We start from the raw sequence: 72,089 nt of genomic DNA, 5'->3' as shown, positions 1-72,089 counted from the left end.
AATTAGCTAACAGAAGTCTGGGACTAGAGCTGTGGCTGAAGTGGTAGAGCACTGTCCATAAAGCAAAGAGATAAGGGTCAGCACCGAAGCCCTTTGTTCAATCCCCCAATGCTAGCAACAAAAACAAAGAGAAAGGCAAAGCAAGGAAAATGATATTTTTTTTCTAGGAAGTCAAATGCAAGAGGATTCCTTTGAGTAATTAGACCTCCAATTATCTTTCTTTTTATTAGCAAATATTAATTATATAAATTATAAAAATATTAATTATTATATATCCACACATGGATACAATGTATCATAGTCATATCCTCCTCCATCACCTACCCAGTCTTATTTCCAGTTAACCACTAAACAGCTAGAAACAAGAGAGGTAGCACAAGTGGAAGAGTCCTAGCCCTGAGCAATAAACATAAGGGACATTACCAGGTCCTGAGTTGAAACCCTAGTACAAGGACCCCCCACAACAAAAATAAAACAAGCTATAGCATATAATTGTCTACAGGAAATAGTAATGTCTGTCATTAAGCTCCCACACATTATAAATAACATGAGGAAACAAATTTTCAAAGCTTTTTGAATAGCATTTTATTCTCTGAGAATAACAGAGTAACAAGACATTGCTCTTGTCTGTTCTGTCGCATGATATTGGATACAAGTACAGGATATTCTCCAGAAAGAGTCTCTGCACAACTTCTAAGGAAACAGAGGCTGCCTTCTTTTTTAAGGGTGAAGGAAATACTTTGTATCTGGTTTTTGATGCCTGTGAATCTATGGGAATTCATCAACATATTAAAATTACATATAATTTATAGCATTATATCATATAATAATAAAGGTCAATTAAGGTACTTTAAAACTAAGCAAAGAATAAGTTTAATTTCTAACAAATCAATAACAAACAAGGAAAAAGGAAAAGAAGATGAAACATATCTTAAGCAGCAGGCTGGTGGCTGGAACCTAAAACCCCTGTTTTTAAGGTGAGAACAGAAGGACATTGCTTACAAGGCAGCAGGAGCAGCCAAGTTTTGGGGAAATAATATGAAGATCACCAACATAAATTTTAGTAGAATTCAAATGCTGCTGGCTCATCGCTATAATTCAAGCAAGTCTGTAGGGTGAGATCTGAGGACCACCTTTTGAGGTCAGTCCTGGCAGGAAAGTGCATGAGGTTCTAAGACTACAATAAAGCCACAAATGCAAAAAGTAAAGATGTGGGCAAAAGAGACCATGGACAGAACTCTAGTCTGGACTTTAAGCTTTCAGAATAGACAAAAACAAAAACGAACGAAGAAAAAAACAACAGAAAAATGGGTGGGAATAGAACTGATGAGGTCCTGGGTTACTAAATCCAGTAATGTAAAAATGTAGCCTAATCCAAACAAAAAAGAATAAATTTATTACACACTGGTATATAGAAATTTATTTAGTGAGAATACAGAAGGAATGTCAAATGTAAAAAATGCCATAAAGGTATCTTTCTTTCTCTTTCTTCTTGTTAGACGGGGACTCGAACTCAGGACCTGACACTTTGGTTCATTGGCTATCTGTCTCCCAACAGGACCACACCTCCATCACCACATTCTAATGGTATCAGACTCTCATGCTTCTCTCTAGCAGCACTTGGATCCTTTCGTGTGCCTATTGGTTTTGCATGTGACTTTCCAAGGACTGCTCCAGCTATAGCCTCTTGAAGAGGGAGAGGTAAATAAGGGCCCACTGCAAAATCTCGTCTAAACTGAGTGGGGTTCTTCTTACCTGTGATCTTGCTTTAGAGGAAGTGAGGTGTGTGGGTGATGGTAGGAAGGCAGCTCCGATGGGGAAAAGAATCAACTGGGCTCTGCACTTACCACCCTCAGCCCTCAGTTTGCAGGGCCACAGCTGTCTGGAGGTTGGCCTCAGGAGGCCCCACTTTTCCCTGCTCTGTGCATTCTCATGGAGCTCCCCATGAGAGCATGAGTTCCAAAGATTGCAGTGACCATGCTACAGCCCCACGGATTTCATTCTGCAACTGTAGCCACTACTGAAGCTTCCCCTGCATCTACTGCTGCCTCCTTTTTGGCCACTTGCCCTCATTCCTCGCCTGTCAGTGCCAATAAGGGCCTCCATGATCACCCCTCCACCCATGCACCAAATGTCCTCTGGACTTCCAGTGACTCCTGGTAGTCAGTAGGACCACATGTCCATTAGAATGACATAAAGATAAATGTTACACAGAAACATGAAGAACTACTATGATGGATTGACCTTCATGGCCTCTGATAATGAAAGCTTTATCCCCATAAGTTTTGCATCACTATGAATTTTTTATTTTCCCACAGAACCCAATATATTTTCCTTCTGCTTCCTTTATTGGGTTTTGTCTTACTATTTCCAAAGAATTATGCTATCACAAACTGGTGCCATGTCTCTGGTGAGAAGAACCAAGAGGTAAAGGATATGGGACCTAGAAAATCCCTCCTTTCCAGAAGAGTCCACCGCAGGTCAGAAATGCAAATCTTAGGAGAGTGGGCACAGCGGCTGCCTCCCTCTCTAAAGTATGGCTCACATCTGGAGAGGATTTCAGAACACCTCTAAAACCTTGCCATTAGTTGCCTAAAGGCAGCTATTACCGAACAGTATATTGAATTAGCTCCACCACCAAAGAAACAACCACATCTAGTACATTGAGCTCACAAGGATAGCATGGAGTTCCAGTGAAAATGATCTCTAAAATGAAGAAATGACACTGTCTAAAATACCAAGAAAGAATGGGAATGACACTGGAATAGGCAGAAATACTTTGTGTGCAAAAGAGGGGGACAAAAGAGATGAATAACAGTTGATTGGGAAATGGGCAGTGACAGAGAAGAAGCTAGTAAAGACAATGAATGTGAAGATGGAGAGTGTGTCATGGAAATCACAGATGGTGCTTCTTGTGCAAGTAGTTAGTCTTTGGCAAGTGATGATAGGAAACCTCAGCTTCCTAAGGCAAGACCTGGCTTTATTGCCTATCTGCACTGAAAGGGAAGAATCTCCTGCCTCAGTTTCCTAAGTTGTGGTATCACTGTCATGCACTACCACATTCCTCTTTGAAACATTATCTTTCATGATAATTATTGATTTTCCACCTTTGACTTTGATAGTCTTGCATCTACATTTCTTTTTTTTATGGAGGGGAGGGGGTTCTGGTCATGGGGTCTGAACTCTGGGCCTGAGCGTTGTCCCTCAGTTTTCAGCTCAAGGCTAGCACTCTACCACTTGAGCCACAGCACCACTTCCGGCTTCTTTTCTGCTTATGTGGTGCTGAGGAATCGAACCCAGGGCCTCATGAATGAGAGGCAAGCACTCTACCACTGAGGCTACTTCCTAGCCTCCATCTATGTTTCTTGACCTTGGAATAAACATGTCTCTCTTTGGATATAAGGAAAGGAACATAATTCCAACAACTTCCCATACTGAAACACCTACCTTGGGTACTGTTAACTCACTGTGCTCATCTGGCTTCTGTGGAGACTGTCAATTTGCTCTGCTCCTTAAGAGGCCTGCCAGATTCTCAGCTGTGTACTAGAGGAACACGGAGGTGGAGGGTTTAAGATGGAAATGTGAATGAAGAAATTTACTTCACTGAAACTTCTGTTATTTGCCATATTTTTGCTTGTCATGTTTACCTTGCTCAGAGTTTACATTATTTTAATAGTATGATGAAGTAATAACATTTATTTTCCTCAGCATTTAAGTTTAGTTCTTCGTTTTCTTTGAGACAAAGTTCTAAGAAAAAAACAACTAACCTCATGTGCATTTCCACAAATGGATGTTTTCCTTTTCATATTCCCTTGTAAGACAATAATTCTTGGTTTTTGGAAAGTTAGGAAATAGAAATAGACTAAAACTTTAAACAAAATTCATTTATTTGTGATGTCAGTAGGCTTTGGATTTTTAGTCACTAAAATGTGTGTGATTGTGTTCAGTCTGGTCCACTCCAGTGAGAGCATCCTTCTTTACTAAGTTATTAACAAGTGAATGGATTGCCTGACAAAATTTGGAGTTTTTGTTTTTGTTCTCTTGGCAGACCATTAAAACTTTCTTTAGAGAAAATAAAAATCACACTATCTTATCTTCATAGAGTCCACTATGCTTCAGGTAATTCATCTGTAACCTTTAGCACACAATCCAGTATATTTGCTTCTGGATTTATTGGAGCATTCTAGCTGCCACAAACAAGGGAAAATATGCAGCCAGTGTTCTCTGGGTCTGGATTACTTCCCTTAATGTAATGTTTTCCCAGTCTTTCCATGTTGTTACAAACTGTAGTCTGTCGTGCTCTGTGATGGATGAGTGGGATATCTGTGTTTGTGTGTGCATGTGTGTGCAGATGTAAACTTATACATATATACTACATTTGAGTGTTATCTGGGTATTGGAAAGTGAGAGACATGAGCCTTATCAACAGTCTTGAGTCTTGTTACCCTTGTGCATGGCCTGAGGTGACAACAGCTGATAGGCTATGAGCCATAGAAAGAGGATGTTTCTCTCACCATCAGCTTTAAGGTAGATATTGAGCTCAGCTTTCTCTAACCACGGGTCTTCTATTGTAGTAATCCAGCTAAAGATTCAAAGAAACTATTTTATTTTATTTTATTTTTATAGTCCTGCGTCTCTAATTCTCACCAGGGCACTGTCCCTGACCTACATTTTGCTTAAGGCTAGCACTCTACCACTTGAGCCAAAGTGCCACTGCTGGCTTTTTCTGGGATTAACTAGACATAAGAATCTGCCTGTGTTGGCCTTGAACTGCAATCCATAGATTTCAACTCCTGAGTACCTAGGTTCACAGGCATGAGACACCAGTGCACAGCTAGAAACTAAATAATGGGAGTATCCATTATATACCTCCACCTATCTTTGGAAAGATTTTCTAGCATGTTCTGACCAGACCAATGTTAACTACTAATCACTAAGAAAATAATTCTTGACACACTCATTACTACAAAAGAAATCATTGAGCTAATCTCCATAATATGACGCAACATTGTATAACTCTTACATATAATACTCCCAATTTATCTCATTCTTGGATCTTCAAACCAACTTCTAATAAATATAAACATTTGTATGTGTAAAAGCGAGTGCATGATTTTGACCTGTGACTTAAGAAAATAGAACCTTGGGTTGGGAATGTGGCTTAGTGATAGAGTGCTTGCTTAGTATGCATGAAGCCTTGAATTTGATTCCTCAGTACCACAAAAAAGCCAGAAATGGTGCTGTGCCTCAAGTGGTAGAGCACTAGCCTTGAGCAAAAGAAGCTCAGGAGCAGTGCCCATGATCTAAGGTCAAGCCCTTGGACTGGCAAAAACAAACAGGACTAGAATAAAATGGGAACTCTTAATCTTGTATGCACTTCTGAACTTTATAACTTGTAAAATATAATTTTAGCAAATTAGATTTGTTTAAAAATTGAAAACCTATATTACATGCTATTTAATATATGTGTTTTAAAATATAATTGATACCAATGAACCCATATTCTTTGAATAACATACTAATCAAACTTATATGCACCTTTGAAGAAGCAAATTTAAAACTTGGAAATTATTTGAAGAACTGAGACTTGGAGGATTTTCTACATTCTCAATATACCTTATTATGAACAGGAACACTTAATGTAGAAAGCAAAAAAATAGTGGTTCTCTGAAAGGAAGATTAGTAATATTTACCATTGAAAAAATAATTCAGGTAAACACAAATAGCACCCCAATTGAGTGCTCTTAGGGGCTAAAAAAGGTACCTCATTCCCTGGATTGTGAACAAGCATTCTGAAATGTATAGCGACAGATAAATACTATTATTAATGATTACCAGTTGGTTTATTCATCTACAGGAAATCTCATTCCGTCTAGTTCTTTATATTGAACAAACATTCAAATTACTAAACTATACACAATGTTTCAAAGTTTACATTTTATGAAAATGAAGTGAAACAATATTGGTGCCCAATGAATGTGAGATGATGAGTTTTAAAGGGTTTCATATATCTTAAGACATTTGACTTACATGAATGGTCTGGGAGTATTTAAGATAAATGGATAAGTAGATTACATACATACACACACATACATACATACACACATATGCATGTATATTTCAACAAGTACAATAAAAATCTTTAAAAACAAATCACGCCACTGGTAGCTGCAGATCAAACAATTACACATAAAGAATTCTTTTTTAAAAGACTGAAAATGGCTCATCAGAATACTTGATGAAATTCATATTAGAGGCCCATTTCTTCCAATTCTATTACTGATGTGTCACTTCAATATGTGAATCCATTTATTGAAAGCATTTGTCCCTTCTTTTTCAATTTAATTCTAGGAGTCTCTACGTTCCTTGTTCTTGGTGAATAGCATCTTTTTTTATGTTAAAGGTCAGGACAATGGTTGGGGGGTCTTTGTAGTTATCTGATATGGTAAATATAGAGCCATCAACTACATCATCTCAAAACTGTTGAAAGTCATAGTGGCTGTGATCCTGGGAAGCACAGGTCTATCTAAGTTTACAGGAAAGCCTGGAGAAATCTTCATTTGAACACATTCTCTAAGCTCAATAAAGGGCTTGAAGGGAGCTATCACTTCTGTAACATTCAATAATTCACTACCTAAGGGAAATTCGTGACTGATGGCAATTGTGACTTCAAATATCTTCTTATTTTCTTTGAATACCAGTTCTCTTCCTGGATGAAGAGCTTGTCCACTTCCAGCAGATCTATGCTCCTACTGTGTAATAGTGCTCTGAGGGACTGTTTTGGAATGGGGTCAAAATTCTGTTCCATTGAGCACTGTCTCAGCCCCATAGGCTGAGGAGAGTGGGAGGAGGTGGGGATGGCAGGGAGATGACTCCTTCTTCTAATACAGGCAAGGCTGCTCTGAAAAGAAGTCAGAGGATCCCTCTACAGATTAAATGTCCACAATTAGCCAAGCAGGAAGTACCTCAGCAGGGCTGAGTGAAGGAGTGATTCTAGCGGGAGCCATGACCCTGGGTCTTGGTCTGGCTCAGCCTTCAGCTCTGTCTTCTGCAGCTACTCCAGCTATTTCTCATGAAGCTCCAGTGTAGCCCAGCAGCTGCATGTCTGCTTCCAGCACTGCCCCAGCTCCCCAGTCCTTCTTTGCTAAGGCACCAGAGTAGACCATGCACCGCTACAAATACAACATGCAGGAGATCATACCCTTGAAGCCCAGTATTCCCCAGACAAAGCCCCTATTCCCTGGGCTACAGCCCCAGCTTCAGCTCCAACTCCACCGGATAAGAAGGGACCTGATGCTCCCCCTATAACTCAGGTCAGATTTGTCACTTCACTAGCCCAGGAGGGGCTGTAAGAAAAGATCCCATATTGGGGAAGGCAGCAGATGAGACAGTTCATCTGCAGCCCAGTTCTGGCTCCCAAATTTTTGTGGATTTGGGGGTCTGTTGAAAAAGGTGGCCTGTAATTTTCTGGCTAGAAAGTTCATTCCTTCTCCATTCATAAAGTGTTTGGTGATTCCCAACTTGCCACTGATTACTGGATATAGACTGGCAATCTATGGATGCCCTTGCTGGTGGTTCAAGGCAGAGGCTTTCAGGGAAAAAGGACAAAGCTGCTCTTCCTGTTATGCCTGGCCCTTGTCCCTGCTTGACCCCCTTCTACCCTGAGAGATTCCCACACCGTGTTTGTTGCTATGAATGGGTCTGTTAACCAGGTCCTTTACCTTGTGTTTACTCTGAAATTGGAGAGAAGTTGAGCCAAAGCTGCCCCTATCAAAGCTTGCCCCCACCCCATTTTACCTGCCATTCATGGTATTGCAGGTTTGCCTTGGCAATATGTATATTGCCCTCTCTCTCTCTCTCTCTCTCTCTCTCTCTCTCTTGCTCGCTCACTCTGCATCTCTCCATTTCTCTTTTGCCTTTATTTTATTTACACAACTATGTATATACTATATCTGTATAGTATAGATATAGTATATACTTGTATATAGTATATATAGTATATGCTATATATATATATACTATATATATGCTATATATATACTATATACATAGCAGTGTACATATACTATTATAAATTTTGTGTTTTGTAACTTTGTAGCATTTTAAGTAAGGTTGTGTTTATGCTTTGCTGGGTACAATAAAGATATTCTATTGAATAAACCTAGCATTAGAATGCAAAGAATACATGTCTTCTGTTACATTTTTCCTTTATTCATGCTTTCCCTGATTTTTTGAAAAATATCCTCCTCACTGAAATATTCTTTTGTTCCTTGATTATAAAATGAGTCCATTCTCCAGATAGAAGTCTACCAATAATTTTCCTATTCTTTCTGTTTTTATCTTCTTGAAAAATCCCTCCAATTTGGGCACATGTGAAAGAAATGAAGTTGATTGATAAAGTTGCAGAATATCACTGTTCATTAAAATGTTAACCTCTTATAAATACGTTAGAAACAATAACAAGAAAGTAAAAAAAAATACTTGTGTCCCTATCTTGGGGTTTATTTTGCTTAACATCATCTTATCTGGTTGTATGTACATAGCTTTTGACCTTTTTTGCTTGTCCCAGATATATACTAGTCATTGCAAATAAGGGAAACAGTGGACCCTATGTTTCTTTAAGGCTGGTTTACTTCCCTTAGTATAAATTTTTCCAAGCCTTTCTGTACCATGTGATTTTTTTCTTTGTCTGTTCGTCCTCCATGGTATAACGCATGTATTCACTGGTTTTCTTGTCGATACTCTGCATCTTGTATATATAGTTCTATAATTTGGGAAGGGAAAATGCTTAAATAGGCATATAGGTTGATCCATTGTAACAATGAGATGTACAAGACACTATGTTGAAAACTGAACTTTACCATTTATGGGGGGTGTGGGGAATTGTAGTTGTGGAGGTGGGAGGGGAGGGATGGTAGGGGAAAAACAAAGGAGGAGGCAACAATGCTTGATAGGAAATATACTCATTACCTTGCTCATCTAACTGTAACCCCTCTGTACAGAATTTTTACAATAAAAAGCATATTTTAAGAAGTCAACCTTTTCTGTTTCAATTGTCTATCAATAAAAATGATTCAGAGGCTGCTGCTTCCCCATTGAAGATGAAGCTCAAATGCTTTCATTGGCACTTCATGTTAGTCAAGTATGTGAGAGTTATTTCAAACCTGACATTGAAATCTTGTGTATTTTACATTCATCAGAATGCAGAATTAGGAAAAAGAAGCATTCAACTTTGAAAATAACAGAGAAATTCTAGATAAAAGTCACTGAGAAATTGCAAGATTTTCAATAACAGAGGTAGTACCACATCTGGTTTTTACTAGGGATAAGTGTCATGGATTCTTTTGCCCTGGCTGGGTGAAAAAATTAATCCTCACGGGGCTGGGATGTAGCTCAGTGGCAAAGCGCTAGCCTAGCAAGTGCAACTTCCTGAGTTTGATCCCCAGAACCAAAAAAGAAAAGACAAAAAAATACAGTTAAAAAAAACCCAAACAAAAAATTAATCCTCACATCTCATCTTCCTAAGTAATCTTTACCACTCAGAGTGAGAATCGAGTTTAGAGTTTGTTTTCAAGACTAGTGCTCTACCGGTTGAGCCACAGTTCCATTTCTGGCTTTTTATTAGAGATGTGTCATGGATTTTTCGCACAGGATGGCTGCAAACCTTAATCCTCAAATCTTAGCCTCCTATGTAGTCCTTACTACTCAGGGTCAGATAGAGTTTGTGTCTGACCATTTGGTTCAAGACTAGTGCTCTACCACTTGAGCCACACTTCCACTCCTGGCTTTTTTCCCTGGTTAATTAGCGAGAAAAATCCCATGAAATTTAATACCTGGGTGGTATTTTACCTCGATTCTAAAATCTTAGCCTCCTGAGTAGCTAGTGTGAGTCAACACTGCCTGGTTCTACACTTGGTCCCTAGCTTCAGGCCCCTGCTCTTCACTCCCTTGATATTATTGGTGGTGTCCTCGTTTCAGATTTCAATTGAGCTTAGTGTTCTGCGTCATTCAGTCTCTGGTTCCAGGAATCTATAGCAAGGCTGTTATGACATCTAGACTAACCATAAGGCAATAAGCCTGGGATAAACAGCGTGGTGTCCAAGCCTGCGGCTTCTTACATCTGTCACTGGGCGAATGATCCCAGGACTCATTTAATGCCACTGCCTTCTTGGAGGCCTCCTAGCTTCCTTACGATCTGACTGCAGGCATGTCATGACCTGGGGTGCAGGGCACTAAGGTTTCTCCTTCATTCCACTGCCATAAATGGGACTTTCAGAAGTCACTTCTCCCTTTTGAATCTTCATTTCACAGAAATTGTGCTTAAAACCCTGCATTCTGATCCTTCCTTCTTCTGGATCTTTGCCTATCTAGCAAGTTTGAGCTTTCTTCTGGTCTCAGAAAAGCCAGATGTTCATGCCAACAATTGTACTGATTCAACACCCAGTGACATGGGGGCCCTCTCTACTCCTCCACTTATGCCAGGCTCAAAGGTCTTTCGTACCTAGCATGCATCTTGATTCCTAGGAACCCAGGGCTATGATTTCTCTGAAGAGCCATGGGCTTAAAAACTTTGATGGAGTTAGGCACCAGTAGATCACATGTATAATCTTAGCTACTAAGGAGGCTTTGTTGTAAGAATCAAGGTTCAATTCAGGTTGAACAAGAGTCAATAACACTCCTCTTACAATACCACTGCATTCCAAGACGTGACCCCCCCAAAGATTCAAACCAACTAGAGATGTTCTCATTGTGTGTGGGGACTAGCCTTTCTATGAGCGTATTCCTGAGGGCTCCTCTTGATCCAGGAGCCTTGGAAGGGGCAAAAGCTTCCTCCAGCAGCAGGCTTATTTCCTGTCTATGACCAGCATAGGCCACATCCTCTAGCAAGAAGAACCTCCTTGTCCACGTTGGGAGAGCTGCTGTCCCCAAGATATCTGCTGGGGAGATGCTAGGCAGCTTCATGTGCCTGTGGGTGAGTGGAACCATGGAATCTGCTAGTCCATCCAGCAAGGCTTCATCCAGAAGTCTATCTAGTGCCCAGCCAGCACAGCCTGGTATCTCCTTGGGTTCCAGCATCCCTACTCTGCAATGTTAGGGAACCCACAGAGCCCACTGTGATGTCTTCGCACTCCAGTTTCAACATTCCATTGCCAGCCACCAGCCTGTCCTTTAACTGTGGGCCTTGGCAGTTTTACCCTCAACAGCATGGGACATTTCCAGATAGCAAGCAAGTCTAGATCTTCATTTGGAACCCTGAAGACTACTAATATAGGCTCATCGCCTGCCCCCTGACAACCTGGACAGCCTGGCCCTCCCAGCTCCATTTTCCAGCATGTGCTTAGGGGCCTTCGGAGCTCGGCTTCTGCTCCCTACAACTACACATGTCTCCTGGAAAGAGCCCTTGAACCTGTTGCGCCCCAGAGGTCAGGCCACAGTGAGGTCTCTCTGCCCCCAGCCTGGCTCCTAGCAAAACCACAATCAGGGCAGCACTCCCGGGCTCCACTGCAGACCTCTGACTTGGGTCAAAAAAGTTCCTGTGCTTGTGCAGTCCACAGTCAGCAATCGGTAGTCCTGGAACAGGGGCATCTACTAAGGCCACTCCAGAAGAACTTTTGCACCAAGCAGGTTGATTTTGGAGCAGCTCCTCTTCCAATTGCAGGCCTGGTGTCCATTGAAGCAGAACATGACACTGCAAAAGATCACAGTGCACAATAGAAGAACCTGACAAGCAATGGTCCTGTGCTCAGAAACCTGACAGAGACAGTAAATCAGAGAGAGAGTAAGGCTAGATTGTACCTGCTTCAATATCCTTGCCAAGAAATGTTTATTTTCACCAAGATATAAAGAGGAAACTTCTAACTCTATCTCTGACAAAGTAACTTGTACGAATCTAGACTTCCGTAAACAATCACAAAAGTAGAAGCTATGTGAAAAATAAATATATGTATGTAAATATATATATAATACAAATATGTAGGAATATATATTTATATTAGCGTATTCACATATACAATGTGAATATGTATATAATGTATGTATGTATAATGTATAATGTATATTTATGTGTATATATCTATATATATAATGTACAGGAGAGAAAAACTGCATAGTATTTGGAGGAATAATTATCAAAATCTTCCCAATTTTCATTAAAAGCATGAACCCTTATATGCAGGAATCTAGCAGCTCAACAAAAGTCAATTAGCATAATCCCATAGATCCACACTAAAACACATTCTAATTAAATACTCAAAGACAGCAATCCTCCCAAAGCACAGAGACACAACTCCTCACACACAAGTGATCTTCAATGATATTATGACCAATTTTTCATTAGAAAAAAGAGTATTAGGCAGCAAGGGCAACAAATTCAAAGTGCTAAAAGAAAAGGACATATCTAACACCAACCTTTCTTTTATAACATTCCCCCCACCCCAGAGATAGGGGCCGAACTCAGGGCCTTGTACTCACCAGGCAGGCACTCTTCCATTGAGCAAAATCCCCAACCTTACAACTACCCTTTCTAAAACAAAACAAAACAAAAAATATATTTCTTCTAAAAGTGAAAGATGCTAAATACTGAAGGCTCAGGCCTATAATCCTAACTACTCTGGAAGCTGAATTGTGAGGATTGTGGCTCAGAACCAGCCTGGACCTTGTCCCTTCAGGAGTAAATTGTGGGAGACAGGTGTCCTTAAGAAGGATGGAGGACTTTGTGCTGTGTCATTCCTGGAACAAGTCATAGGATAAGGTGACCATCAAGAATGGAGGCTATTGGCTAGTGTCTCCACAGAAGCAATTTGTAAAATGCAGGAGTGCTCTCATAGGTCAGAGGACATTGACCACTGTCTTAGTGGTTTCAAAAATTCCACGAAAATAACCATAGCAACCTCAAGTCCTCCTGGAATCTCTAGCAACAGTCTTGGAGGCCTAAGAGCTACAGTGTCAATGGTGGCAGGCTGTAATTGGTCCACTTTTTCTCTGACCTCACTTGGTCTGAATCTGATTTGTCCATTTCCCCCATGATGTCACTATGCACAGTTGTGATTGCTCCATTGTGATAGGTCATGTAGGGTATATAGGAAGCCACTGTGCCCCAACATTTGTCAGTTAACAGTGCTGGGAGCTCTCGCTTGGTAAGCTGCTGGATTAACTCAAAGCTAGATTGATGATCTGTTTGGTTGCAGGTTTTGTTGGTTGGATTTTGGTATTTCTTTTTTACTTTTTGCCAGGTTTCCCATTATTTTATTGAGTTAATTTTTCAGAGACTTGCTACCTGCCTTCATAGCAGGAGGATCGCAGAATACAAAGAATCATCCCCGAGCTGCTTGAAGGAGGAGATCATCAAACAATACCAGACAAAAGAACTCCTTGACCAAGTTACCTGAGTGAAACTGTCCCATCACCACTTCACAGACACCGAGATGGCAGTTTAAAATACGTCATATGGGAGTGTCCTCCAGGCATTGAATAGAGAATAAGATGGACATTTTTAAGGCTGGATGGCCCAGACACATCATCAAGTTGTACCTGGTGATGGAGAAAAAAGAGTATGTATATCTCATCATGGAATTGGCCACTAGGGGCTACCTTCTGAAGTCTATCTGAAAATCCCACCACTTATATAAAGTTGAAACCAGGAGATTCTTCAAACAAATTGTACTAATTACAGCAGAACACAATCGCACATTGAGACCTTAAGCCCAACAATATCCTTTTGGACAGCAAAGGCAATATCAAGGTTAGTTATTTTGGTCTAATCATCTGGTTCTACCCGGGGCAGCTGCTGACAAATTTATGTGGTGTTGTGCTATTCCATACCCCTGAAATGTTCTTGCAAGAAAGAAATGATGGCTGGAACTGGCTTCACACCTGTAATCCTACCTACTCAGGAGGCTGAGATCTGAGGATCATGGTTCATTGCCAGCTCGGTCAGAAAAGTCTGTGATATTCATCTCCAATTATCCACTAGAAAACTGGGAATGGCACAGTGGCTCAATTGGTAGAGTTCTAGCCTTGAGTTGAATTGCTCAAGGACACTGTTCAAGCCCCACAATTGGAAAAAGAAAATATGCCTACAAGGTGGAAATCTGGAGCTTAGGTGTCTTTTTATATTTTGTTATAACAGGAAGATTTCCCTTTGAGGGGAGGATGTTATCCAGGTAGAGTCACTAGTTCTGAGGGCCAAATATGTTGGTCCATATAAACTGTCTGTTTGAGGACAAAATGTAATCTGCCAACTGGTAATTGAGGACCTGAGGGAGAGACAAATATTGAACAAATAATGGAGCACCCATAGCTTAAACAAGTTGCACAATATTCCCTGTGTTCTGATGAGCCAAGACTCAACAAGCTGGAACCCATCATTCTTAAAGTAATGTGTGACATGAGGTACTACCTATATGAGATCCAGGGATCTATACAGGACAGATCATTCAATTATGCCATGGGCATGTACCTTTTAATTAAAGAAAACTTAGGCTGTCCAAGTAAAAAGAGTACCTTCAACAGGGCCACCGTGCCCAACTCTTGCAGATCTTTCCAACTTACCTCTCCCTATAGAAGGAGAGCCAGTTTACTTACCTGGCTTAACCATTACATCTTGTCATCTGAGTTTTAATTGCTTTATAATGTCAAGCAGTCACCTCTGAAGAGAGGCTTAGGTACCACTCTGCCTGCCATTCCTTTCTGTTTCTTGCAGAAGAACCCCAGTCCTAGCACAGTTCCAGGCCAGGATTCTGTGTTGTTTCCCTTGCCTGGTCTTTCTTTTTAAGCAGCAGTGAAAGATTCCTCTCTGGGGAGCCACAATTTGAGATCATAAACTGTCTACTAAGAAGCAGGGCTGGAGGAGGGCGGTTAGCAGAATATTCCCTTCCTTCTGGGTAGCCTCATAATTAGACCAAAGTATAATTTAAGGCGGAGATTGGGCAGGGTGGGTGTGGCTAGCGAATAGCTACCACTCTTCTCAGAATATGCTACAGTATTCAGGCCCAGGAGCAGAGCAATTCTCGAGAAAGGGGTGGAGAGTATTATAAGACATCAAAGATAATAGCAGTTGAGAGCACAGGGACCTGTGATTGGGATGTGAAAGATTGCAAGAAGTATACTCAAAAACGAATTACAGGAGGGATAATCCCTATACAGCCAAGGCTGCATAGAGAGATCATGTCTCAATCCAAAGGCTGGCTACTGAAGCCAGAGGAACTAATGTTTGCAAGCAATTACAAGTAGGAGATAGTGTTCTACCACTTGAACAACAATGCCACTTCCAGTTTTCTGGTGGTTAAATGGGGATGAGTTTCAGGGACTTTTCTATCTGGACTGGCTTTGACCTACGGTCTTCAGATCTCAGCCTCCCAAGAAGCTAACATTAACAACCTAGGATTACACTCAGGAACAATGCCCAGACCCTGATTTCAAGGCCAAAGACCATACAACAAATAATAAAAAAAGGAAAGTAAAAGGGGACAGTGGGTGGAGAGATTCACCATTCATCAGATGCATGTCAGGTGTGAATGATCCAAAATGTAGGCTAGGAGCAGACAGGGAACCTACCCAAGACACAACTGATCATTTATTTGTGGAAGCCAAGTGAAAAGTCAATAAACCAATATATGAAACAACTATAGAAAGATAAATAGTGCAGGTGAGAGTGCCAGAAAGAGTCCTTGTGAGTCAAGTGCTGGTGGCTAACACCTGTAATCTTAACTACTCAGGAAGCTAAGATCTGACGATCATGTTTCAAAGTCAGTCTCAACAAAAAATGTCTCTGAAATTCTTATCTCCCATGAACTAGCAATAAAGCATAATTGGGATCTGTGGCTCAAATGGTAGAATACTATATTTAAGATTTTAAAAAGATAAGCAACAGTGACCAGGTCCTGATTTCAAACCCGTTCAAACCCCAGAATCCACATACATAGAGATAAGGTTTCTGTGAAGAGGTAGCACTGAAGCCAAGACCTGTAGATTGAGAGGCAGCTAGCTTTGGGGGCATGTGACAGAGGCAATAGCTAGGGTGAAAGTCTCAGGGCTGGAATAAACCCCATATCAGGAGGAAGTGGTGTGTGGCTGGTTCTGAGTGAGAAAGAGAATGAGGTGAGGTACATCTGAAAAATGGGGGCCAGGTGGGCACTGGTGGTTCACACCTGTAATCTAAGCTACTCAGGAGGCTGAGGATTGAGGATTGTGGTTCAAAGGTAGCCTGACCAGGAAAGTCCATGAGAATCTTATCTCAATAACCAACTCTGAAAGAGCTGGAAGTGGTACTGTGGTTCAAGTGGTAGAGCACTAGCCTTGGGCTCAGGCTCTGAGTTCAAGCCCCAGTCCTCATACTTCAGCTTTCTGAATAGCTAGGATTACATGTGTGAGCCACCACAGACAGGCAACCCTTTATTATATATTATCTAACTTAATGGTTGTGACTTTCCCATTAGGAGGACTCACTCTGAGCTCATCCTATTCTGGTTCACTTTCAGTCGATGGCCAGGTCAGTTTCCCCTCTGGAACTAACTTGTCTGTGGGAGGAGGATAAAGCCCCTGAAGCCCCTTCCCTTGTTTGGTGCATCCTATATTGTGAGAGTGATGAATGAGGTCCAAGATTAAAGCTGGGCTTCTAAGGTGGAGTTCCTATTGTGGGCAACCTGGGCTGGTGTGCAGCTTTGAACAAGTGACTCTGGAAAGATATGAAAAATAACCACACTTAAATCCAATTTTTTTCAAAATCCTCTTGAGAGCTAGAAGAGGAGAGGGGAAGGGAAGATATATTCTGAATAGTTTCATTCCTGTTGTGACATTGATTGATACATTTTGCTCAAGCAGGAATTACTTCTTATCCTGGGAAGGTCCTCAGTTTACCTTCCCGTGGTTGAGAGTTGTATGAGCTAAAATCCTCAGCTGTCAGCTCTATTTGGGCTACTTGACCCAGAGAAGAGGGCGACCCTTTTTGCAAACTGCTCTCCTCAGAAGGAGGTCCAATTTTCTGATTTTCAATAATGGGGACTAGGTGCTGCTAGAGAAAAGGATGCTATAAAATAGAGTGAGTTTGAAGCTCACACCCTTCAGAGGGAGGCCCAAACTGAGACCTGCTCTGAGGAAAAATCAAGGAACTGAGAGGAAGTTAATATTTTAGGTCATATGGCCAGGGAAGGCCTTTCTGTGGCAGAACTTCTGATCTAGCTGCTGAAAAGATGAACGAATTAAACAAAGTTTATTTTCCTATTGTGTGTGTGTACAAGTACTGGAGCTTGAACTCAGGGTCCCATACACTTGCTTAGCTTTTTCCTGCAAGGCAGATGCTCTACCACTTTAGCTAAACTTCTACTTTGAAGTTTTTTGCTAGTGTATTGGAGATAGGAGTCTGTCAGAATTGGCTTTCCAGACTGGGTTTGAACATGGATCCTTAGATCTCAGCCTCCTGATAAGCTAGGATCAAAGACAGGAACTATTAAGCATTCAGGTCCACACAAAGGTGTAGAAGAAGTTTCCAGAGAAGAGAAGAACAAATTTGCAAAGGCCCTGCCTGATTTGTCAACTTGTTGGATATTGTTTATTGATTTATTTTTGAACATGGGTCTTGAACACTGGGCCGGAGCACTTTCTTTCAGCTCTTCAGCTCAAGTCTAGCACTCTACCACTAGAGCCACAGAACCACTTTGGATTTTCTGGTGGATAATTTGAGATAAGAGTTTCACAGTCTTTCCTGCCCAACCTGGCAATCCTCAGATCTCAGCCTCCTGAGTAGCTAGGATTACAGGCATGAGCCACCAGTACCTGGCTGGATATTTATTTATATAGGAATACAGCAATATCCTTGTAAATAGGATGAAAAATATTTAAGTTGGTCACTCCATATGAGCCTCACTGGCTTTAAGTTTTCTCTTTGATAGTTAATATGAAGGAAAGCCACAGGGGGATTCACCTCAGTTTATTATAAAAGGATGTCTCTGGCGTGTTTTTACAACAGTGTGCACAATGTAAAAGATAATAATGTTATTCATGACATTATTCACAGTAGTAGAAAGGTAGAAAACCAAATGTCTCTTGATGGGTAAACAAAATGTGGTATAACCAGCCAAGGGAATATTATTCAATCTTAAAAAGGAATGACATTCTGACCATGCTACAACAAGAATTAATCTTTAAAATACTGTGAAATAAACCATATTAAAAATAAAAACTATATTTATGATTCTACATATATAAGGTACCAAAACATAGTCAAATTTGCTGGCTACCAGTGGCCCACACTTATAAAACTAGCTACTTATAGGGCTGAGAACTGAGGATGGAGGCTTGAAGCCAGACTAGAAAGAAATGTTGCTGAAACTCTTATCTCCAAAAAGTGAGATACAGTAGAGGTGAGACTCAACAATAGAACTGTGGAGCACATGGGCAGCAAAGATGGCGTTGGGAGGGGGTTGAGTGGGCAGAACCCAATTTACTATAGAGCACATGGGCAGCCAAGATGGCGCTGGGAGAGTAGAGTGGGCAGAGCCCAATTGATCTTCCGATCAGTGCCTAACCAGCCCATGAAGGCTCAGGTGCATGATAGGGTGTGACCTTGACAGTGATTGGTTCCTCTTCCTCCCTTGCCATGCCACCCGCCCTTTTTGTATTTAATAAGGGCTGCTCTCTGTTAATAAATGAGTTTTCTACCTGCTGGATTTGGCTCCCTGCTGCGTCTGATTGTCTCCTGGGCTGGGGAACGGGCAAGCGCCACACTTACTTTCCTCAGACCCCATCCATATTTCGTGGGACGGATGAAGACCCAACATAGAACATCAGCCTTGAACAAATAAGTTTAACATAGAGGGGCTGGGAAAGTGGCTCAGTGGTAGAGAGCTTGCCTTGCATGCCTGAGGCCCTGGGTTCGATTGCTCAGCACCACATAAGCAAAAAGAAAAAAGCCGTTGAAGGGTAAACAAAGGAGGAGGCTGCAATGCTTGGTAAGAAATGTATGCATTATCCTGCCCATGTAATTGTAACCCCTCTGTAAGTATGTTCTCAAATAAAATAAAATATTAAAAAAAAAAAAAGAAAAGAAAAAAGCCGGAAGTGGCGCTATGGCTCAAGTGGCAGAGTGCTAGCCTTGAACTGAAGAGCTGAGGGACAGCTCCCAGGCCCAGAGTTCAGGCCCCACGACCGGACCTCACCCCCCCAAAAAAGTTTAACATCGAATGGAGAATAGAGAATGAATGATGTGGCCAGTGCAGGTAAGAAAGAGCAGGCTTTCTGTGTGCAAAGGACTTCTTGGTCAACAGCACTGTGACAGAACACATAAAGACAGTACTAGGCTGAGAAGTAAGGACAAGGAAGACAGGAGAGTTGATTATCCGTTTTTTGTTGTTGTTGTTGTATTTGTTTTTCCCAGTACTGGCACCTGGACTCAGGGCCTGGGTGCTGTTCCTGAGCCTCTATATGCTTTGGGCTAGTGCTCTATCACTTGAGTCACAGAACTTCTTGTTTTTCTGAGTAGTTTATTGGAGATAAAAGTGTCATGTCATGGGCCTTCTTGTAAGGCTGGCTTCAAATGGAGATTAGTCTTCAGATTTTAGCCACTTGTGTTGTATTCCAATTTAAATTGTAGTATTCCAATTTCCCAGGAAGATATGACAGCACTCAGGCAATTTGGCTGGAAGTTCTTTATTTAGCCATATTCCATCTGTCCTCAGCTCACAGAGCTAGAGAACAGCCCTGTTTGTTGTTCAGGGGGGATTTTTATAGGAAGTGCTTTCACATAGGTGATGTTTACCAAAGCAAGCAAGCAAGGTTACAGAAGCAAATCATAGCCTTGAGTCAAACATGCCTTGGGACATTGGACCTTTGCCCTGATGTTGAAGAAGGGGAATCCTTTTCCCAGAGAGAATGCATGTCAGCATGCACCCTCACACCACACAGAAGCTCAGATGGGGACACACTAGTCAATGCCTCTGACAGTGCGCTGAAATTTTCTGAACAGGAATGATGTTTATTACAACTCCCTGAGTAATAAAGAACTCAATACAGCTGGTGATAAGCATCATAATTGTTAGTGGCATTCAGCAAAATTTGTGATAAACTGCAAAGCTGCCAGTCTAGGAAGCTTGAGGGAGAGAGAGAAGTTTACTTTTAGCAAAGATGTTTCTGAATTTACATTTTTGTTCCCATGGATATCCTTCTTTACCAAGGGAAAGGGGCTCAGGAGAGAAAATTAGCTACCGCAGGAACGATTGAGGCTAGAATAAACTTTCTTCCAGTGAATAGCAAATCAGATATCACACTGAGTAGCTAGGATTACAAGTTTGAGCCAAAACTGCCTATTTTGATTAATTCTTGTGTGTCATCCCCAGGAATGTGAATTCAAGCCAAGGTGACCCAAGCCTTCAAAGTTTTGTTACAGATATTGACTCAAGCTATGATGTCAGAAATACTGACCTTACTGTTCAGCCTGGAACCAAAAGAAACGGGAGGTCAGAGTTATCTATGTTTGTGGCTTGTAAATCACCAGGATTAGTGGCAGGCTGGAAAGAAGAGAATCAAGAGGGCACGTGTGGAACATGACAGACAGGAAGGCATCAGGGAAGAAGTAGTGTCGGGATGAGCAGTGGATCAGGAGGACCAGATTCTCTGTGGTGCAGAAAGTCTTTCTTCAGAGCCCTCACCACATTAGCCTGTCTTGGGTAACTCCATGTTTGTTTAGTGTTTCAGCCCTCAGTCATTTGAACTCTTAGGGCTTGGGGCTTCCTGCACATCCTCCTGGAGCCTGGCACAGGGTCTAGCCCACATTGGTGCTGGCTGATGGTTGCCTAATGGGGCTGGATGGAGACAAACACTAAACTGGAGGTGTCTGGAAGGGATCGTCGTGCACTTAGTGTCCAGAGGACATGCATGGGACTCTACCTTCATGAGGAAGAGGCCAGAGGACAGTCTCATGTTGCCTCCCTAACACTTTGGTAGAAATGGCAGACAGATGTCACAGGCAGCAGGCAATGCTCTCTGGTTTATATATGTGCATGCACACCCAACATCTGTGGCCCATTAGTGGAACAGTACACACTGATCACAGCATGGACCCCATTTCATGGCTGCAGACACTGAAATCCTGGGGTCTTGGTGTCCTCAGGCCTTGGCCAACAGCAGTGGGGAGTCTGAGACCTTGGAGGCAGGGCAATGGCAGGGCTCCAGCAGTATCTGCAAAGCCTGAGAAGCTCGACTCCTCAAGGATAGCTCACAGACGCAGAGGAGGCTGTGAAGAGGGATAGATCCCTGGGGTACACTTGAACCACCAAAACGCACCCTGCTCACTAGCACCAAGCACGTACGGCTTATAGCCCAACAATCCAATTCTGGCTCTTTCTCACCTCACTTGGCAAGGGGGGAGCCATGGAGGAGCAAGATGCACCATTTCAGTTGAGGAGGGATATATCTGATATCAGACCCACACATCACACCTAGATAGACTGGAACTCTCCAGAAGGCCAAGGTAACAGATATATTCGTTGTCTAACAAGTGTGGAAGTGGGAATCTTGACTGTGAGGACTCCATAGTCCCCAACATGTGGGTTGGTGGCTGCGACTCCCCCCTGAGGTGGTGACTAAGTGGTAGCATCTGGGTTGCTAGCCTGTAAACAGAAGAAGTGAAGGTGGGCTGTGGAGTGGCCTGGTGCCTGGGCCACACTCTTTTGCTGAGTTGTTACTGTTGCCACCATGTGGACGTGCCTAGGCTTGGAGCAAGGTTACAGGGCCGGTGGGGCTGACTGGCTGTGCAGAAGCAGAAGGAGGTGTCACTTCTGCAGGCAGTGACTCTATTACTGGCAGCCCTATGCTTCCTGCTCAACGTGGGGCTGGGGCTCTGCACCATAATCGGCAGCCTGATGGCACCCCGAGGGGTTAGGAGGCAGATAACTGAGTGCCTCAGTATGGTGCTGAGAGAATGCTGCTCCCCAGTCTCCCACCCCTGTCTGGGTTTACTTCAAACCTGCAGCTTCTCCTTTCTCCTCCTCTGGTAGGTGACCTCAGTGGCAGCACCAGAACAGTCTGTGCTTCTTCCTACTTTTCTCCCAGGTGGGGTAAATTGAGGCTGCGAGGATAGGGACTTGTCCACTCAGTAGAGTCAGAAATAGAACCCAGGGCCCTTGGTGCCCCAGTATGGAAGTCTTATTTCTACTTACCATACTTTACAATCAGTTCTTTCTATTGCCCTCTCCTGTCCCCTGACCTCCTCCAGCATTCTCTTTCTGGAGTGTACCCTGTCTGCACATGTCTGTATCCTGTAGGACTGATGCCCTCATCATCTTTGCTCCCCTCCCTAACTTCCACCTGCATATCCTGTGTCTCTACTCAGGTCAGTCCTTTTCCCATTTAACCACTTGCAGAGGGACGCTAGGCCTCCCCACTAATTCTCCCTATTCACTCTTCCCCATCCTATCTGTATTTTAGGTATTGTTGATTGGGGAGTGAGTGCAAAGACCCTCTTGGAGCTGTAGGCCCCTTGGAGGGAGTGAAATGTGAATTTCTGGTTCTTGAGGAATTTGCCACCTTTGACTCTCCAGTAGTCCAGACGTGTTCCTGTGGAGGGATTTCCCAGAATGTCCCCAAGAGCAGTTCCCTGAGGGTGGAATGCCACATGCCTTCCTTCTCTGCCAGGAACTGATGGGACATGGTATTTTTTGGTATTCCAAACTGTGATCATATTTGATTCTGCCTCTTTGAAACTTATGTACCTGCACATCTGTACATGCATTTGGACTAAAATAGCAATTTTTCTTCCTGTGTGTGTGTATGTGTGTGTGTGTGTGTGTGTGTGTGTGTGTGTGTGTGTGTGTGTGTGTGTGTTTTCAGATCTTCAGTCTTAAACTCAGGGCCTGGGTTCTGTCTCTTAGTTTTTATCACTCATGACCAGTGCTCTACCACCTGATCCACATCTCTACTTCTGGCATTTTGGTGATTCATTGGAGATAAGAGTCTTACAGACTTTCCTACAAGGGATCCTTTATTTGTTTGTTTGTTTTTGGTCGGTCATGGGACTTGAACTATGAGCTTGGGCGCTGTCCCTGAGGTCTTCAGTTCAAAGACAGCACTTTACTGCTTGAGCCACAATGCCATTTCTGGTTTTCTAGTGATTTATTGGAGATAAGAGTCTCATGGAGGGCTTGGAAAGTGGCTCAGTGGTAGAGGGCTTGCCTTGCATGCAAGAGGCCCTGGATTCTATTCCTCAGTACCACATAAGCAAAAAGAAAAAAGCCAGAAGTGGCAATGTGGCTCAAGTGGTAGAGAGATAGCCTTGAGCTGAAGAGGTAAGGAACAGTGCTCAGACCCAGAGTTCAGGCCCCAGGACCAGACCCAACAACAACAATAACAAAAGAGTCTCATGGACTTTCTTGCCTGGTCTGGCTTTGAACTGTGGTCCTTAGATCTCCCACTTGAGTAGTTAGGATTACAGGCGTGAGCCACTGGTAATTTGGCTCCTTCCATTTTTTGTTTTTCAAGTTTTTCATTGTTAATTAATCGTAAGAGACTCAGATTTGCCTGCCCAGGCTGGCTTTTAAACGCAATCCTCTCATTGCAAACCTCATGATTGGATTATAACTGTGAGCCACCAGTACCACTCTGGGATTTGTCATTTTTGACAAATGCCAAATGTGTCTATTGAGATGGTCTGAGCATTGAACATTGCACTGCACCCAAGGCAAATTTCAGGAGAATGACAAAGATGTAGAGACCGTTTGGTGCCTCACACACACCATTACATAATGTAAGTTAATGACTTTCTTCCCAGAAATACATACCTCTTATCTTTATACAATGTAAGGTGCTTAAGTGCTTCTTCATATTTATCTAAAATAGTATATACATTGAAAGGAACTCCACCATATGTAAACAAAATATTTTTTGTTAGTGATGGGGATTGAACTCTGGCACTGTCCTTCAGCTCTTTAAGCTCAAGGCGAATGCTCCACCACTTGTGCCACAGCACCATTTCTATCTTTGTCTGTTCATGTGGTGTTGAGGAATCAAACCCAGGGCTTCATGCATGAGAAGCAAATACTCTATCACTGAGCCATCTTCCTAGGTCACTAAACAAAAGACATTTATGTGTCAGCTGGGCACTGTTGGCTGACACTTGTAATACTAGCTACTCAGGAGGCTAAGAGGTGGGGATTGCGGTTCAAAGCCAGCCTGAGCAGGTAAATGGAGCTGTGGCTCAAGTGGTAAAGCACTAGCCTTGAGTAAAAATAGCAAAGGGACAGGGCCCAGCCCCTGAATTCAAGTCCTACTCTGCACTACCAGTTTAAAACTTTTTTAATGATAATGCAAGTCATCATCCATGGGTCTAAAACACTTGTGAGCAGTTGCTGACATACATGTCTGCCAACCTACAACATCGGCACATGCAACATGATAGACTTATACATTTCTGTTCATTTCAAGGCTAGGTACAATCACATGATTACAATATATGTAGAAGCTGCAATCAGTTTGAAGTCTACGTTCATTTTCTTTGTCAGTGCTCTTGTAAGTGTGTCTGAGCAGTGTCCCTCACAGGAAGAAAAGAAGCTCCTAATGACTCACCTTAATCTCATGTTGTGAGTAGAAATAAGACCGGGCTGTATGTCAATGCAACATTGCTTGGCTGTTTTTGACTCATCCTGGTTCCTTGAAGGCAGAGCCCCATCTTTTGATTCCATGTTAGGGATCTCAGGGGAGGTCACCATCAAATAGGAACTGAAGAATATCACCAGCTCCCCTTCATTAAAACCTCATTATAGTTGAAGCCAGTGGTTCACATGTGTAATCCTAACTACTCAGGAGGCTAGCAATATATGGTTGTGGTTCAATGCCAGCACTGGGTAGAAAAGTCCATGACACTTTTATCTCCAATTAAACATCAAAAAAACTTGAAGTGGACCAGTGTCCCAAGTAGTAGAGTACTAGCCTTGAGCAAAAAAGCTCAGGGACAGCCCTAGGAATGGCAGGCACACACACACACACACACACACACACACACACACACACACACACACACACACACACACACACACACACACACACACACAAACAAATACACACACATACACACACACTCAAACACACATACGCCCCTTTTTGTTAGCTCATCTAATGCTCCCAACAACCATATAAGTCAGGTATGCTTATTTCCATATTATAGAGGAGGAAAATTCCTGGTGTGTCAGTGGACTCAGACCTCAAATCCATGCCCCTGTCCCAGTACTTTTTTGGGAATAAACCTGTGGACCAAGAGACAAACAGGTTACAGGCATTCTGTGGCGTGTGTGTGTGTGTGTGTGTGTGTGTGTGTGTGTGTGTGTGTGTGCACCAATCTTAGGTTTTGAACTTCGAGTCTGGGTTCTGTCCCTTAGCTTTTATTCTCAAGTTTGGCACACTGTACCACTTGAGCCAAAGCTCCACTTCTTGGTCTTTAGTTCTTCATTGGAGATGACTCTCACAGACTTTTCTGCCCAGGCTGACTTTGAATCATGCATGGTTCTCAGATCTCAGCCTCCTCAGTAACTAGGAGTCTAGATGTAACTATTGGCATCAGGCATAGATTCTTCACCCTTCTGGGTAAATCTGTCTTACCTGGTTTCCTCAGTGTGAATTGGTTTTAATAATGTTTGACCCTAGGCCAGTTGAGACTTGTATGTCCTTATTACAGAGTCTGGCTGGTGCTTCATTACAGCACTAACTACTCTGCCTGTGATGAAAGTTTTTGAAAAGAAAAAGTAAGCCAGGTGATGGTGACTCACACCTTTAATTCTAGCTGGTGAAGAGGCTGAGATCTGAGGATTGCTATTCAAAGCCAGCCTGGGCAGGAAAGACTGTAAGAATCTGGAAGTGGGGCTGTGGCCCAAGTGGTAGAATTTTAGTGTTGAATGAAGAGCTCAGAAACAGTGCCCAAGCCCTCTTTTCAGACCATAGGACAAACACAAAATGAAAGAAAGAGAAAGAAAGAAAGGGAGTAGGGGCAGGAGGAAAAGGAAAGAGGGAGAGAAGAATTATGGCATTAGTGGCTCAGATATGTAAAAGCAAACCAGTAGTGGAACTGTGTCGCAAAGTGGTAGAGAGTTAGCTTTGAGCGAAAAAGCTCAGACACAGGCCCTGTGATCAAGTCCAAAGAAGACAAAAAAGAGAGGGAGGGGATAGAAGGAGAAAGGGAAGGAAGGAATGATCTAGTTCAAGAGTTGAGTGAAATAGAAACTTCTGGGTATCCGGGAACCTACAGACAACCAGGAGGCATAGTTTTTTTAACCACACATCCTTGGCTGGTGCTGACAGTCAGATTCCCCCTACAGAGTCCATGCTGTGCTTGAGTTCAGGCCTATTGAATCCTCCCTGGGCCTTGGGACTGAAGATCTAGCCTTTGCTTCATTTGTAAAGACTAGGAACCCGAGGACATCAAGGACCTCTCATGGCAAGAAGAGTAAGACATGGGTATCCATTCCTTGAAATCAGATCCTTTCAGTGACATGCCTACTCTGATCCTTCTATCCTATCATCTAAAAAATACCTACATCACCAGCACTCCAGGAAAAGAAAGGGAGCCCCCTCAATGGCTATAGGGTGGGTCTCTCTATCCCATTTGACAGTCCTGGTCCAGCACAGATTCTGCCAGCCCTCTCTTTCTCTCTCCCTCCCTCCCTCTATTGTTTTGGGGAGTCTTCAATGACCAGAGTATAGAATGGACTGCTATCTCCCCATTGGCACCAACAGTATTTAGCCATTTTCCTCAAAATCACAGCCAGAGCACGAGTGATTAAAGTCAAATTTAAATCTGTCAGCAAGTCATAACATATAGGGCTAGGACATTTATCAAGGCTGGGGGCCTCTAGTGACCTCAAAGAAAGCCAGTGAGATGGGGCAGGGAAGAGCCTGCAGTGGGACTTCTCTTCTCTGCCCTGCACCTTATAAGGCTTCTCAAATCAAGTTCAGGCCAAATAATAATGACAAATAATAAATATTGATTAAAAACAACTCCTGTATTGAGACATGAAGGTTTCATTTATTTTATTTTTACCCCATCAAATGTCCATACCCACCCCATGGAGTATTTATTATTATTGATGTTCTTTCTTAAACTTCATTCACATATCAGAAAATGGTATTCAGAGAGATTAAGCCACTGACTAGAGCCACACAGCTCAAAATGCAAATAGTAAACATAAGAATACTGTCTGAGGCAGGTGCTGGTATCTCATGCTTGTAATCTTAGTTACTCAGGAGGCTGAGGTCTGAGGATCATGGTTTACAGCCATGATCTCCGATTAACCACTAAAATGCCTGCAATGGAGCTGTAGCCCAAGTTATAGAGTGTTAGTTTTGAGTGAAATATCTAAGGGACAGTGCTCAGATCTTGAGTTCAAGCTCTGGTACTGGCACCAAAAAATAAAAACAAAAAAAAAGGCTCATAACCTTCACCCAAGACTATCTCCCACACACCAACAAAAACCTGGACCTGAAGGTGTGTGTGGCTCAAGAGGTAAGTACTAGTCTCAAGCAGAATAAGCTAAGGGAAAGTGTCTAAACCCTGAGTTCAAGCCTCCCCACTATAAACTTGTGTGTATATGTATATGTGTGTATATCTATATACACATATATAAAATGTGTCCACACATATGTACACATACATGTATGTATACACATATGTGTATGTGTTGATTGGGGGATATCAGGCCTGATATCTCAAGCAAGAGAAAATTTTTGCATCATTCAGCCTGTAGATGGAGACTCAGAATTTCTATACTGCAGTTAAGTGAGGATACTCAAATTTTGAAATTCATCAAATCATTGGACAAAGCCCATTCTATTTAGGAAGGTTAATCATCTTTTTTTGCTTTGTTTTGTTATGTTTTTGTTTTTTGCCAGTTCTGGGGCTTGACCTCAGGTCCTGCGCACTGTCAGTGAGCTGCTTTTGCTCAAGGACAGTGCTCTACCACTTGAGCCACAGAGTAACTTCTAGGTTTTGTTCATGTGGTATTGAGGAATCAAACCCAGAGATTCATGCATGCTAGGCTAGCACTCTAACACTAAGCCACATTCCCAGGCCATAATAAATCTTCTTTACTCCAAGTTTAAAATTATTTAAATTTATCTATTGAAATTTACCCATGTGATTAAAATGGTAATCACATCCAAAAATTTTTTTAATTTCTTTCCTTTTTTATTGCGAAAATACTGTACAGAGGGGTTACAATTACTTGGGCTAGGTAATGAATACATTTCTTATCAAACATTGTTGCCTCTTCCTTTGTTTCCCCTTACCATCCCTTCCCATCTCCCACCCACCCACCCTTAATCCCCCCTCCCTCCAAAGATGTAAAGTTTGTTTTTCTCCATAACGACTTTTATATCTCATTGTTGCAATGGGTCCACCTGTATCCCTATTTAAACAATTTATTTTTTATTTGTTAGGAAATGGAAAGACTTGGGAAAAATTATATTAAGTGAAGTAAGCCAGACCCAAAGAAACATAGGTCCCAAGGGTTCCCTTATATGCAACAAATAGTATATGTCTGACATAAGTAGAAACGGTCAGATAAATTGATGTTAGGCGAAATGAACCCCAAGATAAAGATTCAAATGTTTTTTCTTCCTTGCGATTATTTCTAACAGCTTTATAAAATGATTACTTTGTTGCTTTGTATGTCCCTTCCCCACAGTATAACCCCTGCTTCCAAAAGTCTTTTCACAGCAACATTTACATTGATGTTTGACTAAAACTTGAGGCACTACATGCTTGCAGAATTAATGTGTTAAAATTCACCATCTCTAGCCGTGAGTTGTTCGCTCATGGCTGTAATTCTAGCTATTCAGGAAGCTTAGAGCTGAGGACTGAAGCTTTATGAGACTCATCTCCAATTAACTATCTCAAAAAACTGATGTGGAATTATGGTACCAGTGGCAGAGTGCTAGCCTTAAGCAAAAAAAACCCACGGATGGTGCCCAGGACCTAGTACAAGCAATAAAACTGTGTGTGCATGAGCATGAACACACAAACACACACACACATGCACACATATAAGCACATGCACATATACACCATTACTACCACTATCACTAGAATATCATGACTCTAGTCACAGGAGATCTGCCACCGTCAAATTGTGAGACAGGAAGTAGAATGGTGGGTTTCCTGAGACTGTGGAAAGGGATGGATGGAAGGTGCTGTTTAATAAGTTGGTATCAGAGAGGGTGCATGAAAATTTGAATGTACTTAAAGCCACTGAAGTGTACAATTGTAACTGGTTGAGATGACACATTTTATGTTATGGTTATTTTCCCAGGATGAGAGAATAGATAACAATACAGCCAGGGAGGGCCTGGACAAGAAAAGATAGCAGGAGGCGAGGGCCCTTATAGTGTTCACTCCTTCAGTTTCCCACCAACAAATATCTGCTGTTGAGCCACTTGTGCTGGGCTTATGACAGGTTGGAGCAAAGGCAGTGGGTGGCTACCTGTAATTGGCCCTCTATCATTTGAGCCACATCTGTACTTCTGGCTCTTTTTAAGTTAATTGGAGATAAAACTCTCAGATTTAGCTGCCTGGGCTGGATTTGAACTTCAATCATCAGATTTAAAGCTTATTATACTATCTTAAAGAAATGATTGGAACTTGCTCTTTTGTTGTTGTTGGTTTTGGTTGTCAGGCTTGCACTTGGGTCCCAGGCTCTGTACCTGAGTTCTTCTATTTAAGGCTAGCATTCTACCAGTTTTCATTACTACACTACTTTTGGTTTTCTGGTGATTAATTGGAAATAAAATATCATAGACTTTACTGCTCAGACTGGCCATGAACCTTGATCCTCTGATCTCAATCTCTTTAGTAGTTAGGATTTCAGGTGTGAGCCAATTACACCTTGCTGGGAACCTGCTCCTTTATGAAGGAAGGCATTCTGATTATCTCCATTTTCCAGATATAGAAACAGAGGCAAACAAATTAAAATGACTTGTCTATGATGTCACACGTTAGTAAATGCTGGAGCTGGGTCTTTTATCCTGGTCTTTCCAATAGTAAATCTCACCCTCAAATAATACTCCATTAGTGTGTTGCCTTTGTTATCCCCTACCCTCACATTCCTGTAGCAAGGAATCAAAAACACCCACAGGTGTGATTAAGTACAGGCTCTGTCTAATGAAGAGAGTGTCTGGGTTTGAGTCTCATCTTCACTACTGAAGTTGGATTGAGAGGTTTGTTGGGCCGGGATTAAAGGTTTGTGTTTTTGGCCCTGGCAAATCATTGGTTTTGTTCCAGTAGCCTGGTCTGTAAGACTAAGATAATGATTACCTATCTCATAGGTTTATTACCAAGTTCACAAAGAAAAAGGTGGGTTGGTGCCTAGCATATACTCAGCAACCCATTGATGTCAGCTGTTTATTTCATTGAGTAAAGATGGCAGCCTATGGCTGGGTGTCCAGCTCAATAGTAAAGCCTATACTTATTTACCATGGTGTGGAGGAGGAAGTTTGGGAGGGGACAGGAGGAAGAATCAAGAAGAAGGAAAAAGAAATGGTAGAATGTGGCCAGGCACCAGCAGCTCAAGCCTGTAATCCTAGCTACTTAGAAGGCTAAGATCTGTGGATGGTGGTTCAACCCAGCCTGGGCAGAGAAGTCTCTGAGACTCTCAAGTCTAATAAAGTACTCAAAAAAAGCTGGAAATGGTATTGTTGCTCAAGGGGTAGAACACTACCCTTGATTGAGCACAATTTGGCTCAGGGACAGTGCTCAACCAATGAGTTCCAGTTCCAGGTATGGCTAAATCAATCAGTCAATCAATAAAACAAGGAGTACAAGTGGAAGATTCGGTTGTGTGTTAGCCATGTATTTTTTCTTGCTATGACAAAATATTTGACAGAAATATCCTAGGAAGTTATTTTGCTCAGTGTCATAGATTTCAGGCATTAATGGCAGAGAAGAACATGGAGGACATGGAGCATGGGGAGGGGTAAGAGAGGGAAAGGGAGTGCTTCGATGGGAAGATTCTCTTTTCTCCTCATTAACTCCGTATGGAAAGCCAGCATACCGGATGGTGCCACCCATGTGCAGGAGGGATATCTGCTTCGGTTAATCTGTTATGGAAACCCACCAAACACACCCAGAGTTATGCTTTAATTATTAGCTGGGCGCATCTAAACCAAATCTAATCAATCCCATTGAAGCTCATCCTCAAGATTAACCATCACAGATATCAATTTCACTTGCCTCCAAATTTACATTCCTTGTTATCGCTCAACTCACCAATCATTTATCATTCTTGTTTTTTTTCACATTTAAGCTTGTGTGTGTGTGTGTGTGTGTGTGTGTGTGTGTGTGTGTGTGTGTGTGTGTGTGTCCTACTTAATGGTGAAACCACATATACTTTTCTCCTAAAATCAGCAACAAGGGTACCATATCTACTGTCACCACTTGTAAGTTGCAGGAACTAGATTTGCAAGGAAAATCAATTTGACAATAGAAATATCAATATCTGTGTTGATAGGAAGGAGTGTAATTATCTTTTTTGCAGATAATATTATCTTTTTTTGTTCCATCCTGAGCCTAGAACTCAGCGATTGTGTTTTGTCCTTGAGCTTTTTACTCAAAGCTAGAGTTCTACCCCTTGAACTGCAACTCCACCTCTGGTTTTTTAATGGTTAATTGGAAATAAGAATCTCAAGAGTCTCACATACTTCTTTGTCCAGTCTAGCTTCCAACTGCAATCCTCAGAAATCAGCCTCCTGAGTAGCGCGGATTAGAGGCAGCAGCCACTGGCTTCCAAATCCCATATTATTTTTTATTTAGAAAATTACAAGACCCAGCAATCCCACTTTTGGGCATTTACCCAAATGTTTACAAACAAGACCACACTAAAGCTACCAGCACAACTATGTTTATTGCAGCATTATTTACCATAGCTAAGATCTGGAACCAACCCAGATGCCCCTCAGTAGATGAATGGATCAAGAAAATGTGGTATATATACACAATGGAATTCTATGCCTCCATCAGAAAGAATGACATTGCCCCATTTGTTAGGAAATGGAAAAACTTGGAAAAAATTACATTAAGTGAAGTAAGCCAGGCACAAAGAAACACAGGTCCCATGGTTTCCCTTATTTGCAATATCTAGTATATGTATGAGTCAAGCGGAAAAAGTCAGATAATGTGATGTTAGGAAAATGAATCCTTAGGTATTTTAATGTATTTTTTTCTTTCATGCATGTGTTTCTAACGCATTTATAAGTTTATTTCTTTGTTGCTTTGTATGTCCCTCCACCAAAGTATAACCCCTGCTTTCAATATATTTGATGTCAGTATAACTTATGGAGGAGATGGGGAAAAACAGTCATTTAAGGATTCAGGTGGACCTGTTGCAACAATGAGAAGTACAAATTGTCATGTCAAAAAGGAGCTTTACAATGACGGTGGGGGGGAGCAGGGGGGAGGGAAGGATAGGAGGGAGGGATGAGGCTGGGAAGGGAGGTGAAGGGTAAACAAAGGAGGAGGCTGCAATGCTTGGTAAGAAATGTATGCATTATCTTGGCCATGTAATTATAACCCCTCTGTACAGTATATTCACAAATAAGATAAAATTAAAGAAAGAAAGAAATGAACCTACAGACCTATAACCAAGTAGTCTTCGATAAGGGAGCTAAAATAATAGAATGGAAAAAAGACAGCCTGTTCAGTAAATGGTGTTGGCAAAATTGGTAAACTACTTGTAGAAAACTAAAGCTAGATCCTTATATATCACCCTGTACTAGAATCAACTCCAAATGGATCAAAGACCTCGGAGTCAAAGCAGACACTCTGAAAACATTACAGGATGGAAAAGGAGAAACCATAGGTCTCCTAGGCTCAGGCCGAAATTTTCTTTTTTTTTTTTTAATTTTATTTTATTTTATTTGTGAACATACTGTACAGAGGGGTTACAATTACATGGGCAGGATAATGCATACATTTCTTACCAAGCATTGCAGCCTCCTCCTTTGTTTACCTTTCACCTCCCTTCCCAGCCTCCCCCCTCCCCCCCACCCAATCATACCCCCCTTCCCCCCCCACACATCGACATTGTAAACCTGGTTTTGACATGACATTTTGTACTTCTCATTGTTGCAACAGGTCCACCTGAATCCTTACACGACTTGTTTGTCCCCATCTCCTCCACATGTTATACTGACATCAAATATAGTGAAAGCAGGGGTTACACTGTGGGGGAGGGACATACAAAGCAACAAAGAAATAATCTTATAAATGCGTTAGAAACACATGCATGAAAGAAACGAAAACATTAAAATACGTATTTAAGGGTTCATTTTCCTAACATCACATTATCTGACCTTTTCCGCTTGACTCATACCTATACTAGATATTGCAAATAAGGGAAACCATGGGACCTATGTTTCTTTGTGCCTGGCTTACTTCACTTAATATAATTTTTTCCAAAGCTTTCCATTTCCTAACAAATGGGGAAATGTCATTCTTTCTGATGGAGGCATAGAATTCCCTTGTGTATATATACCACATTTTCTTGATCCATTCATCTACTGAGGGGCATCTGGGTTGGTTCCATATCTTAGCTATGGTAAATAATGCTGCAATAAACATAGGTGTGCTGGTAGCTTTAGTGTGGTCTTGTTTGTAAACATTTGGGTAAATGCCCAAAAGGGGGATTGCTGGATCATAGGGGATATCTATGTGAAGTCTTTTGAGGAACCTCCATACTGCGTTCCAACGTGGTTGAACAAGTTTATATTCCCACCAACAATGAAGTAAGGTTCCTTTCTGTCCCCATCCCCTCCAGCATCTGTTGTTGTTAGAGTTCTTGATTTTTGCTGTTCTAACTGGAGTGAGGTGATATCTCAATGTTGTTTTGATTTGCATTTCTTTTATGGCTAGGGATGTTGAACTTTTCTTCATGTGTCTATTGGCCATCCTTCTTTCTTCTTCAGAGAAGCTTCTCTTTAAGTCTTTCGCCCACTTATTTATTGGGCAGTTGTTTCTTTGAGGATTTGTTGTTGGGGCGTTTAATTTTTTGAGTTCCAAGTATATTTTAGATATGAGACCCTTGTCCGTTGTACGGCTAGTAAAGATCTTCTCCCAATCGTTGGGCTTTCTATTGATCTTGCTAGCTATGTCATTTGCCCTGCAGAAGCTCTGCAACCTTATGCAATCCCATTTGTCCAACCTTTCTTTGATTTGTTGTGCTTCCGGGTCTCTATTCAGAAAATTTTGGCTTGAGCCAAGGAGACCTAGGGTTTCTCCTATTCCATCCTGTAATGTTTTCAGAGTGTCTGCTTTGAGTTCAAGGTCTTTGATCCATTTGGAGTTGATTCTAGTGCAGGGTGATATATAAGGATCTAGCTTTAGTTTTCTACATGTAGTTAACCAATTTTGCCAGCACCATTTACTGAAGAGGCTGTCTTTCTTCCATTCTATTGTTTTAGCTTCCTTATCGAAGATTAGATGGCTATAGGTCTGTAGGTTCATTTCTGGGTTTTCAATTCTATTCCATTGGTCCTGAGCTCTGTTCTTCTGCCAATACCAAGCTGTTTTGATTACTATGGCTTTATAATAGAGTTTGAAATTTGGTATTGATATTCCTCCAGCAGTGTTCTTTCGGGTGAGGAGCGTTTTTGCTATTAGGGGTCTTTTATTGTTCCATATGAATTTTTGGATTGCCTCTTCTATTTCCTTGAAGAATGAGGGTGGAATTTTGATAGGTATCGCGTTGAATTTGTAGATAGCCTTGGGAAGTATAGCCATTTTCACGATGTTAATCTTGCCAATCCAGGAGCATGGGAGGTTTTGCCATTTTTTAAGTTCTGTGTTGATTTCCTTTTTCAAGATTTTAAAGTTTTCATCGTAGAGGTCCTTCACTTCTGTAGTTAAGTTAATTCCAAGGTATTTTATTTTTTGTGGGGCTATTACAAATGCAGTTGCTTTCCTAATTTCAGCCACACTTTTCTCATTGTTGGCATACAGAAAAGCCATTGATTTTTGGGGGTTAATTTTATAACCTGCTACTTTGCCAAAGTTTTGAATCAGCTTGAGTAATTTGGGAGTGGAGTCTATGGGATTCTTTAAATACAAGATCATGTCATCTGCAAAGAGGGAGAGTTTTATTTCTTCTTTCCCTATTTGGATCCCCTTTATGTCTGCATCTTGCCTTATTGCTGTAGCTAGGCATTCTAATACTAGATTGAAGAGAAGTGGAGAGAGTGGGCATCCTTGTCTTGTTCCTGAGTTAAGAGGAAATGGCTTTAGTTTTTCACCATTGAGTATAATGCTGGCTCTAGGTTTGTCATATACAGCCTTTATTGTATTGAGGAATGTTCCATGGATTCCTAATTTTTCCAAAACCTTCATCATGAAGGGGTGTTGGATTTTGTCGAATGCTTTTTCTGCATCTATTGAGATAACCATGTGGTTCTTATCCTTGCTCCTGTTGATGTGATGAATAATATTAATTGATTTGCGTATATTGAACCAGCTTTGCATCCCTGAAATGAATCCCGTTTGATCATGGTGTATGATATTTTGGATGAATTGTTGAAGTCGATTGGCCAAAATTTTGTTGAGAAGTTTTGCATCAATGTTCATCAAAGAAATGGGTCTATAGTTCTCTTTCTTTGGTGAGTCCCTGCCTGGTTTTGGGATGAGGGTTATGATGGCTTCATAGAATGTGTTCGGTAGTGAGCTTTCTCTTTCAATTTCATTGAAGAGTTGGAGGAGTATTGGTGTGAGCTCTGCTTTGAAGGCCTTGTAAAATTCCGCTGTAAAACCATGTGGTCCTGGACTTTTCTTAGCTGGGAGGTCTCTTATTACTGTTTCTATTTCAATGCTTGATATGGGCCTGTTAAGCTGGTTTAACTCATCTTGGTTTAGTTTTGGCATGTCAATATTTGCTAGGAAAAGGTCCATTTCTGTCAAGTTGTCGAACTTATTAGCATAAAGTTTTGAGAAGTATTCCCTTATAATGTTCTGAATCTTGGTTGTTTCCGTGGTGATGTTTCCGTTCTCATCTCTGAGTTTATTAATTTGGGTGTCTTCTCTCCTTTTTCTGATAAGGTTTGCTAAGGTCTGTCAATTTTGTTAAGTTTTTCAAAGAACCAACTCTTTGTTTTGTTGATTCTTCCTATAGTTTTTGTGGATTCTAATTCATTTAATTCTGATTTAATTTTGATTATTTCTTTCCGTCTACTGGATTGGGGTTTATCTTGCTGCTCTTTTTCAAGGAGGTTTAGATGTGTCATTAAATTGTTAGTTTCCGATCTCTCCAATTTGTGGATGTAGGAGCTCAGAGCTATAAACTTGCCTCTGAGTACTGCCTTTGCTGTGTCCCAGAGGAGCTGGTAATTTGTGTGTTCATTTTTGTTGAATAGCATGAACATTTGAATTTCCTTTCTAATCTCTTCCATGACCCACACATGATTCAGCAGTGTGTTGTTCAGCCTCCATGTGATACCGGACTTTCTTGGTGGCTTTTGGTGTTGAGTTCTAATTTTATTCCCTTGTGGTCAGAGAGAATGCAATGTATAACTTCAATGTTTCTGAATTTAGACAAGTTTGCTTTGTGGCCTAGAATGTGGTCTATTTTAGAAAACGTTCCATGTGCTGCTGAGAAGAACGTGTATTCTGAGGCTGCTGGGTGAAATGTTCGGTAAATGTCTGTTAAGTCTAGTTGATCTATGCAGCTGTTTAGATCTGCGATTTCTCTGTTGAGTTTTTGCCCAGTTGATCTATCTAGTGGGGAGAGTGGTGTGTTAAAATTCCCAACAATTAATGCCTTTGGATCTATATGGGATTTGAGGGAAAGTAGTGTTTCTTTGATAAATTTGGGTGCTCCTTTGTTTGGCGAATAGATATTTAGAATTGTAATATCCTCCTGAAGGAGAGATCCTTTAATTAGTATGTAATGACCTTCTGTATCTCTTCTCACGAATTTTAATTTGAAGTCTATTTTATCTGATATTAGGATTGCAACCCCCGCCTGTTTATGGGGGCCGTTTGCTTGGTAGATTTTGTTCCAGCCTTTAACATTGAAAATGTGTTTGTTTTCACGGGCAAGATGTGACTCCTGAAGGTAGCAGATAGAAGGGTCTTGTTTTTTTAATCCAACTAGAGAGTCTATGTCGCTTAATTGGAGAGTTCAGTCCGTTAACGTTAAGAGATAGGACTGAGAGGTACTTGGGAGATCCTGCCATGTTATCTACCTTCTTGGGGGCTGCGAAAACTGGGTTCTTCCTATGGTTCTTGGATTCTCAGTTTGGGTGCAGTGTCTTGGCCTTTGTTGCGTTCTTGTTGGTTTTCTATGTGTAGGACATCTTTAAGAATCTTTTGTAGGGCTGGTTTGGTGGAGATGTATTGTTTCAATTTTTCTTTGCTATGGAAGGTTTTTATTTGGCCTTCAGTTATGAAGGAGAGTTTAGCTGGGTACAGTATTCTTGGTTGATAGTTGTTTGTTTTTAGGGCATGGCATACGTCATTCCAGGCTCTTCTTGCTTTGATTGTCTCTGCTGAGAAATCTGAGGTGATTCTAATTGGTTTCCCTTTATAGGTGATTACCCTTTTCTCCCTGACAGCTTTAAGGATCTTTTCCTTGGTCTGGGTTGATCCTATGTGGATTATAAAGTGACGGTGGGATATCCTATTCTGGTCTGGTCTATTTGGGGTTCTAAAAGCTTCTTGTATCTGAATAGGCCTATCTTTTTGTATGTTTGGGAAGTTCTCTGCTAGGATCCTGTTAAACAAATTTCCTAGACCATTAACTTCTGTTTCTAGATGCTCCTCTACACACATTGTCCTTCGATTGGGCCTTCTGATGGTGTCTTCCAGGTGTTGGATAGACCTCTCATATTTCTTGGACTTGTCTTGGATGGTTGTATGTTCTTTCTCTATAATATCTAGGCTGTCTTCAATCCCTGAGATTCGATCTTCTGCATGGTCTAACCTGCTGTCAATACTCTCTACTTTGTTTTTTATCTGTTTTCCTTCTAATTGGTCAGCTTTGATGGCTTCAAGTTCTTTGTTGAAGCTTTGTTTTACGTCTTGTATGAATTTCTTTACTTCCTTAATTTGGTGTTCAGTGTTTGTTCTCAAATCACTTAGTTGATTGGTTATGGTTTCTTTGGACTCCCATTCCTTCTGTTGGGTTCCATTCAGCATTCCTTTTGTGGTCTCCCTGACTTCATCTTTGTGTATTCTCTACCTGGTCTCTCAATTCCTGAATTACTCTTTGAATAGCTTTCTCCCGTCTGTGGGATTCCTGCAGTTCTCTTTCTTCCCGTTCGTGGGATTCCTGCAGTTCTCTTTGAGTGTTCTCAGCCTGCTCATGCCATTCCTCCCTTTCTCTTTGAGTATTCTCAAGTTGTTCACGCAAATCCTCTATCAGTTTTTGAGTAGCTTCCTCACGCTTATGATATTCCTATATAAACTTCTGGGATGCCTCCTCTCTCTCCCTATTACGCTCATACAGAGTCCTTTGTACATTGTCAAACTTCTCATTTATCATGTTTGCTAGTAGTGATTGTAGAGCTATTTGGGAACTCTCCTCTGGATTATTCTTTATCTGTTCTAATCCCTGATTATCAAGATTGGGAATTGAGATGCCCGAATTTGCCGTTTTTCTTGTGTTTTTCCGGCTTACTCTCCCCATTTGAGATGAAGATAGCACCAGTTTTGTGCTAGAACACTATCTGAAGGCAACCATCAACCAAAGTTTGCATTTGTACAGTCAATAGTATACAGATACAATCTAGTTCAACAGATACATCTATTCGACATCAAACAACTATATGTTAAAGGACTTCGAACCGCAGTAAAAAATTTGGAAAACCAGAAATTATTAGGATTCGGGAGATATGTGGGTAAAAAATAGGAATAGATTGGTGTGGGGAGGCACAGGGAGAGTTAACTATGTTCTAATCACAATGCAGGAAATGGGTTGGGTAGGATGCAAGTAGAGAGAGAGAAAAAGAAGAGACGGAAAGGGGAATGAAAAGAGACCATAAAAAAATAGAAACGTAAAAGTTAATGTTATTATAGAGATTAAAAGACCGTCTATTTAGAGAGGAATGTGAATATGTTTAGAGAAAGGGAGGGACATAGAGGAGATGTGAAAAACTTTAAGGATGGGAAGGGGAGAAGAAAAGATCAGAAGTTCAGTAGAGCTAGACAAAAAACAAAAAGATAATTAAGAAAGAAAGAAGACAAGAAAAGAAAGGAAAACGCTCATTCACATATTCCTAAAATAAAAATTATAAGAGGAGAGAAAAAAAACGTTACTGCAAAACAATTATTTTTTCAGAAGAGGCAAAAATTAAAGATTAATAAAAGTTTTAGAAGAGAAAAAAATTTATGTATATATATATATATATATATATATATATATATATAAGGTAACAAAAAAACAAAAAACAAACAAAAAAACAAAAGAAGCAGAAGAAAAAAAAAGAAAAAAAAGTCTTTTGATTTTTTTTTTGGGGGGGAGGGGTGGGAAGAATCCTGTATCTCCCTTTTGTCTGTAACCAGTCTCTTGTTGGAATCTCTGGTCAGCTTGAGGTCCTGTGGCTTGATTGGTTTCTTAAGTCGGTTGGTTGGAAGAGGCAGAAAAATGCTCTGCTTTACCCAAGATTTTGAGATCCCCCTCCCAGGTTAGTTTTCTCGGAGGGTGATCTGCTTTGAGAATCACAAAAGAGGGGGATGCGGTGATGAGGCTAGGTTCTGGGTAGAGGTGAGGCCTTTCAACAAACAATAGCTTTTCCCTGGGGCTATTTTGTGATAAAGCTCACAGCGCCCACCCTGGAGCCATTCTCAGGGTTTCTGTTTTTCAATTGAGTGTGGTGGCTGCTAGAGGGAGGGGCAGCCTCTGGCTCTGGTTACCCAGTGAGGCAAGGCACTCCAATGGCTGGCGCCTGAGCTGGGTGACTTTTCCCTGGATGGAGCTGAGTCTGGCAGGTCACTTCACCGTTAAGTTCTTGTGACCTGCGAAATGACTCGTTTTGTTCCAAGGCCTGAGATGGAGCTAGCAGCTCCTCCGAGCTTTGTCGGTATCCAAGATGGAGATCACCGGTGCTGGGGGGGAGGGGTGGCCTTCCCTCCTCTGCTCCCTGAGGAGTGAGGATGTCGGGCTTGTACTCACGCCGAGTCTTGGATCCTGGGTCGTCTTTGGTCTGCAAACTGCAGGATGAAGATGTCCGCTCCTTTTCGGTTCTTGTTGGTGTTGAGTAGAATCCGCTCGCCCGCTGCGTCTGGCTCCTTCGTCCCTGACTCTCTGGGTCTCAGGTATGACCCCGCGGCGGTGGTCACCGCCGCGACCCTGCAGGCCCTCAGATGTGTCTCCTTGGCTTCCCCTCTTTGACTAACTCTCTGTCTTGTGATGGCACACTTGGTGTGATTCTCTGGCTTAGGACTGTTCACTGGAACTCTAAAACTGCTTTCTATGCGAATGCTTGTTCAGATTCCAGCTTCTGCTCCGCCATCTTCCCGGAACCACATCCGAAATTGTCTTAATTGAGTCCCGGAAACAACAAATCAAAGAAAGGTTGGACAAATGGGATTGCATGAAGTTGCAGAGCTTCTGCATAGCAAAGGACATAGCTAGCAAGATCAATAGAAAGCCCACAGATAGGGAGAAGATCTTCACTAGCCATACAACGGACAAGGGTCTCATATATAAAATATATTTGCAACTAAAAAAATTAAATCCCCCAATAACAAATCATCAAAGAAACAACTGCCCAGTAAATAAGTGGGCTAAAGACTTGAAGAGAAACTTCTCTGAAGAACAAAATACGATGACCAATAGACACATGAAGAAATGCTCACCCTCCCTAGCTGTAAAAGAAATGGAAAACAAAACAACACTGAGATACCACCTCACCCCAGTTAGAATAGCTATAAACAAGAACTCTTTAAGTCTTTAGACCACTTATTTATTGGGGAGTTGTTTCTCTGAGGATTTCCTGTTGGGGAATTTAATATTATGAGTTCCAAGAGACCCTAGTCCGTTTTATGGCTAGTGAAGATTTTCTACGTGAGCTTTCTATTGATCTTCTAGCTATGTCATTTGCCATGCAGAAACTCTGCAACTTGAAGCAATCCCATTTGTCCAACCTTTCTTTGATTTGTCGTGTTTCTGGGTCTTTATTAAGAAAATTTCAGCCTGTGCCAACAAGACCTAGGGTTTCTACTATTCCATCCTGTAATGTTCTCAGAGTGTCTGCTTTGACTCTGAGGTCTTTGATCCATTTTGGAGTTGATTTTGGTGCAGGGTGATATATAAGGATCTAGCTTTAGTTTTCTACAAGTAATTAACCAATTTTGCCAGAACCATTTACTGAACAGGCTGTCTTTCTTCCATTATATTTTTTGAGCTCCCTTATCGAAGATTAGATGGCTATATATCTGTAGGTTCATTTCTGGGTTTTCAATTCTATTCCATTGGTCCCGAGGTCTGTTCTTGTGCCAGTACCAAGCTATTTTGGTTTCTATGGCTTTATTGTAGAGTTTGAAATTTGGTATTGATATTCCTCCAGCAGTGTTCTTTCCGTTGAGGAGCGTTTTTGCTATTCGTGGTCTTTTATTGTTCCATATGTATTTTTGGATTGTCTCTTCTATTTCCTTGAAGAATGAGTTTGGAATTTTGATAGGTATCGCATTGAATTTGTAGATAGCCTTGGGAAGTATTTCCATTTTCACGATGTTGATCTTTCTAATCCAGGAGCATAGGAGTTTTTGCCATTTTCTTAGTTCAGGTTTGATATCCTTTTTCAAGCTTTTAAAGTTTTCATCATAGAGGTCCTTCACTTCTTTAGTTAAGTTAATTACTAGGTATTTTATTTTTTGTGGGGCTATTACAAATGGAGGTGCTTTCCTAATTTCAGCCCCAATTTTCTCATTGTTGGCGTACAGAAAAGCCATTGATTTTTGGAGGTCAATTTTACACTCTGCTACTTTGCCAAATTTTGAATCAGCTTTAGTAATTTGGGAGTGGAGTCTATGGGATTTTTTAAATACAAGATCATGTCATCTGCAAAGAGGGAGAGTTTTACTTCTTCTTTCTCTATTTGGATACCCTTTATGTTTGCATCTTGTCTTATTGTTGTAGCTAGACATTCTAATACTTCATTGAAGAGATGTGGAGAGAGTGGACATCCTTGTTTTGTTCCAGAGTTAAGAGGAAATGGCTTTAGTTTTGATGGCTTCCAATTCTTTGTTGGAGCTTTTTTTAGATCTTGTATAATTTTTTTACTTCTTTACTTTGGTGTTCCGTGTTTATTCTCAAATCACTTAGTTGATTGTTTATGGTTTCCTTGGACTTTTATTCCTTCTGTGTGGCTCCATTAACCATTCTTTTTGTGGTCTCCCTGAATTTTTTCAGTTTTCTGCTTATGTATTACATGAATTCCTCTATCAATCTTTGTCTATTCTCATCCCGCTCTCGCAATTCCTGTTTTACTCTTTGATTAGCTTCCTCATGTTCAAGCAATTCCTATAGTTCTTTTTGACTGTTCTCAGCCTGCTCACGCAATCCTTATCTATCACTTTGACTGTTCTCAGCCTGCTTACACAATTCATTTATTTCTCTTTGAGTGTTCTCAACCTGCTCATGCAATTCCTGAATCACTCATTGAGTAGCTTCCTCACACTTAAGAGATTGCTGTTTTGATCTTTGGTTTGCATCCTCTCTCTCCCTATCAGGCTCACACTCAGTCTTTGAAGGTTTTCGATCTTTACATTCACCATCTTTACCAGTATTGTTTGTACAGCTTTTTGGGAACTCTCCTCTAGATTATTCATTATTTGTTCTGTCACCTGATTACCATGAGTGGGAGTGGAGATACCCGGATTTGCCATTTTTCCGGATTTTTCTGCCCATTTGGTATGAAAGTAACACCAATTTTGTGCTAGAAAACTATTTTAAGGCAAGCATCAACCAGAGTCCTATAGTTGCACAGTGAAAAGTCTGCAGATACAATCTAGTTTATCAGATAAAATCTATTCAACATCAAACAACTATGGATTAATGGGCTAAGAGCAGCAAGGAAGAATTTGGCAAACCAGAAATTATTATGTTTAGGGAGAAATATGGTGAAAATTAGGATTAAATGGATAGGGAAATGCCAAAGAGAGTGAAATTAACCAAGTCCAAATCTCAAAGAGGGAAATATGCTGGACAGAATGATAGGAGAGAGAAAAAAAAGAGACGAGAAAAAATGGAAAAACAAAATATTAATTTAAAAATTGAAACTTGAAGATTATCTAATTTTAAAGGTGAAATTGAGAGAATGAGGATAGGATGAGAGGAGGAGTGGGATTAAAAGGACACTTGAAAAACTAAAAAATAAAAATTCCTATTTTTATTGTGAAAATACTGTACAGAGGGGTTACAATTACATGGGCAAGATAATGAGTACATTTCTTATCAAGCATTGTAGCCTCCTTCTTTGTTTCCCATTCCCATCCCTTCCCATCCTCCTCCCACCCCCCCACCCAAACCTTCCACCCACCAAAATTCTAAAGTTCCTTTTTCCACATAATGACTTGTACATCTCATTCTTAAAAAAATATATAGGCATAAAGATATAATACTGCTACTAAGGAATTTAAGCCTGAGAGTATTTGAATTGAGTAATAAATTTCTGTATTAAGTGTGTACAGTATGGTAGATAAGGTGTAATAATTGACGACGGATATATCTGAGGATGAGCAGAACAGCAATTAAGTCGTGCACAAAAGGACAAAAGAGAAGAAAAATGAAGAAAATGAGAAAGAAAAAAAAGGACTGAAAGGTCAGTAGAGACAAAAACAGCACACATACATATACACCTAAATAAAAATTTTAAGAGGAAAAATAAAAGATTAATAGAAAACAATTTTTAAAAAATTAAAAATAAAAAATAGGTAAAAAATAGTTCTTTGATTTGTTTTTTTATCGGGGGAGGTGGAGGGGAAGATCCTGTTTCTCACTTTTGTCTGTATCAACTCTCTTGGTTGAGTCTCTGGTCTGCTATGGTGTTTGGTTTTCACGTGCTTTGATTGGTTTCTTAAGTCAGTTTGTCTGAGCAGGCAGAAAAATGCTCTGCTTTACCCAGGATTTTGTAATCCTCCTCCCAGGCTAGTTCAGTGTGAGGGAAATCTGCTTTGAGTATCACAAAACAAGAAGATGGCTCTCTCCTCTAGTTGGGAGATGCTGTGATTAGGCTTGGTTCTGGGTAGAGTTGAGGCCTTTCAGCAAGCTATAGGTTTTCCTTGGGGGGCTAGCTTCTGAGACACTCACAGAGCCCAGCCTGGATCCATTGTCAGGGTTTATGTTTACTGAATTTCCTTTAATTGTCTAATATGCTGTAGGGAGGGGCAGCCTCTGGCTCTGTTTACACAGTGAAGAAAGCGACTCCTGAGGGGGAGGAGCTTCTACTGCCTGGGCTTGGTTACTTTCCCCTAGGTGGAGCTGATTATGGCAGGTCAGGTCAGGTTCCTGTGACTTGCTAAATGACTCTTTTATTTTCTTCCAAGGCCTGAGTTGAAGCTAGCTGCTCAGCCGGACAGCTAGCTAGATTTCCATCAAGATGGAGATCTTGTTTCTTTGAAGATTTGTTTTTGGGGGATTTGGTTTTTTAAGTTCCAGGTATGTTTTACATATGAAACAATCCCATTTGTCCAACCTTTCTTTGATTTGTTGTGTTTCTGGGTCTCTATTAAGAAAATTTCAGCCTGTGCCAAGGAGACCTAGGGTTTCTCCAATTCCATTCTGTAATGTTTTCAGAGTATCTGCTTTGACATTGATCCATTTGGAGTTGATTCTGGAGCAGGGTGATATATAAGGATCTAGCTTTAGTTTTCTAAAAGTAGTTAACCAATTTTGCAAGCACAATTTACTGATGAAGCTGTCTTTCTTCTATTCTATTTTTTTTTTAGCTCCCTTATTGAAGATTAGATAGCTATAGGTCTTTAGGTTCATTTTTAGGTTTTCAATTCTATTCCATTGTTCGAGTTTGATATTTGGTATTGATATTCCTCCAGCACTGTTCTTTCTGTTAAGGATTGTTTTTGCTATTCAGGGTCTTTTATTGTAACATATGAATTTTTGGATTGCTTCTTCTATTTCCTTGAAGAATGCGGTTGGAATATTGACAGGTATTGCACTGAATTTGTAGATAGCCTTGGGAAGTATTGCCATTTTCACAATGTTGATTTTTCCAATCAAGGAACAAGCATGGGAGTTTTTGCCACTTCCTAAGTTCTGTTTTGCATTCCTTTTTCAGGTTTTTAAAGTTTTCATCATAGAGGTCCTTCACTTCTTTGTTTAAGTTAATTCCTTGGTATTTTATTTTTTTTTTGTTGCTATTCTGAATGTAATTGTTTTCCTGATTTCAGCAACACTTCTCTCATTTTTGGCATACAGAAAAGACTTAAAGAGAAACTTCTCTGAAGAGGAAAGAAGGATGGCCAGTAGACACATGAAGAAATATTCAACCTCTCTAGCCAAAAAAGAAATGCAAATCAAAACAACATTGAGATACCACCTCACCCCAGTTAGAATGGCTATAAGCAAGAACTCTAATAACAACAGCTGCTGAAGGGGATGTGGACAGAAGGGAACCATACCCCATTGTGGGTGGGAGTGTAAACTTGGTCAACCACTTTGGAAAGTAGTATTGAGGTTCCTCAGAAGACTCCACATAGAGCTCCCCTATGATCCAGCAATCCCACTTTTGGGCATTTACCCAAATGATCACAAACAAGACCACAGTAAAGCTACCAGCATGACTGTGTTTATTGCAGCATTATTTACCACAGCTAAGGTATGAAACCAACCTAGATGCACCTCAGTAGATGAATGGATCTAGAAAATGTGTTATATATCCATAATGGAATTCTATGCCTCGATCAGAAAGAATGATATTACCCCATTTGTTAGGAAATGGAAAGATTTGGAAAAAATTATATTAAGTGAAGTAAGCCAGGCCCACAGAAACATAGGTCCCATGGTTTCCCTTATTTGCAATATCAAGTATATGTCTGAGTCAAGCAGAAAAGTTCAGATAAGTTGATGTTACAGAAATGAACCCCAAGATAACTATTCAAATGTTTTTTTTTCTTTCATGCAAATGTTTCTAACATATTTATAAGATGATTTCTTTGTTGTTTTGTATGTCCCTCCCCCATACTATAACCTATGCTTTCACTGTATTTGATGTTGGTATAATTTGTGGAGGGGAAGGGTAAAAACAAATTGTTTAGCTATGCATGCAGGTGGACCCATTGCAACAATGAGATGTACAAGTTGTTATGTCAAAAAACGAACTTAGCAACTACGGTAGGTGTTAAGGGGAACGTTGGGGGGGGGGAAGAGTATGGGAAGGGATGGTAAGGGGAAACAAAAGGAGACAACAATGCTTGATAAGAAATGTACTCATTATCTTGCCCATGTAATTGTAACTCCTCTGTATGGTATTCTCACACACACAAAAAGATGGAGATCTTAAGTTGTGGCGCTGGAGGAGTGGCCTTCCCTCTTCTGCTCCCTGAGAAGGAGTAAGGATGTCAGGGTTCTACTCACACCCGGAATCTTGGTTCCTGGGTAATCTGTGGTCTGCTATCTGCAGGATGAAGATATCTGCTCCTTGTCAGTTCTTGCTGATATTGTGTAGAATGCACTTGCTCGCTCTATCTGGCACCTTTGTCCGGGACTTTCTGTATTGTAGGTATGATGAGTATGGTTGCCACCACTGCTGCTTCACCCATGACTGCTGGCAAGTGCTCAGATCTGTCTCCTTGCCTGCATTTTCCCTCTCTAGCCAAACTCTCTGTACTATGGTGGCACACTTAGTGTAATTCTTTGGCCTAGGACTGTTCACGGGAACACTAAAACTGCTTTCTATGTGAGAGCTTGTTTAGCCTCCAGCTTCTCGTCCATCTTCGCGGAACCACCAGGTTTCATTTGGGGGGGGGGGGTTCCAGTCGTGGGGCCTGAACTCTAGGCCTGGGCACTGTCCATCAGCTCTTCAGCTCAAGGCTAGTGCTCTATAACTTGAGCCACATTGCCACTTCTGGCTTTTTTCTTTTTGCTTATGTGGTGCTGAGTATTCAAACCCAGGGCCTCAGGAATGCAAGATAAGCACTCTACCACTGAGCCACCTTCCCAGCCCCTTAATTTTTATATTATAGGTTTTTTCACATAATTTAGGATTTGTGATTATTGTGCCAGGTGATTTTTGTTTTTCTGTTTATGTTACTTTGAAATAGTGATGTCAGGCTTGTATGAAGAGAGATAGAATATGAAATGTATGTTACTACATTGAAAGAAAGAGAACAGACATTTTAACCTATTTGCTACAAGTAAATTAATATTAAGCAAAGGTAATTAATATAATTACTTATTTACTTTTCAGAAGATGAGTAGAGTACTCTGGATATCTTGGAGTAAAAGACTTTAGATTCATTTCAACTGATGCCTTACATTGAACTTACTTGCTAAACTTTCTTCTTCAGAAAGGAAAAAGCTCCATTTCTTTCATATTTGTATTATACAGTCATAATAGCTGCATGTTAAATTGCTTACCTCTACTTGTTTGAATTCCATTCTTCATCCATTAGGTATCTAGGGCTTTGAATGACCAATTCCTTAATATACCTATATTGCTCATATTGTGATGTAAATCTCTGTAATATTAATATGAATTTATCTCTGATTCTCATCATGAGCTACATTCTTATGAAATTTATGTAGTACCAAGCTAGAAACTTGATAATTTTACTCTTTTCTATGTTTTAATCAATAAATCCATTCTCTTTAGAAATATGTTTCCATCTTTTATGTTGCTCAAGTAAACAACATGTATTTCTAGTGCTTTTCCTGAAATAAATATAAAGTTTGGAACAGGAAGAAAAACTCTCCCATTATCAATTTGAAGTAAATCCTTGGGGACTATTTTATACAAATAAATTTTAAAAAGCCGAGTGTAAGTTGATCACGCCTGTAATCTTAGGTACTCAATAGGCTGAGATCAAAGCCATCCTGGGTAGGAGAGTCTGTGAGACGCTTATCTCCAATAAACCACTAGAAAGCCGGAAATCGTGCTGTGGCTCAAGCAGCAGTGAGTTCTCATTGAGCTGAAGAGGTGAGGAATAGCACCCAAGCCCATAGTTCAAGCCCCAAGACCAACAAAATAAATAAATAAATGAATAAAAACTGCAATGCACATGTTTATAAATGAATAATCTAATGGATAAGTCAATTAGACACAAAAACTACCACATCAAGTCTCAATTTACTTAAAGGCACCAAAATATCAGTGTGCACGAACATCACTCAGTTTTAGAAAATGACTAGTAAAAACAAAGTTTTTATTATATTTGAAATGTAAAAAGTGGAATTTAAACCCAGATTTGCTGTGAGTATCCTATTTCCAGGAATACGTTTATTCAGCAAACAGAGAAACAAAAAATAAGGGTTTGTCATATAGGATGAAAGATGTAGAAGCAGTCTCTCCTTAAGATGATAAATTACATGCAAAAGTGTGATTTATCCATTCATCTACTGAAGGGCATCTAGGTTGGTTCCATATCTTAGATATGGTAAATAATGGTGCAATAAACATAGCTGTGCTGGTAGCTTTAGTATGGTCTTGGATGTGATCATTTGGGTAAATGCCCAAAAGTGGGATTGCTGGGTCATAGGGTAGCTCTATGTGAAGTCTTTGGAGGAACCTCCATACTGCTTTCCAAAGTGGTTGAACAAGTTTACACTCCCACCAACAATGCAGTAGGGTTTCTTTGGTCCAAATCCCCTCCAGCATCTATTGTTTTTGAGTTCTTGATTATAGCCATTGTGATTGGGGTTAGGTGGATTGTCAATGTTGTTTTGATTTTCATTTCTTTTATGGCTAGGGATGTTGAGCATTTCTAAATGTGTCTATTGGCCATCCTACTTTCCTATTCAGACAAGTTTCTCTGTAAGTCTTTTTTTATTCTTTTTATTTTTTTTTTATTGTGAAAATACCGTACAGAGGGGTTACAAGTACATGGGCAAGGTAATGAGTACATTTCTTATCAAGCATTATTGCCTCCTCCTTTGTTTCCCGTTATACAATGGAATTCTATGCCTCCATCAGAAAGAATGCAGTGCCCCATTTGTTAGTACATGGAAAGACTTGGAATAAATTATATTAAGTGAAGTAAGCCAGGCCCAAAGAAACACAGGTCCCATGATTTCCCTTAATTGCAATAACTAGTATATGTCTGAGACAAGCAGAAATGGTCAGATAAGTTGATGTTAGATGAAATGAACCCCAAGATAAGGACGCAAATGATTTTTATTTCTTGCTAGTTTTTCTAACATTTTTATAAGATGATTTATTTGTTGCTTTGTATGTACCTCCCCCATGTTAGAAGCCCTGATATCTCTGTATTTGATGTTGATATAATTTGTGAAGGGAAAAAACAAATTGTTTGAATAGGGTTACAGGTGAACCTATTACAACAATGAGATGTACAACACGTTATTTTGAAAAATGAACTTTATGACTTTGGTGCGGTGGGGGATGAGAGGTCGAGGACTGGTGGTAGGGGGGTGTGGAGGTTTGGGAGTGTGGCGGTGGAGAGGGGAAGGGATGGTATGGAGAAACACAGGAGGAGGCAGAAATGCTTGATAAGAAACGTACTCACTATCTTGCCCATGTAATTGTAACCCCACTGTATGATATTTTCACAATAATAAAATAAATAAATAAATAAATCATTGATGGGAGAAAGAGAAAATTATAGTTTCCAAATGAGCCATTGGTTATTGGTTTATGTGTGTATTACTAGCTAATCAGAAAGTTGACATATGAGGATCACAACTCAAAGCTAGCCTGAGTAGGAAAGTGATTGAAATTCTTATCTCCAACTACCCAGCAAAAGCTGGAAATCTATTTTCATGATGTCTATTGCTACTAAAATAACAAGGTGGATTTTATTTTTTTGGTTTCTAGGTGCAGTAAATTTTAGTAATTTGGAATAGTAGGATAAATTCATGGAGTTTGACTTGAATGTCAAGTTTGAGGATACTGTATTCAGGGTATTGTGAATTGGCATGAAGCAGCCAATAACATATTGTGAATACACATAACCCCCATAACCTTCAGCTAAACAGGCCATAGCCAAGAGAGGAGGTGGGGAAGATCCCATCCTCAGCCTTCTTTCTCTGGCACCTGCTATAGCATATGTCCAGCTCAAACTGGTGGAAGGGAGGCCTGGCAGATGGTATGGGAGTTTGGGAGAGGGGGTGGGACCAAATCATCTCAAAACAGGGCTGTCCTGGAATGGCTGCCACAAGGGTCAGAGGTAAAAATGGAAAAACAAAGAATCAAGGACAGGGGTCGCACTTACCTCGTGGGGTCCTCTGAGGATGGCTGTCACAGGTGGGTGCACACTGAGCAGGAAGTTCATATAGTATAGCTGAAGATCCCTGAGGCCTACCAAGTGGCTGTGGCAGGCATAAAATCTGTTGAGAGGAGGAGGCAAGGACTGCATCTCCAGTCCCATAAATGCCAGTGGAAATGGAGAAAACAAGGAACCCTGGAGCTCTACAAGCCATTGCTGGGAGTGGAGGTGGAGCACACTCCATTCTTCATCCATTAGGTATCTAAGGCTTTAATGATCAATTCCTTAAAATACCTATGTTGCTTATATTGTGATATAAATTTCAGTAATATTAATATGAATTTATCCAGAGTCTGTGGCCTTCACAACTGGGTTCAGACCAGTCTGGTACCACTTCTGTGTGTTGTGAGTTGACACACACACATATCCCCTCACCCAATCATGTTCTCACAGGAGGGGTTGAGCCAGGAGGTGGACAGGGAGGGGAAGAGTGGGCGGGACACCAGGGTCTGAAGTGAGTGGGGATAAGGGTGGGCAGGGAGAAGGGAAAAGCTGGGATGAATTAGGCCCCATTTACCTTGATCCAGGGCTGTCCAGTGATGGCTCCTGCAGATGGGCCCACACTGATCAGTAAAGTGGTGGTACCCCATGGTGTTGTTGAAAAGGCAGCAACATTAACTCCAGTACCAGCAGATGCGGTGGAACTGAGCAACTAAGCATGCTACAAGGTGGAATGGTGGACAGGGAAGACTCTGATTCCCTGATTTCCTTCTCCAATGACTGTTTTACCTTGGTTCAGTCCAATTGCATCGCCTACCTATGTGCATGCCACACACATCCCTTCACTCAGGAGGGGCAGGGATGGGGGTCAGGTGGGAATGGGTGGCAGGGGAAGCAAGGGATGGTGGATGGTGTGGGGAAAGTAAAGGATAGGGGAGCCCCTAGGGTGAGGAAGCATGGTTTGGGGTGGGCAGGGGAAACAATTGGTTGGGGGAAGGGGAAGCATGGGGTGAGGAAGGGGGTGGTAGGGGGTAGTGAGGAAGAGGGACATGGGTGGAGAACCTAGCAATAGAAAGGAAGAGAAGAAGAAGGGTTCAGCCCACTTAACATTTAAGAACCCTGTCCCAGGGATGGCTCCTGCTGGGGGGCACAGGAGAGAATGGAGTAAAGGGCAATGGAGGGGGGTGAGAGGAGAACACTCACTTACATTGAATCTGGGTCTTTGGTGATGGCTCCAGCAGTTGACTCCACACTGACCTTTTAATTGGAAGTTGGCTGGCTGGTGAAGCCTAAGAGGCCCTGGAGGACCACATCCCTGAACAGATGCAGAGGTGGGAAAGGTGGCAGCTTCCTCAGCTCCAATCCCTCCATCAGTTGCTTCATAGAAACCGTGACTACTGAGACCATGACCATGAGGGGATGGGGTGAACTCTAAGCTCCTATCTTCCATCAATGGAGGAGCTACATTCCCTCACCCATGAAACTTCTTACACTGAGAGGGGCAGGGCCGGGATTAGGGTGAGGTTCAGAACAACAGGTGTGGGGAAGAGGAGATTGGTGGGAGTGAGGCGCTATTACCATGGAACTGGGTTTTCTAGGGTTGTCTTTGGCAACTGGGTCCACACATCTCTAACCCAACGAAAGTTTGTGGGACAATGGAGGGCCAGAGAATGGGGTATGGGTGGGCAGTGTGATGAAGAGCATAGGATGTGGGTGGGCCTGGTGGTGGTGGAAGGGGGAACCTGGCAGGGGATATTGGGGCCCAGGAAGAGTGTATGGGCAAACTTCAGTTGAAACTGAGCTTAGATGGGAGGCTCCCACAGGGGAGCAGAGAAGAAAAAGAAAAAGAGAGTGGGTTAGGAGAGGGGGCTCTGTAACATCAAATCACAGTCCTCATGGGATATTATCTGTGGCTGGGCCCACACTCAGTAGAAGGATGGAGATCCAGATAGTGAAGCTGAAGATCCCTCAGGAAGATGCAGCACTGGTTGAGGAGATTGAGGCAATGTCTGCATCTCCATCCCTGCAACTGCCAGTGAACTCAGGTAAAACAGAGAGCCCTGGGGCTGTCCAGGCCTTAGCCAGGCAGGTAGGAGGGACTGACTCTGACCTGGGCCTTCCTTCTCTGTGGCAGCTATAGCTCATGTTCAGAATATTCTGGCAACTAGCATTGTGTAGTGAGTGCTGGGCAAGTACACATTTCCCATCCCACGCAAGTGTTTCCACGGGAAGGACTGGGCCAGGCAGTGAAGAGAAAGCAGTGGGGCCAGAAGGGGTGGGGCCGGAAGGGGTGGGGCCAGAAAGGTGGGGTGGAAGTAAAAGTTTGGCTGTGAGATGATTGGGTCAGGAGAATGGATGCAGCTATGAGGGGGTATCTGGCCTCAAGAAGCAGTCCAATCCAAAAGTGGTAGTAGGGCACATAGCATGGTGGTGGGCTTAGGAAACACGGGGTGACCATGGGCCAACAGGTGGGGGCGGGAGGTGGGCTGATGAGGGGGAAGTATGGGACAAGGAGCCTAGCAGAGGGGATCAAGGAGAGGGGTTGGGCACACTTAACTGGAAACAGGGCTGTCAAGTATGTCTCTCTCCACGTACTATGCTCATCTGTGCTCTGTCGGGGTTAAGCCTAGCAGGTTAGAGTTCGCATGCCCCACAATTTAGACTAGAAGAAAGGAACTCTAACTATTCACCTGGAAGGGGCATAATTCTCTGGCACCTGAGAAGAGGTTTATTGTGAAGACAGGAAGTTAGAATGGGCCACATCTGGCGTTACAGACTCATATCACCTTTACCCATGAGGCATAGGTAATATGTAAATGCACTCAAACACTAGGTCCTTGTTTTTTCCTCTTCCTTTTCTTTACCTCTTTCTTCTTCTAGTGCTGGGGCTTGAACACAGCTTCTAGGTGCTACAAAAATTCCCTGCCCAAAGGCTTATTGTTCTTCACCTCCTAGTCCTCCATCATCTTGGTCCCTGTCAGTCCAGGTACCATGGCCCGATGGCCCCTTTCAAGGCAAGTATGTTCCCAACAGCCTTCTCTCTGAAGGAACCAAAAGGAGGATTAAGGGTTTTGTGCTTTTGTGTGTACATTCACATGAATATTTCCTTCCATCAGTGGGACAGTTCTAAGTACTCATCCTCTTATTGATCTTCAGCTATAAATCATTTGAAAATGGAGGCACGGGAGCAGGAAGGGAAATTAATCAAAACAACAAAACAAAAAACATATCCCACAATCACTGGATGACTGAATGAAGGCAAGTAAATCTCAACCTAACAATATTTTACCAAATCTGTTACGTTTGAATGGTGAGAGCTCCATAGAGGGAGATGCCAAAGCAGCCAGGCAGTGTCATTTCGATATGTACAAGGATGCTGTTATTAATATTTAATCATTAATATTTGCTCATTCATCCAGGAAGGGGAGATCAGTTACTATGGTACTTTGATTGTGTTAAATCCAATTACCATGTTATAAAAATGGCAAGCTTCCATAATAAAAAATAAGGTTCTTCTACCCAGCACCAGTTATCTTTAGTTCACTTCCAAGCCATACACATTATAACCATGTCCAGAGAATACACGGAAGGGAGGTAAGGAAGCAGCATTCTGGTGCATCAGCTGGGACCAATACATTGCTCAAGTTGAACTGTTTATGCTCTGTGGTATTACTTTCTTCCTATTTTTGGATATATCCATACATATATTCTGACTGAAGGTATATGTCTATCAATTGAGATGTTAGCTTGCAAAGGTTCATTTTTTTTTAAATTAATTTTATTTTATTTGAGAACATACTGTACAGAGGGGCTACAATTACATGGGCAGGATAATGCATACATTTCTTACCAAGCATTGCAGCCTCCTCCTTTGTTTACCCTTCACCTCCCTTCCCAGCCTCCCCCCTCCCCCCACCCAATTATACCCCCCTCCACCCCCCACACCAACATTGTAAAGTTGGTTTTGACATGACATTTTGTACTTCTCATTGTTGCAACAGGTCCACCTGAATCCTTAAACGACTTGTTTGTCCCCATCTCCTCCACATGTTATACTGACATCAAATAAAGTGAAAGCGGGGGTTACACTGTGGGGGAGGGACATACAAAGCAACAAAGAAATAATCTTATAAATGTGTTAGAAACACATGCATGAAAGAAATGAAAACATTAAAATACATATTTAAGGGTTAATTTTCCTAACATCACATTATCTGACCTTTTCCGCTTGACTCATACCTATACTAGATATTGCAAATAAGGGAAACCATGAGACCTATGTTTCTTTGGGCATGGTTACTTCACTTAATATAATTTTTTCCAAACCTTTCCATTTCCTAACAAATGGGGAAATGTCATTCTTTCTGATAGAGGCATAGAATTCCATTGTGTATATATACCACATTTTCTTGATCCATTCATCTACTGAGGGGCATCTGGGTTGGTTCCATATCTTAGCTATGGTAAATAATGCTGCAATAAACATAGGTGTGCTGGTAGCTTTAGTGTGGTCTTGTTTGTAAACATTTGGGAAAATGCCCAATAGTGGGATTGCTGGATCATAGGGGATATCTATGTGAAGTCTTTTGAGGAACCTCCATACTGCTTTCCAAAGTGGTTGAACAAGTTTACATTCCCACCAACAATGAAGTAAGGTTCCTTTCTGTCCACATCCCCTCCAGCATCTGTTGTTGTTAGAGTTCTTGATTTTTGCTGTTCTAACTGGAGTGAGGTGATATCTCAATGTTGTTTTGATTTGCATTTCTTTTATGGCTAGGGATGTTGAACATTTCTTCATGTGTCTATTGGCCATCCTTCTTTCTTCTTCAGAGAAGCTTCTCTTTAAGTCTTTCGCCCACTTATTTATTGGGCAGTTGTTTCTTTGAGGATTTGTTGTTGGGTGGTTTAATTTTTTGAGTTCCAAGTATATTTTAGATATGAGACCCTTGTCCGTTGTATGGCTAGTAAAGATCTTCTCCCAATCGGTGGGCTTTCTATTGATCTTGCTAGCAATGTCATTTGCCCTTCAGAAGCTCTGCAACCTTATGCAATCCCATTTGTCCAACCTTTCTTTGATTTGTTGTGCTTCTGGGTCTCTATTCAGAAAATTTCGGCCTGAGCCAAGGAGACCTAGGGTTTCTCCTATTCCATCCTGTAATGTTTTCAGAGTATCTGCTTTGAGTTCAAGGTCTTTGATCCATTTGGAGTTGATTCTGGTGCAGGGTGATATATAAGGATCTAGCTTTAGTTTTCTACATGTAGTTAACCAATTTTGCCAGCACCATTTACTGAAGAGGCTGTCTTTCTTCCATTCTATTGTTTTAGCTTCCTTATCGAAGATTAGATGGCTATAGGTCTGTAGGTTCATTTCTGGGTTTTCAATTCTATTCCATTGGTCCTGAGGTCTGTTCTTATGCCAATACCAAGCTGTTTTGATTACTATGGCTTTATAGTAGAGTTTGACAAAGGTTCATTTTAACATACAGCAGCTGTATGTCAATGGAATTGCTCCTGTGTCCCATGTACATCTCTCCAAGTTCTACACAAGATAATGCCTCTGACGATTTTACCTATGTTGCTGCTGGCATTACCAGTCTTCCTTCTCCCAATTCTCCCTCCTGCCTCCCTCAATACCCTGCAGCAAACCACAACCTTTATGGTTTTGTTTGTTCAGTGTTGATTGCCTGAGGTTTTATTGGTCCAGTTCTAACAAACTTGGTAGCTATGGCAGGTGAATGGGGTGGCCTTTCTTCTTCTAACTTTCCTGACACATACCAGGAGAATCTGTCCGTATTTCAGGAGTTTTACTTGAATTACTTTCCACTTTTTGGGCTTTGCCACCTATCTGATATTGTCTCTTCTTTTGTGTTATTGATGATTGAACCTAGGATGTTTAATTAGCTAGGCAAATACTCTCACTTAAGTATAACCCAGGCCCAGAAAGTCTTTTTAAATTCTCCCTACATCTGAATGTAGGATGGAAAGAAAAGTTTATTCCAGCATACTGGAATGTTTCAGATTTTTAGGTTTTGATTAATCTAGCTATATATAGTCATGGTCTAGAAACAAATATATTGGTAGAACTTGATAAGACAGGCTTTCCCTCACTATACAACTGTTGCAGGGAAGGGATTTTCCTACAGCATAACCTTGGAAACTTAGTGGTGAGGGCTTCAACATCAATTCATCAGGGACATGAGTTCAACCCAAGTGAGTTGCTGTGGTCTGAAGCCTCCCCTCAGGTTCCTGCTATTCCATCTTGCATACTACATTCCAAACTAGTAATAACCACCATGCTCAGTCTGACTGCTTTGATTTGTTGAAAGGTTGTGAGTGAATGTATGTCATCTTAGACGACTTAATCATTGAGTCATGTGAAGAACTTCACCAAAAAAGATATCACTCTTCAGTTGCAGTGATGCTTTATGAAAAATTTTCATAACAATCACAAAGCTTCCTTTTTTTAGGCCAAACACTTTAACTTGCACCAAAATGATATTATGGAAAAATGATCTAATAATAGGGTTTCTAAATCCAAACACAAAGTACTTTTGCTTAAGGAAGAATTAACTATGCCAGCCAATATATTCCCAGAATTATTATCTCTGTTTTGACCATATTAAAGAAATTTTGTGTTTGTTTTTGTTTTTATGGTCTTGGGGCTTGAACTCTGGATGAAGGCACTGTCCCTCAGCGATTCAGCTTAAGGCTGGTGCTCTACAACTTGAGCCACAGTGCCACTTCTGGTTTTCAGGTGGTTAATTGCAGATAAGAGTCTCATGGACTTTACTGCATGGGCTGGTTTCGAACCGCAATCTTTTCTCTCAGCCTCATGAGTAGCTAGGATTATAGGCTTGACCCACTAGTGCTTGGCAACTATGTACAATTTCTAACCATGATTGAAAATGTTGGGAAAAACTACAGAATACTTGTAAACAGCAGCAGTTACATGGGTATAAATATATGTAATGTACCAAATATTTTTGCATAATTGAAGTCCTTGGTGATCAAATACATAACAAAACTCATTTGGATCTCTTATTGAACATAGTTTATTAATTTTTCTATTCAGAAAAATATATATATGACACTACAAAACTATAGAAATAATGCTTTAGTATTTATGGGCACAATCCTAGAGAGAGAGAGAGAGAGAGAGAGAGAGAGAGAGAGAGAGAGAGAGAGAGAGAGAGAGAGAGAGAGAGAGAGAGAGAGAGAGAGAGAGAGAGAGAGAGAGAGAGAGAAACACAAAATCCCGAACATTAAACTTACAGGTTGGAATTCTGTAATTCCCAATTACATATTGTACTGAAAGGGAAATTACAATGAAATCGAAAATTAGACCATTCAGCAAGGATTCCAAAAAAATAGTTCTTACACATTTCTTGTTTGTTATCTTGACGTGTTTGTGACTAGTTGGGTCATCTGGTTTTCATTAGGATGTAAACAACACTATCTTGTTCTTAAAATCCAAGGGAAAATTACAAGTGTGCAATTGAAAGAGGTATATGTATATTTGGATCAACCTTTATTTGCTTAGTTTTCAAACATTATGTCATGTTCCCAAATAATAGTGGATTTTGCAAATATAAAAATTTGTGTTGATGTATTTCCTTTTTTTTAATGTATTTCTTATGACCAGATAAGACGTGTTAAGACCCCAAGATAGCGACAAAGGTTGTTTTATTCCCTTGCGATTTTTTCTAACATATTTATAATGTACCATGTGATTTTTTTGTTTCTTTGTATGCTCCTTCCCTACAGTATTACCCCTATTTTCACTGTATTTGATGCCAGTGCCCTGGGAGGGGAGGAAAAAAACAAAATGCTTAAATAGTGATTCAGGTTGATCCATTGTAACAATGAGATGTACAAGACACTATGTAGAAAAACGAACTTTACAATTTAGGTGGGGGAGGGAGGAGGAGTGTAGTTGTAGAGGTGGAAGGGAAGGGATGGTAGGGGAAAAACAAAGAAGGAAGCAACAACGCTTGATAGGAAATGTACTCATTTTCTTGCTCATGTAACTGTAACACCTATATACAGTATTTTTACAGTAAAAACGTATTAAAATGTATTTCTTAAAATGAAATATTTTTAGATTCTTATGCATATTTCCAATTAGGCAGTTCAGATGATGTATATATAAATTGCTGTTAGTTAGAATTTTGTGTATATGTGTGGTGGTCACTGGGTTTGAAGTTAGGCCCTGTGTGGTGTCCTCTGTCCCCACCCCCGATTTTTGCTTATTCAAGGTTAGCACCTTCCCACTTGAGTCACATCTTCCAGCTTTTTGGTTTTCAGTTAGAGATAAGAGTCTCTATCTTTCCTGCCTGAGCTGGTTTTAAACCATTGTCCTCAGATCTCAGCCGCTTGAGTAAGTTAGCACTTAAATTTATTGTTTTTCTTTTAGTAAAATATATTTTTATTGTAAAGATACTGTACAGAGGGATTACAGATACAAGAGTAAGGTAATGACTACATTTCCTACGGAGCATTTTTATCCCCTCCATTGTTTATCCCTTACCATCCTTTCCCTACCCACCTTCCTAATTCTTCCATTCCCTCCCCCACGCGCAAAGTTGTAAAGTTCGTTTTCGTCTTAGTGTCTTGTACATCTTATTGTTACAATGGGTTAATCGGTATCCATATTTAAGTATTTTAGTTTTTTTTCCATTCCCCTCCCCAAATTAGAAAAATGTATATATAAGATGCAGGGCACCAGAATCAGCAGAGTGAAAACAGAGGTTATACCATGGGGGAAGAACATACCAAAGAAATAAAAAATCACATAGTATATTATAAATACCTTTAAAACTATAGCAAGAAAGAAAAAAACCACGTGTGTCCTATCTTGGGGTTAATTTTGCTTAACATCATCTTATATGGTCATATGTACATAGCTTTTGACTACTTCTGCTTGTCCAAGATATATACTAGCTATTGCAAATAAGGAAAAACATGAGACCTATGTTACTTAGCTCCTGGCTTACTTCACTTAATATAATTTTTCCAAGTCTTTCTATTTTCTAACAAATGGGACAATATCAGTATTTCTGATGGAGGCATAGAATTCCATTATATATATATATATATATATATATATATATATATATATATATATATATATATATATATATATATATATATATATATATATGTATGTCTATCACATTGTTTTGATAGATTCATCTACTGAGGAGTAACTGGGTTGGTTCCATATCTTAGCTATGGTAAATAATGCTGCAATAAACATAGTTGTCCTGGTAGCTTTAGCCACTTACATTTAAATCAGGTGATCTATTAAGTGTTTCCCTGTCCTCTTTTGTGAAAATACACCTTCCAAACAGCAAAGGTAAAAGAACAAGTTAAAAGTTGTTCTGATACTCCCAACCCAAAGAAGATACATGACATAATTATTTAAATGCTAAGATAAAAATTTTGGAGTTGTTGAAAGACTGAGTTTCTTTAGTGACATTTTGGGAAAAGTGAATCAAATATTCAAAGCATTCCTAAAGAGAATAAAGTAGACTTGTTTTTTAAATGAGAAGTAATGAGAAGAAGAACAGTTTTTGTGTCAGTAATGTAGCCTATTTGAAAGAGTTTGAAGGTACAGATGATCATGTATACTTTCTGTGTAGCAATCACTTAATTCTAAAATTCTTAGTTTTCCTCTGCATTTTCAGTTTGTTCTCCACAGGTGTTTTATTTGAAACATATACCTTGGTACCAGGGGTTTCTGTAGTTATTTTACTTTTACGAAAGTAATTTTAGGTTTTTTTAAGCCAGAAAAACTAATAATGATAATCATTCTCTGATATCCTTTACCAAGATCTCCACATTTCATTCTATTTGTTTAATATGATATCAGTATATTTATATGCTATAAAGTTTGGTTTTGCTTTTGGTTTTTGGGCTGGTATTGGGGTTTGAAGTCAATACATTGGTCTGTCACAGATGCCATTCATTAATGTAATTCTGGCTATTAGGAGGCTGAGATATAAGAATCAAGGTTCAAAGCCAGCCTGGGTAGGAAACATTACGATACTCTTGTCTTCATGACTAAAACCCTAAAAGTGAAGTGTGGTTCAAGTGGTAGAGCACTGGCCTTGAGCAAAAAAACTAAAGGGTAGTACCTAAAGGATAGTTCCCAAGTCCTGGGTTTAAGTACCACTACCAACACACAAACCACACACACACACACACACACACACACACACACACACACACAAACACACACACACGTTTTCTTTCTCCCCAAGCAGGTGGTTCTGTGTGTGTGTGTGTTTGTGTGTGTGTGTGTGTGTGTGTGTGTGTGTGTGTGTGTGTGTGTGTGGTTCTTTTTTATGTGACCCTGAAATCCACTTTGCTTTCTTTTTCATTTAGTTGGTGATTTTTGCACAGGGAGAGCAGAGTTATGGTGTTACCTGAGTCCTGGGTGCCAGTGATTCCGCTGGGATGCCTGAGGTCTGACTTAGTGAGAAATGGGACACCAGGAAAACTCCACAAAGCAAATGGATGGAAACGTGAGAAGATATGCATTCAGATAATTCTTCAGTCTATCTTCCTCCTGCCAATTGTCTTTCTCTCTCTGTGGGGTGAGTTCTTTTTCTTACCAGGTAAACTTGAACATTGTATGGCTTTGTGTGTGTGCCCATATGCAAATAAGTCTTTTGTAAAATTTCAGCCATCACAAACATGCTCTTTTTTCTTCTCTCACTATTAGCGACTTTGTTGGCAGCTTTCATTGTTCTGAGAAAAGTAGAATGTTCTAGATAATTTCATGGGGTATTTATAGATGTAGGTCAGAATTTATAGTTCTTTTGCTCTAGTGAATTGAGAAACATCTATGTGAATTTATAGGTAGCCTATAGTTAACTAATTTCTACAATATAGAAAATTTTTGGATACGATATCTTTATGGAAAATCAAAGACATCTTTAAGTACTTTGTCTAAATGAAGCAGAAATTGAGAACACTTCAAAATTTTCAGTTTTAATCAGAATCTTGTAGTCATTTGGCATAAAATATTTTTGGGGGGTCAGGTCGTGGAGCCTGAACTTCTGGGCCTGGGCACTGTCCCTCAGCTCTTCAGCTCAAGGCTAGCGCTCTACCACTTGAGCCACAGCGCCACTTCTGGCTTTTTTCTTCTTTTTACTAATGTGGTTCTGAGGAATCGAACCCAGGGCCTCAGGCATGCAAGGCAAGTGCTCTACCACTGAGCCACCTTCCCAGCCCCAGCATAAAATATTTTTAAGTGCTGCAATCAATTGATTTCACTTGAATGTCCTTTTAGATATAGTGTACGTTTTTCCTTTTGATTAATTAAGAACATTATGTTTAATTCCAACTAAGGTATTGTGAGAAATATCAAGATATGAGATTGTTTCTCCAATAATTAGATTAAATTAGTAGGAAAGGTCCTCTGTTTGCAGTAAAAATTGCAATATAGTATATAAAAAGTGTATGGTCAACACATTTGTGTACTTGTGTAGTTATAGAATTTTAATAAATTTCTTCAAGCACAAGGAAAAGTTTAAGACATGTTAAAGTTTTACACACAGCAAAGAAAATACCAGGTTGTTTTTAACAAATGTTTTCATTTTTCAATGTGTGTTTGTGTGTATGTGTGTATGTTGGTACTTGGGCTTCAACTTAGGGTATTGTGCCATACTCATTTCCAGTATTTTTTTCTATTTATTGTCAATATGAGTATCATAGACATTGCTGCTTGAGATCCCTTTGAATCTTGATCCTCAGATCTCAGATTCCTATGTAGCTGGGATTACACATGTCAGCCACCAGCATTCTGAGAGATGTTTTTGTCATGTTGTGTGGCAAGATACCAGAAATCTAATGTTAACTCACTGAATACCAACTTTTGTAGGCTACAAGTTTGGGCTAGTAGTTTGCGTGTGGTTTTTCTGTAGCAGTTGCTCAGTTTTTAGCAGGGGGCCACCAGGCTATAGTCTCTTATGAAATGTGTGGACCCATTCCAAACTTAAAGGATGCCTGGGAGGATTTAGGTCCTCTAGCTCTAAGATTGTGGTTTCTGCTGTCTGGTCACCTATCATACAGCCACTGTTGTCAGCTCCTAAATACTCCCATGATTTCTTGACAAATATATCCTCCTTAGTGTTTCATTCACTCTGTTACTGACTTCTAGAAAGTCCTTAATTTGCACTCACTCCTTGGAAGTAACTCATAACCAGCTCTTGTGGGAACTAATTATATCTGTAGACTTTAAATTTGTTATCTACCAGAGCATATTGTAGGGTTAGCGAAAAATAAAAGACTTGGCAAGCATCTGGGTTGTTGTGCATTGACTTCGGTAGATTATTAGCTATTTATTATTAGCTGTTGATTATTCTATATGTCTTCAATTTCAAACACTGGTAATATTGAGTTGTTGTTTGATTTTAGCTGATCAAGTGTGCAGTTTCAGAAAGTGAAAGATAATTCTTTCAATGGAATAGAAAATAATTTGCCTGTTACAGTGAATGAAAGGCAGTTAAGAGTTAAACAAATAGGTTCAAGAGCACTGGCAGTGGCTGCATAGATGGGACAGAGGTAAACAGGTAAGACATTTTTTAAAGAGAACATTTGGGAATGTAGATTGGTAGTAGAGTGCTTGCCTAGCGTGCATGAAGCCCAGTGTTCAATTACTCAGTACCACATAAAGAGAAAAAGCTGGAAGTGGTGTTGTGGCTCAAGTGGGATGGTGCTAGCCTTGAGCAAAAAAGAAGCTCAGCCTTCTTAGTTTATGCCCCAGACCCTTAGTTTATGCCCCAGGACTGCCAAAAAATAAAAAGAGAGAACATGTCAATGATGGATGAGGGTAGGATCCAGAGGCCAAATTCATCACTGAATTTTTCACCTCTATTTCCAAATCAAGACATCATTCTCAGAGAAACAATGGGGCAAAAAGATGATCCAGAAAGAACATATGTTATGAAGTAATACTAGAATTTTATAGTGCAACTGTCCTGTAGAGATGATTCATTATGTATAATTGTGTCTTTTTTCTCTTTTTTCAACTGTGAAAATACTGTACAGAGGGGTTACAATTACATGGGCAAGATATTGAGTACATTTCTTATCAAGCATTGTAGCCTCCTCCTTTGTTTCCTCTTCCCATCCCTTCCCATCCTTCCCCTGTCCCCCCACCGAATCCTCTGCTCCCCCTCCTCCCCTCACCTAAGTTGTGAAGTTAATTTTTCAACATAACGACTTGTACATCTCATTGTGTCTTGCAATAGCACAAAAGCTCATTGTAATAGCCCAAGTGCTATCTGGAGATTTTGTGTGGGTGCTGGTCCTGAAACTTGATCAGAGCACAGTTGTTATTTCTATTTTTCTTCCTCAAGGCTAGTACTCTATTACTTAAACCACAGCTCCACTTGTGATTTTTTGGTGTTTAAATGAAGATAAGCGTGTCATGGACTTTTCCTGGTTCACCTGGCTTCAAAATATGATCCTCAAATCTCAGCATTCTGAGGAGCTAGGATGACAGCTGTGATTCACTAGCATCCAGAGAAGCAATTTCTTTGGTGTGAAAGGAATTAAGAATACAGATCATCCAGGAATATTCACCTTCAGTACTAAATAAATCACCATGACCAATTTCCATGAATACATACACACACATGCAACTCAGTGGTCTGTATCATCTTTCCCCAAAAGAATAGTGCCTTCTTAAGTGGCAAAGTGTGCTATTACAGGCCCATAATCCCAGCTACTGAGAGGCAGAGGTATAGGAGGATTGGATTCTGAGGCTGGCTTGAGTGAAGTTAGCACAAGACCCTATATGGAAAGCAAACTGTAAAAGAAGAATGGGTTGGAACCCTGGAGGGCTCAAGTGGTAAAATATCGGCCTAGTAAGTGGAAGGCCTTCAGTTTTATACTCAGTTCTATGGAAAAGACATTAAACTATAGCATCTCAGCCCATTTGTCATGATTTAACAAAAACCCGAAGCTTACTTCATAAGGAATACTTCTTATTCCTTACTTCATAAGGAATACTTCTTATTCCTTACTTCATAAGGAATAAGAGGTCTATATCATTCATAATAGTGTTTGCTGGAAACTCTAAATAGCATGGTAGTGCATGGGACAAGGCCCCTAGGTGCATCACATCATGTAGGATCTCGGAATCATGGCATGTTCTAGAATGAGAGTGAGTAAGGGGCTTACAGTGCTTTTTACAACTGCTAACAGTGATCATGTTAGTCCCTTGAGAGTTAATGAGATGGCATTAATACATTTATGACAGAATCCTCTATTAAAGGTTTCACCTCGTGACACTGCTACATTGAGAAGTTAAACTTCAGTGTGAGCTTTGATGATAACAGGCCATTAACAGGCTTCTGGCAGAGACAGGTGAGACCATTGGAAGCTGATGACATTCATACAACTAGGCACCTTGAACAGCTGCTTGGATTTCATTGATTCTGGTATTTGCTATATTTGGGATCATATCACAGTTAGGATCCATCGAGTCCATGTCTGTTCCATGTGCCAGCTACAGTTATGCTGACTGTGACAGAAACTGCTGGGCAATAGGGAGAACAAGGATGGAGATGGGCACAAAATTGAGGTTTAGCATTCTTCATGGCACTTAATTAATATTGATTGATTTATGTAAGAAAATCATTAGAAAACTGAATGTCTACACAGAGCCATGTAATAACTACTGTATGACCCAGAAGGATTCCTTGTATAGCAGTCTGTTTACACATAATGCTGACATTCCTCTGAACACAACAGATAAAAAACAAGTTCTAGCTTACAAATTTAATTTTCATTTAATGTATGGTTATAGACCAGTACTAGGCCTTGAACTGATGGGCCTTCCTCTTACTTCCACACTTCCAACTGGGATCTATATATGTCTTTAATTTTTTATTAATGTTTTTCAAGGATCGATCTTAACACTGACTCTAATTTTTGTCTAAAATAAATTTTGAAAGTTTTCCAGTGAATGTAGTGTTCTATTTCACTTTGTCATTCTATTATCTTGGTATCTTGCTGTTTCTTGGTAGTTAAAGACAGGTTCTCTGCAGCATTTTAAAGGAAATCTTTTTACCTAGCCCCGGTCTATAATCCTAGATTCTTAGGAAGCTGAGATGAGGAGAATATTGTCTTAAAGCAAAGTCGGAGAATTCCATGAAATACCATCTCCAAAATTGTGTATATTTTACATATAAAATATTATATGATATATTTAATATGTAATATATTTGTGAAATACATGCATACTATGCATATATATGTGTGTATGTGTGTGTGTTTTTGTGTGTGTGTATACCTCACAAATTAAGCAGGTTCAGTAGCTGAAAGATTCAATAAGTATACTTGAAAACAACTAAGAACTGCACGATTTCCTCCCATATCCATCCTTTCTTTAAATACTATGTGGGTTGTAGTCTAAAAAGGTAAATCTTTGACCAAAAAGGAAAACCTTAATTTTTGACCCATCCTAGACCTTTTTTCTCCAAAATTTAAAGTACTAAAATGCCTATATGAACAATGGGTATTGTCAATGTCATCCAAAATGATGAATGATTGTTAGATGAAGTGTCCAAGTTTGTAGATAAGAATTCAAAGTGGAATTCCCCAGCGTGAAATTGAATTGAAGAACTGGTACTGTTGTTTTGTTATGAAAGGGCTCTGAACACTTTTTCTGGAAAAAAAAAAACTTCTTTGTAATCTGTGAATGTTTTTTTAGGCCTGCACATGGCATAATGTTCTGGAAATAGTGGTACCTATCCTGATAGCAACTCTCCTCCAATCCTGTCTCTCATTTGAGATAGAATTTGTGATCTTATTGTCCAGCTACCTAAAGGGAAGGGCTTTTTCCTCTTACCAGCATCTCTCATTGTTCCTCAGGAAGAAAGAGGAACTAAAGGCAACCATGGATTCATTGTGTGTGATCATGCTGGAACGGGAGTTCTTCTGCAGGAAGCAGAGGAGAATGGATGGAAGAGTGGCAATTCTCTTCAGTATTGTTGGTTTGTCATCATAGGACAATTGAAATTCAGATTACAGGCAGGAAAACAGGTTCTCCATTGTAGAGGAACAGGAGACGGGCATACTGGAACAATTGAAGGCATTGACTTAATTTTGCTGCTGGCATGCTACTTTAAGTCATTTTTAATAAAAAAAATACATGGCCATGATTTCATTGAACGTCCTGTCCAATATTGATTTGTGGGTATCAAAAAGGCTGTAACCCATGTCACACATGAGTGCAAGAATAATAGGGTTCAGCTCATTACATAGTGGCTCACCAAGACATAGGAAATATTCCTCAACCTGGTTGAGCTAGTCTCCACTATTTGTTCTATACTGTGCCTCTGCTTTGGGTCTGCAGTTTACAGTGTCAAGATGTTATTTTGTCCTTTTGGATACAGGTAAATGGAGCAATGTACATGACCTCCAAGACAATTACCTGTATCTGGCTAAAATTCATGTATTCAAATGGGAAACTCACCATCTCCATAAAATACAAAAGATGACTCCCAAGCACCAGATGTCTACTTTGCAGACATTGTAGTTTTCATACAGGAATATTTTTTGGGGGGGTTCCAGTCGTGGGGCCTGACCTCTGGGCCTGAGAGCTGTCCCTCAGCTCTTCAGCTCAAGGCTAGCACTCTACTACTTGAGTTACAGCACCACTTCTGGCTTTTTTTCTGCTTATGTGGTGCTAAGAAATCGAACCCAGGGCCTCATGCATGCAAGTCAAGCGCTCTGCCACTGAGCCACCTTCCCAGCCCTGCAGGAATATTTTATAGGGGCAAAATCAAGGTACCAAATATGTCCTTCAGCAACTGCCCTTGGGTAATCCTTGTGCTCATGCCAAAGTCATTGACCTTCACATTGCATTTGTCATCCAACAGGAGGTTATTTTGTTTAAGGTCTCCGTGTTCATTTCTATCTTCATTAAAGTAATGCACAATACACACAGTCTGCTTTAACAACTTATGATTTTCACATTTATCTCAGGAGGTCTCTGGGTGGCCAGTTCCATTACCAAGTATTGGTGTTCATCCTTCTCACTCACTTGGTATGACCTAATCATGTGTGCGTGATAGGAAGTCTTAATAATATCCATCTCAATTTTGATCTGACAATTGTTGAACTCTCCCATCACTACCACTTTGAGGTTTATGAGGTAGTGCTAGGTCAAATTTACATATGGATAGCTACCATAGCAAATGATCTCCTTCATACTGTATTGTTCAGTGAAAACCTCCTCCTTCCATAGCCAACGAGCGCATTTACACTGTATTATTCAATGAAAATCTCTTCCTGCCATAGCCAGTGATCTTCTTCATAATGTATTGTTCAATTAAGGTCTCCTCCTCTAAGGAGTTTAAGAATAATTAACTGTGTTCTCCCATCTTTCTGCTAGGATGGTAAGTAGTAAATCTACCTAAACTTAACTAAGAAAATAAAAACCCCAGAGCAATAACCAAAAGGAAATACCCAAACCCAAACAACACAAAGTTCACACTGCCCCCCCCAAAACTACACACACACACACACACACACACACACACACACACACACACACACACACACACACAATTGTCAACGTAGCACTGAGTCAAGCAGGTAACCAGGAACTTCCAGCACTGTAATACACTGCCGAGACTGTTTACACTTGCTGAAATAGACCAATCACAGCTTGGCATGAGCCCACTGGCTCTTTTAGTGTTGAGCCTGGAGGACTATTGCCAAGCTTTCCACAGGGATGCGAGGGTAGAATAGGATGCCACTGCTGCTGCCATGGCAGTGTTGCAAGAAGTGCAAGGGAATCAGCCAATGCCTTGTGTCCTTGGTGGCTGCCAGTGTTTGCTCCCAGGGGGACATCAGCCATTAGACATTGTCCTTGAGTACAATCCATGTCCTTAGGCCTGCTCCTGCTAGATCACTGGCCATGTTCAGGAACCAAACATATACCCACCAGTGGCTTCCATTCACCACATGTGTAGGTTTTGGAGCTTGCTCCAACAATCAAAAAACAAAATAGATTCCTACGTATTTCTAGAAGAAAGGGGCACATGACAGAGTGTCCAATTGGAAAAGTTCAGTAAAGTGGATCCAGATATTTTTTACTTGACAATAATTCAAAGAAGTAATTAAGGCATATGAGATGTCCATATTTGTTTAGTTATAACCCCCTTGCACACCAGCTTAAAATAATATTAAAGTCCTTATTTTTTATGGACTTGAATTATTGTTAGGACCACACAAAGGTCATTTCTGGTCTTTAAAAAGTTATAAGATCGTTATGCACTTTGGTGTTTTCTTTTTCTTTTTCTTTTTGGTCAGTCGTGGGGCCTGAATTCTGGGCCTGGGCGCTGTCCCTCAGCTCTTCAGCTAAAGGCTACTGCTCAAGCACTGGAGTCACATCTGCACTTCCGGCTTTTTTGGTGTTTTCTTAATGAAATACAACATGAGCCCCATAGCTCTTGAGTAGAGCTAAAACAATATCACACTCAACAATAGCATGTGGTTGAAAGAAGGTAGGTAGTATTAGCCTCCTATAAAATGACTATTGCCAAAATGAATCCTCTGTAGAAATAAGTTTTTCCTTTTCAGTATTTACTAATACAATAGATCCATGTATTAATGATAACACATTACTACTTTAATATAAATTAAGCATGTTTTCTATTCAACTCAGTGAATTTTGACAATATTTAAATATGAAGAGTCCTCTTATACATCAATAAACTGGCACTTTTGTTATTTACATTAAAATGCAAAGAAACTAAGACCAAGAATGTTTTTGGCTTAGGTTAGGTCATGCAAGCTGCTGTTTTCTCACTTAGAAATTAAATCCAGTAGGATGCTACATATCATTCATAATCTGAAAAGCTGCTCTAACTTTTGGCTTTTAAAGACCTCTTCAATTTATTCAAGATATTCAATAACTTTTTTGTTTAAACCTGGAGGGACTGGTGTCAAAAGAATAATGGTATCGCTTCAGAATCTTCTGATAATGTATCAAAATGCCCTATGCCATACAGCACCATGGATTGGGTTACTAACATCTATAAGAGTGAGAGAAAATAGAGCCTCATCATACCTATGATAGTTTCTTATCAGATAGTCAACAGCAGAAAGCTTGAAATACATAAGGCAGTTTGTTGATATGTTCAAAGTGAAGGAAAAGGGCTGGAGTAGGGGACTTATATGGTTGAACCACTGCCTAGCAAATTGGAGGCCCTCAGCTTGAACTCTCTGACTATCAAATACATCCGTCTTTCCTACAGCTACAGGAAGAGTATTTCCTTTAGGGAAAAAGGTGTATCTGGGTGTTTCAATTCCATTGTGATGCTATAACAAAACTCCTTAAGACCAGGTCCAATAGCTTAGAGCAAGTTATTTGTAGTCAACAGATACTCTGAAGGACAAGACCTAGAACCTAGAAAATTCAAGGTACAGAGAGGTCGGCTTCACCAGTTTTAATGTGCTCAATTGTTGCTGTGTCCTCATATGGTGTAAAAGGTAGAAACTTATTTTAAAGAAAACAATATAGTTGACAGACTTTTTTCCACCATCCATATGAAGTTTAATTTGTTTCAGATCTCTATTTTTTTCTTCTCTCATGGTCCTCCTCGTCCTCCTGTTTATTTGTTGTGCTTTTTAGCTGATTGGCCTTGAACATTTGAACCACCAAAGAAATGGAAGTTTGGATTCCAAGTATGTGCCACTAAAATCATCTGCTGCTACTTCTATTTTGGAAGTAAACCACTTACTTGCCCCAAACCCTGTGCGTTATTGTCCTTCCTTCATTTTTTTTTTAATTTTTGTTCTGTTTTGAATTTTGCATGAGATTTATCAAGGTCCCTTCACATATAATAGGCAAATATTCTGCCACTGAGCTACAAATTCCTTGCAGAGATTTTTTTTTTATTTCTTCATTGGTTGACTTCATGTTAAACCAACTTACTGAAAAGTCATTAGTGTATACCTGTAAACATGTTTGAATTTTTATGAAGACTACCATGTCATCTTGCTTACAAATTAGTGTTTTCCTTCCATTGTGATCTTCTTCTTCTTCTTCTTCTTCTTCTTCTTCTTCTTCTTCTTCTTCTTCTTCTTCTTCTTCTTCTTCTTCTTCTTCTTCTTCTTCTTCTCCTCCTCCTCCTCCTCCTCCTCCTCCTCTTCCTCCTCCTCCTCCTCCTTCTCCTCCTCCTCCTCCTCCTCCTCCTCCAGCTCCTCCTCCAGCTCCTCCTCCTTCTCCTCCTTTCTCCTTCTGCTCCTTTCTCCTCCTCCTCCTTCTCCTCCTCCTCCTCCTCCTCCTCCTCCAGCTCCTCCTCCAGCTCCTCCTCCTTCTCCTCCTTTCTCCTTCTGCTCCTTTCTCCTCCTCCTCCTTCTCCTCCTCCTCCTCCTCTTCCCCCTTCCTCCTCCTCCTCCTTCCTCCTCCTCCTCCTCCTCCTTCTTTCTTTCTTTCTTTCTTCTTCTTCTTCTTCTTCTTCTTCTTCTTCTTCTTCTTCTTCTTCTTCTTCTTCTTCTTCTTCTTCTTCTTCTTCTTCTTCTTCTTTTTTTTCTTCTTCTTCTTCTTCATCTTCTTCTACTTCGTTAAAACATCAAATGTGTCATCCTATTCATCACTGAAAACAAATTTATCTCTTGATTACATCAAAAATACGTCAGCTAAATAAAGAAAACAGTGTATGAGTTTGATAGATATTCTACATACGCTAAAGCTATTTTCCTTCACTTTTAGAGTTTTCAGTAATATTAAAAATATTAAATACTTTTGTCTCATCATCTGTTCAGATGAATATATGGGATTTCTTCGTTTCTCAGTGTGATAAATTACATTAGGTTTTCTAAATTTTATCTATGTAAGTGGGGTTGCAGCTTGGTGTTAGAATAACTTGATTATCATTGGTGAAGCCGGTGTTATATCTTCAGGAAAACACACACATAGGAAAGAGGGGAAAAGGATAAATATAAATGGTCCTACATTTCTGATACATAATCTCTTTTGTTTAGGATTTTTTCCCTTTCTCTTCATGAATAAAATTACTATAAATACATTCTCATTTTTGTCATGGGGATTATGAAGATAATTAGGAGGTGCTTCTTCTTTTTTAAAATTTCTCTAGTAGTCAAATAAGAGCTACATTGGGTGAGGTGGTATATACCAATTATTTCAGCTACTCAGGAGATGAAAACAGGAGGATCACAAGTAGAAGACTAACCTTAGCTAAACGTGGTCTATCCTTGCAAAAAAGAAAAAGAAAAAGAAAAAAAAAACAAAATAAAAACTACCAACCCAACAAACTACAAAACACCATGTGAATAAAAAGGCTTGGGACATACTCAAGTAGTAAAGGACTTGTTTACAATGAGCAATATTGCGGGTTTGACACCTGCCAATAAGGAAAAAAAAAAGAAGGTATTTTCTTTGACAAAATTGCCCATGAAATATTTGGTTGGAATGGTTTATTCTCCCTTTCATCTTTTTCCTTTTCCTTTCTTTTATTTTTGAGAAGTACTTTTGGTATAACACATGCTATACAAGGTACTCAGGAGGATGATATCTAAGGATCACGGTTCATGACCATCCCAGGCAGGAGAGTCATATATATATAATTTGCCACCAAAAATAAGCTACAATATGTACTTTGGCTCATGCTGTTGAGTGGTAGTCTCAAACAGAAATCTTGGAACAGCACCTAAGCCCTAAGTTGAAGTCCTCTACACACATTTCAAAAAA

Source organism: Dipodomys merriami, unplaced genomic scaffold (assembly GCF_024711535.1).
Source record: "Dipodomys merriami isolate MVZ:Mamm:240054 unplaced genomic scaffold, mDipMer1.0.p SCAF_1096, whole genome shotgun sequence".
NCBI classification, from domain to species: Eukaryota; Metazoa; Chordata; class Mammalia; order Rodentia; family Heteromyidae; genus Dipodomys; species Dipodomys merriami.
Note: the sequence above shows the minus strand (reverse complement) of the source record.